Raw genomic sequence first — 72,089 nt, forward strand, 5'->3', positions numbered from 1 at the left:
AATTCAGAATAAATTTTTCTTTGAGCTTTGAGGACTAACAACAGCACTTCTAAATCTATAATAACTAGTGCTGCTTAATTTGCAACTTTTATTAACATCTAACTTATTTTGAAAGATGTTTGACTGGAGTCCTGTAGAAGTGAATTGCAGAGTTGTCGAATCCCCAAATATAAGGGACTAACACTGATAGCTAGATGGCTGTGGAGACAACCAAGGATTGTTGCCAATAACTGACTAACACACCAGTTTCCAGGCCAAGTGCATAAATTACTAATAAATTATGAGTTTTTTGAAAATCCTCTGACTTTTTTCCCACCACGTGAATTTATGAATCTTGGGTGTTCCCTTTCACTTAAGAGTAGGATGTCACACACAGGTTAAATATACTATGCATTACATATGAAAGCATTGCATTTATTGTTATTTAATTTCCAGCTTCTTTTTTTTCATGCTGAGACTATCAAAGTGAAAGAACATTACTCAGAATAGTCTCAGAGTGCTTTCAAATATCAGCACTAGAACACTGACAGGGTGTATTAGAAGATTTTTAAACACCCTAATTTTTAAGCACTTAAGTTTGCTTGTTTAGTTGACAATCAATTGTATTGAAGAGGTGGTTTGATAGCAAGTTGGTTTTCCTGCTGAAAATGTTAAAAACTCCATGGTTGGTCTCATGGCCTTTTCAGATCAAACTGGTGCAAAGGGTATAGGAGAAAATTTATATTAATGCTTGCGGTAGCCAAAGTGACAGAAGCAGCAACTAACTAAAATAAATTTATAGGGGAGAAAAGTAGAACAAAATTAGGCAGAAATCTTGTCTGTCCCAGTGGAACTATGGGACTTGGCTTTATTTTATATAAATAGATATCTGGAAAAAATGAGAGAGGTTTTACTGCAAATGATTCTCACTGGAAGACTGAACACATACTCAGATAATGAGATTTTCTTACATGAAGCTGCAGTAGATGAGTCTATCATAAAATCTTCATATGAACAAATGGAGAAAGCAGAAAGCATAAGAGCTGTCTAAGTGCAAAGATAGACTTACATTTTTGGTGAGGGAATTGTACTACAGAGTAGTTACAAGACCATATATTTACTGTAGAAAAGATACACAGTACATAAAAAAAATCAGAGGACTTAAGAAAATAAATTTCCCTTTTCCCTGTAATCTCTGTCATGTAGATGTCATACATGATCCTTTAAAATTTCTTAAGATTCTAAATTTCTTGATTTGTTACCTGTAGCTTAGGGATCCTGCATACCTGCAGGCACAGAGTGGTCAAATATTTCTGTGGAACAAGCTTTTAAAAAACCCACATTCCCAAGAGACTGGTCAACACCCTCAACATTGTGCTGTCAGCAGTGTATGTTGTATGCTTTCAAGAGTACTCTCTTCTTCTCATACTCAAAATTTCCTTCTCCACCTGTAAGTCTTCTGAATAAATGCTTAGCTGAACCTGATTGATCCCTACAAACTTTCTGTTTTGATAAATCACCATTTCCCTCCAAAAAGCTTTCCTTCAGAGTTCCTTAGATGCACATAAGAGGTCTATTGAAATACATGTATTGATTGAAATATGATATGTTGCCTGATAAGGGCCAAAATTTCCCCCCAGTATTTTCTACACAGAAATAACCTGACCTCCAACACTCCTGCCACAGCAGTGTGAGTTTTATTCTGAATCAGGATAGATAGTTGCAAGAAAAAAACGAGCCACAGTTTTGTGACATGTGCAAACATGCCAAAGAGGCAACCTCCAGACAATCAAATACATTCTCCTTTCTGGAATGCCAGGTAACATCCTGTGTTGTCTCACACGTGAAAAATCAGAGTAGTCAGCCACTGTGTCATCTAGGTCTCTGAACAGGACATTATAAAGAAAGGTGTGAAGATACAGTGAATAAAACAGAAATTGCCCTTTCCCATTGTTTTCCACAGATTTCAGATTCTGATTCACAGCAGATTTACTATGGAATGTGAATTTACAATATCTCTAGCCCATATAAACCAGACCTTTAAGTATTTTTATTTGCAATTACTTAAGTGACACCCTGCAGCTGAGTATTTCGTAATGCAGCAATTCCAAGAACAGTATTTAATGTCATGCAAATTGATAGGCAATTTCCAAGGCTTTTATGAGAGAATAATATCTCTAAAGCAGACAGGAGAAAAAAGGATTGCAACCAGGTCAGGCTGATGACCACATTGCATTCAGTTTTGGACAATGTGTTGCAGTACTGATATTAAATCTTGCTGTGGAAGAAGAGGTAAGTCTATATTTGTTATATCTGAAGAAATGTTTACCTAATATATTAACATAAAGAAATTTTTCAAATCAAAAAGACGGAGGATTGATTCAGGCTTTTCATTTCCATGGGTTCAGTTGTTATTTTAATGTAAATGGAGGAAAAAAAGACAAATTTTTCAGGTTTTGTTTGTTTTGGATTTTTAATCAGAAAGCATATATGTTTGCAGATTATACTTAGACCTTGAATTGCTTCATATGGGCTTCATAGTTTTCTTCTTGAAGCCCATTCTATCACATGAAAGCAATTTTTTTTTGTCAGCTTCGTAACTGAGCCCATTCACAATATGTCTTCAGTCATAAAAAAATGAAGACATAGTGCTTAATGCTCTACATTGTATTCCTTTTTCCAAGAGCATCCTAAACATATAGGATGCCATTTCTAATCCCTATCACTAACTTTAGACCCCTAAATACAACTTATTTTCTGAAAAAGAATTTTTGAAGCAAGAGAAACCTTTTTTACAGTAAAATCTGTACAATAAAGTCTGCCCTATCAACTGGCATTCAGAAATGTATTCATTTGTATCACTTCTTGAGATACACACTAATCTTTGTTATTTTAAAGCATTAATTTGATGATAATTCCTTGATTGAGAATAACTGTTAAACAAGAACAATATGTGAAAATATGTGAAAAGGTGGCAAAAGGTCCAAGGACAAGACAAAAACATTTACATACTTATGTTCATGCCAAATGCATTTTTCCTAAATAATCTACGTCTTGGTCAAATCTGATGAGCTATTTCTGCATCTGAGCTACATATTTGCAATGTCTCTGCAACTAAGGAAATTAAAAATTTGTCTAAAATAAATTTTATTTCTCAGTGATGAGAAAGAAATAAATTGAAATAAACAGCTTTTGAGGGCCTTGGTATCCATAATTCACTCACATGACCACAGCTTTCATTGAAAATTAATTTTCTACACTGTCAGGTGGCCATTCTGGCTGCATATTATTCTTCAAGAAGTGATTTGAAAAGTAAATGAACCCAAATTCCAGGGTAGAATAGTTACCTCTGTTCTGCAGGATAGATTAAGAAAACAAGAACATATTTGTCTTTCTGTTAAATGATATGCAAGGGGGATAAAGTCACACCTAAAAGGAATTGAATTGGTTTAATGTGTTTTGAGGTTCACTGACTTCATTCTGTTTTCTACTATCTTTGAATGTATCTAGGTCAAATACACAAGAGAATTTCAGAGTTAAAAAAAATAATTTTAGAAAATGAAGGTTTTTTTCTTTATTTCTGTTTGTTTTGTTGAGAAAAGCGATCCCAACAAGGACTGAAACACATTTTTATCAGCAAGAAATTCCTTTACCCTTTTAAACAAGAAATCGGATTCGCAAACGGGACACAGGACACAGTGCTCCCAGCACAACCCAGTGGTTCTGATCTGCCTCAGGTTGCAGAGAAGTCCTACAGGCTAACTAGAAGTTATGAAAATATTCTCTTACCGCTTCAAAAAGGAAGGCAAAGATGCAGAGGTGAACTATTCTGTAGACTAAGACCACACGATCAAGAAAAGAGTGCTGAAGTAAATTAAAGGAAAATAAAAAATGAAGTATTATTTTCAAGAACTTGGAGAATTCTTTCCTTTTGTCTGACTTTTTAGTAACAACTTTTGCTAGATGTAGAATAACAATAACTGACCTTTGCAAGTGCATATGCTAATGTCTGACATTTCTGAAAGAGTGTAGAATAATTCTGAATTTATTTTGTCTGGCTAATTCAGTGCTAGACAAGTCTACTGTCCACAGGAAAATATTGCAGCTATTTTCAAATAATGCTAACACATTTTGAAGCATCCTCAAGAAACTGGAACTCTAAATCCCCTTCCACTACTTTTAAGCACAGAGATTATTTTGGGAATAAATCATAATCCCTTCCTGCTTATTTATTTCAAAAAGTGAAGGGGAGAATTTTTGTGTTTTCAATCAACTCCTTACTGAGAAAGAGAGGGAGTTCTAAAACAGCTTGGAAAACAGATTGTCCTCCTTTTTGTTTATAATTTCTTATAATCAAAAATAGCAGTAATGCATCTTCAACCTGGATAATACCAGCTCAGGGACCTTAGTTGTCTTAGGTTAATTTGCATGATGATCCATATGTACCATAACAACCTTTCATTTTTTTTTTTCATCTGCTGTTGTTTTTATAAATTATTTTTATTTTTTTAAACACGAAAAGGAAAACAATTTTCCTTAAATAATGTTCAGCTATTTACCCAGAGATACAAAGTGCATAAGGCAAAACTGGAAGGAAAGAAAATACTGTGTTCTCTTAGTTATTAAATTTATTGTGATGATTTGGTATGTTATGATCGTATCTCAGAGATATCTAATTAAGGACCTTCTCTCCCTCCTGCCAAGTCTACAAAAAGAATAGATCATTTGAATTTTTCCTCTGGGTAAAATAGTGCCATCGATCTTGAAACAAGATTTTCATAAGCTTTTTAGTTAAAACATTAGCATACTCTTTTTAGGAAGTCTTTCTACTCTGGTACAGGAAAAAAAGAAAGACTGAATTTGCCTAAGCAAGGCCAGTTTGTTACCCAGACTGAGTGAGAAATTAGCACTTGAACAGCAGAGAGAAGGAACACTCACTTCTGCCTTCTCTGCTTAGTTTGGAAAGACTTGAGCTCATCTATGTCAATGAAGTAATCCTCTGTGTTTATGTTATCTCCTAAAGGACTCTTGGTTGACACATCAGGTCCATTGTTCTGTCTAACTGGAAATTCATCATATTCCAGGGGGGAATTAAAAAATGCATTTCTCAAAGAACCATCCATACAGAAAAAAATGATGAGAAGGTTTTGGTCTCCTTTGTAACCAACCCTTACTTTGAAACCAGCCTGTTGCCCTGATGAGGTGTACCAGACAGATTAAATTGGGCTCCGAATCTGAGCTACTGCATTACCAAGAGTTACTAGAGAGTTTTAGAAGTGCAGTTCAGAACCTGTGACAAGTGAAAATGTCATCAGTCTTTTCTGCCCAGAAAAAGTGAAAGCAGAATATTCTATTGTGAGAGAAAGCCATGAGGTTAATAGATCTAATTTCCATCTATTTTCCAGCAGTGTTCTGATTAGTGCTTTTGTCTGTGCTCCATTCAACTTTTTTCTGACTTTGGGCTGCTGTATTAAACCATTTTGTCATATGGGAGGACTGGGGCAAAAAACCACATTCATACAAGCTGCTTTTAAAATTTTAATTAACTTAAGCTGTCAATGCCATTAGAAATAGTATTTTACTTATTATTCCTTAGTTTCATAAGGAAAATATGGTTAAAGATGAATAAAAAAAGATGCACTGAGAAAAACCTTATGGCAGATATGCAGCAGTGTTGGTGCAACATGGTGTCATTAAAAGTGGAAGAAATTCTGCTCTACAGTTTTCCTATGCTCACATTTTATAGACTCTGGTATTTTATACTCCCTTGCTTGTTCCGCCCCATTTTTACCACGAGTTCTTTTGCATATACTGTTTTGGCTTTGTTTTCCCTGAATAGTGCTTTATCTGTCTCTAAAGGTTCAGAAGAGATTCTCAGTGTTTTGTGCTGGGCCTCTGGTGTCCCTGTGGTGTCACCCTGTGCCTGTACTCAAGGTCTCAGCCATCAGCCCATGCTGGTGTTCCCTGCTACAGCTGCAATGGGTGTGATCCAGGGCCTTGGAAATATCTCATTCTGCACACTTGACACTTGTGCCTTTCCAGTTATTCTTCCTTCAAAGTCCATCTGCAATGCACATAATTTTTTAGAAATGAGCATGTTCTACTCTCAAAAAAGACAAATCCCTTCTCCAGAAGGCCATGGCTGGCCTATGATCCAGCCATCTATTTGGCCAAATATTGAGCTAAAATATTTTGTACATTATGACCAAGCATATGAAACTTTTTTACTGTTAACTACACTAGTAAAAGTTTCTATGAATGAGAAGTTCAGGGCAGATATTATTTTCTTTTTTCCAACAGATGATTTTTCATACTGAATAAGTGCATCCTGATGCCTGTTTCTGATGGTTTAACTTCTAATTAATTTTTAATTTTTTTTTTTTTTTTTAATTTACCCTGCTGTCAGGGTAGGACATGCATTTGCTGAGTATGTATGATACATAAATTAATTTTTTCATACTGTGAATAAGTTTTTTTGAGTTCAAGAAAGGATTGCAATAGACACGTGACTAATACATTTTCAAGGAAAAGCAATTCCTGAAACTGTGGTTAGGTTCTATTCTTCTCTTGTATGGAAAGACTGAAATTTTTCTGAATTCTGCTGAGATGCATATTTATTTGCACATTTAGCTAGATGAGGCTAGTGGAAAATGGAGGATAAAAGGTGTTGCTATATAGCTTGTCACAACTTCATGAAGTGAGAAAAAATAATGCAAGAACTTCTATTTCAATTTTTTATTTTCTTATTATTTTGAAAGTAATGGTTAATTGCTCTAAAATAAAAATAGTTCTTTCTATTCTGACACACAGAGATTAAATGAGCACTTCATGCAAATTGCACGCTTCATGCAAATTGCGCACAGGCACAAGAAAATAGCTGTACTTATTCTTAGATTTTAGCAGCATATCTGCCTGCTTAGAGATAAGGGAAGAAGTAGTCAAAGTGAAAGTTGTTAACTGCCTTTGCATGAGATCATTCCTGCAGTTGAACCAGAACCCCCAAATTTTAGTGCTCTCTTTTCATCAATCTTTCTCCTTACTTCTTAACCCAGCTTTATTATCTGCCTACCAAAGGTCTGGATGTATGAGAGAAACAGAAATAATTGGCATTTCTAGACAGACCTTTGAAAATATTTCTTTATATTTTAATAGATAAATGCTCTTTTTCACCATGATCTTAAAAACTGAAATTAAATGTGATACTCTGGAAAAAAAGACTGAATTCTAAACTGCTAGCGTAGTTACTGAGTAATGTGCTGAGAACACAGTCGCATACCTAAAACTGTCTGGTTCCCCACTTCATTTGTTATGAAAATTATTTTTCTGTTGTAGCTGAAATATTTGAAGAAAAACTTGCCCTAGGATATAAATTTTGTACCTTCATAGGTCTGTTCTGACTCTTTTTCAGGTTTGGAGAGGTAAGAGGTCAGATCTTGTTTCATATTTCAGCTTTCAAACATTCTTTTTTCCCCTCTAAGCTTTAGCAGAAAAATCTTCCATAGTTCTGTCTTCATAGCAAGTCAAAAAAACAGGGCCAGATTTCTCCTTCTGCTTTTGAGTTTTTCCACAGCATGCTTCCAGATTATTGCAATGTATTATCACTTTCGATAGAAATGAGTTCAAGTTTGGGTCATATGTTCTTTCAATAAGACATGAAAAAATTGTTAATAGAACATGCTGGGAGAAAGTTTTTGTTAGTGTCTGTGCATATTTCATTGCTAACCTTTTTCACTCTGCTGCTTTTCCAAAAAAAGTGAAGTAAATATTTTTCTTTCAAGTGCTGTATTTAAAAGAAATAATTTTTGCAGACCCATGCATTTCAAAATTGCTAGGATAAGTCATGTTAGGCAATATGATTAATTCCAGTGTTGTATAAAACTTTGTAGCAGAATTAATCAAATTCATGAAAACGTCCTTCATTGGTTTGTATTTTCTGATAGAAAGAAAGAGTAAGCATTTGAACATTTCAAATAGATCATATACATTGAAGCCTAAGCTGCATAATTCAACAGGTCTTGCCTTTTTATTAATATCATTATTTTAAAAGTTGCTGGTTTTGATTTCTAATTACAAGAAAATGCAAGTACTTGGATTCACTATACATTATATGTTTCTATATCTATATTTGAGATTTACATAGATGTGTAAGGCAAGGATCTTCATCTTTTAATAATCGTTTTATTCTTGTTTGAGATACTGGTAAAACCTAGAACTCAATATCATTATATAAAATATTCCATTCCAATCTTGTCAAACACTGGTGACATCTTTTTCTTCTTTCTTAAGGAATCAGTGCCTATTAACATCTTGTATGTGTGAATCAATGCCTGCTAACTTCTCGTATGCGTGGTCCTCGCCCCACCCCAACCCCCTCCTCCTTGGAGCTGCTCTGTGACCTCAGGAGCTCCTGGCAAGGCTTGACTGAAGGAGCTGAACGTTAACTGCCCATTTACCACACCAGCTGTGTGGTGAAATATCCCCTGACCATATCAGGGTAAAGGTGGAAACAGTTCTAACCATACCAGGAATATCAGCTGCCTGACCAAAGTGGAGAATGAAGGGTTAGCAATTATACCTCTTAGCCATGGCAAATTATTCCCCTGAATCATAGCCTGAGTGAAAGGGTGCCATCATTATGAAGCCTTTTGAAAAGGTCTGAAACTGCCCTACACACACATACTCCTCGATGTGCAACCTTTGCCTGGTGAGAAATGCTAAGGGTTTCATGTGAGTATTCCACTGAACCCAATGGGAATTTTTGATAGATACTTTTACACACAGAAATAGAGATGTATCTTGCTGCCTGGGTGCATGCATGTGAATTGATAACAGCATGAATTTCATTGTTACAATTCTAGCAAATCCTATTGAATAATTTTATAAATGTTAAATTAGTTAATGATTAAGTGCTGCCAACCCCTTTTGCACCTTTCTCTTTTCGTACTTTTATCCTTTACTACCTTACCCTTTTGCATCTCTGCCATCCCTGTAAATCATCTGAAATTGATTCTACTTCAATTTTCCTGTGTATGCTTCATCTATGAAGTAAGTAAATGAGTGAAATTTGCCACTGAACTATGTTAAGTTGCACTTTCACAAATTTATATTAAAACCAACTTTTTCAATATGTTTGAAAGTGATTCTTTAAGCTGTCCAAACCACTGATTCATGATAAACTGTCAAGATTTCTTGAGAAGGGATAGGGGCTGCTAATGCTAGGAACTAACAGGGAAACAGCCACGAAAATCCTAGAGGGAATTAGGGCATGTTCCCCTGTAAAGGTGACATAGTCAATATCCCAGCTGAAGTGCCTCCACACCAATGCCCACTTCATGGGTAGGAAGCAGGAAGAGCTGGACATTATGACCTAATTGCTGTTGTTCACACATGGTGGAACAAAATGCACCACTATTGCATCTGCTGAAAATGTGGCACAGCAAACCGTAAGCTCTTCAGGAAAACCTTGGATGTAGCCAAGAATAATTTTTTATTCTGACCAAAAGAGAAGTGTTACTAGGCTTATTGCTCACCAACACAGAATAACTAATTAGGGATGTCAACATTGGTGGCAGCCTGGGCTGTAGTCATGATATCCTGGTGGAATTCAGGGTCTTGAGGGACATGGGCTGTGTGAAGAGTGGAGTCAGTATGCTGTATTTTAGGAAAGCAAACTTTCTGCTGTTTAAGGCAGCAATGGATGAGACCCCCTAGAAAATGGTCCTCAGGGACAATGAAGCTGAAGATAGCTGTCAGCTCTTTAAGGACATTTTTCTTAGAGCACAGATGCTCTCAATTCCCACATGTATTAATTTGGACAAGGAAAGCCCAAGAAAATCATGGCTCACGGAGGACCTCCTGGTCAAAGTAAAGAATAAGAAGAAAATGCTCAGACAGAGGAACCAGGAATGTGTCCCTGGGGAAGAATATAGGAACACTATTTAGCTGTGTGGGGATTTGGTTAAGAAAGATAAAGCACAGTTGGAGAAGAGAAGGCTCCAAGGAGAGCTTATGATTTTCATTATATAAAAAGGATCTTATGAAAAAGATGGAGAAAGATTTCATATAAAGAAGGAATTATTTACTGTGAGGGTAATGAGGCACTGGAATGAGGATTCCCATTCCATTTCATCTGGAAGTGTTTCCCTGTCTCTGGAAATGTTCATGGCTTGGTTGGATGGGGCATTGAGAAACCTGGTCTGGTAGAAGGTGTCCCTGTCCATGGCAGGGGTGCTGTAACTAGATGGTCTTTAAGATCCGTTCCAACTGAAACCACGTTTTGATTCTATAATTAATTTGTCCTCATACATTTTTAACAGTTGACTCAGACAGTTTCAGGAGAAGAAGAGCAGAGAGGAAGAGGAGCTGAGAAAGGTTTGTGTTACATATCTCCTGAGAAAGGACATTGTGCTTTAAGAGATTCATGGTTTCACAAGAAAATTTTTTGTGTCTTTATGCCCGTAAGTCTAACACCTCAGGTCAAACATTGGCACAAAAATAAATTTATTTGTGGTCCTTTTAAATTTGTGGTAAAAACTCAAGTTGATTTTTATGTGGTTTAGAGTTTGGTAATGGAAATTATATAACAGAGTTGCTGTCACCTTGACCTGTTTTCTAAATCTCCTGTGGAAATCTGTAAAATTATACATACGCCTACACAAAAGCTAATAGCATAGGGTAGGCAGAGAACATTATTGTGTTTCATTTCAAACAGACTTCTTGAGGACATTTGAAAAAATTAACTGTTTAAAACATTTGAGTCTTTTTTTTCTGTGATTTATTCACTTGTTTTACCATCCACTAAATAACCACTTATATTCAGAAAGTATAAAAATCCTGATATGATAAATTGATTTCAATCTCTTTTTTGCAGGTGGCAAAAAAGTGATATAATTGACAAAATTTATATGAAACAGAGAGAGAGAAAAGTGAAGTTATATTATGAGAAAGGAAGAAATGAGCATTATTAAGAATTTCTTCTATATTATTAAAATGGAAAGGTAAGTAGAAAAACATGTAGGCATAAAACATATATTCTGACATTTGTCATAAATTATTGTTATTGTAAAATATTAAGATGGGCCACTAAGCTAAAAAATGAAACTGCCATTTAGAAAAAAATCACCATTTCTTAAGCATATCTCACAAAAAAATATTTGTTTGAAATATCTGCGTCGTACATTCTGAATTTTTGGCAGATATATACATCATGGCTCAGCAGTTGCTCATGGCTTGGGCTGACTTTTTAATGGCAGTACAAAATGTACCAGATTCAACATCCTTGTAATGATGGGAATTCTTTTTGTAGAGTGATGGCTGAGCTGCTAAATTATTTATTCAATTGAGAAGGAGGGAGAAATTTGTTCTTGGGGCTTAAAAAATATTTATGAAGCAGTGTAAAAATGTTCTGGACAAACAAACAAAAAGCCCCAACAAACAAACAAACAAACAAACCCCCCCCCAAAAAACAAAAACAACAACAAAACCCAAAAACAGAAACAAACACACAAACAAAACAAAACAAAAAAACATAAAATCCCCCCAAAAACGAACCAACTGTTTTTTCCTTTGGCAGGTGAAAAGAAAAAAAAAAAAGGCTCATTGTGGTATTATATTTCTGGCAAGTTGGTAGTGTGTTACGTCGTTCATGCAGTCTTTGATGTCTAAAATTAGCCTGTTGCCAGTACTCTTTCATATGAATTTTTTCAGCATGTTTTCCATATGTGTTATCCATTGCTCTTCTTCCTTTAGATGCTCGGGGTACTGGAGGATTTGAAAATTTATGTCCACCTCTTAGTCCAAGATCAGGTGTGCAACTCTGCAAATCTAGTAACTGCAAGTAAAGTCAATTTTGGTTCATCAGTGAAGAAAGTAGATTTCTCAGTGCCTGTAACATAGGTAGCTTGGAGTTAAGATATTTAGAATTAGGAGGCAGTAGAAGAGACCATCCTGCCTGGAACATTCGACTGTTCTTTATCTGTCACTGACTAATCACCATTTTCAGTCATTGCCAAATTTTAAAAATCATTATAAAATGAAAATCTTCTTGGTAGAATCAATCACTGAATGTGTTAAATTTATTTCCATTAAAGAACCTAAAAAATAAAAGAGGAAAGGGAAAGATTTCTGAAGACTTTGTGGAATCTCATCCCCCTGTTATGCAACTTAAAACATGCCCAAATATATGGCAAGGCACAGGGCTTCAGAGTATTCCTGTGTTATCCCTCAATTCCATTTTCTCCCTGCCTTAAAGATTGAGACCAGTATAGGATTTCATAAGATAAGAAAATCAGATACAAAAACATTAAAATTAATAGATGTAGGACAGCCTTAAAAGGAGCAATGTATAATTTTTGTTTTCATGGAATATCTCGTGCTACATGGCTGCAAATGTCTCTGTAGCACCAGCATTTCCACAATGCAGAAACTTGGCTTCTTCCTCTGGATCCTTTATCAGATTTTAGGTACCCATTGATTTCTATCTATGTGTGCTAGGAAAGTCAAACCAAACCAGACAGATGGATTACATGTTTATAAACTTTCATCCATTTAGACTAAAAAGGTTTAAATTTCAGTTCCTCATCTCCTGTTAATTGAGTTATTTCCTCAAGCATACAAAATTTTACCTACAAACTAATTTCATAAATTTTTACCCTGAGGTGAAATACAAATAGACAAATAGAATTAAATGTTTAAGAGTTAATTTCCTTGAAATAAAAGTATTTAGAGCTGTATTTTTGTGGCAGATACTTCAAGGAAGATCCCTGAATCCCTGAAGGAACTGCAAAATTTTTTTCTTTCTTTTTTTTTTTCTTTTTTTTTTTTTTTTCTTTTTTTTTTTTTTTTTCCCAGACAGAGATTAATTTTCAGGTCCAGCCATAAGAATTCCTTCTCTATGCAATCAGACATTGGTATTAGACAATGAATAACAGTGATTATATTTTATTTTCTTTGCTTTTATTTTAGTCCCCCTACATTATCATTCATTTAAAAACAACAGAAAGCAAAACACAAAACAACAGCAAAAAAGAAATTCCATTTATGACACCTGAGTTTACCATTTTGAGACAATGATTTCTAGAAATCCTTTGCGAACTTTGAAATTCACCATGACATTTTACCCTTCACATGATCCTTTTTCAAAATTAATACATATATGGCTTTAATTTTTTTTTGTTTTAAATTGTAATATCTACACTAACCGCTAGTTTTGTATGTATTTATTGAAACAGCAGTAAGTGGGAGAGTTGGTAAAAATGCATATACAGGAAAATGTTTCAAATCTGGAATTGAGAAAACTCCTTAAGATTGTAATCTGAAGATTTCGTGCAGCAGTTCTTTATTGCCTGACTTGCTCAGCTTGGTCACACCTTCATGATATATACCAGTAATGCAGCTCTCCTCACATACATGGTTTTCTCTTATATAGGCTCAGTCAATGCTGCATATTAGGAGAAGCAATACAGTTACCTAGCCAAGTCCTTAAGCAAGAAAACGTCTGGAGTTTAAATCTTCAGTAATAGGAATAAAAAATATTGCCTTTGAAGTGTTGGCTTCTGGATAAGGGGGGGAGAGATTGAAGGCAGTTGTATCTTTTTTTAAATTGTAAAATAAGTTTGTAAAGGAGAACATATTCTAAATGTAGATTTGATTAAGCATATAGATTTTTTCTTTATTAAATTAAACAAATATATTGTTTTTCACTAGGTCTAGTGTTTGCTTATTTTGAAAAGACATTTAAATAACTAGGAGGTGTTTTCCAATGCTAGTTAACAAGACAAAGCAATATACATTTTTCTTTTTCTTGGGTGGCATTTCTAATCAGTTTATGAATCATCCTGTGAAATCCTGGGAGGCCCAAGATATCACCAAGTATATATCTTTAAGGAAACTATATTTTTATGACCATATACCAAAGCAGGAACTGGGCATTGGTAAAATAAATTTTGTTGAAAGAGCATGTAATTTTAAAAATTATTATTTTATTTCTGGCTAAATTCCTCTTTACCAGTGTTCAGCTTTAATAGGTGACATTAACAACCGTGAATTTTGTTTTTCCATGAAAAAATCAAACTTATATATTGCTTCTTATAAGGCTCTCTTAAGTAGTTCAGAATTTCAAACTTTATTATGTTGATTAATTTGAGGATAACCACCCTTATAAGATTGAATAGTCATTAGAGGAACAGGATGGGTAAGAGAAATTGTCAAACTATTTTAAACCTTTTGAAACTTGAGCTCTTATTTTCCAAAAATGTAACGAAAAAATGAAAGAATAAGGTGCATGCATAGCTTAAATCCTAGCTTTGTATATCCCTGAGCTTCTGTAATGGTATCCATAAAGTTCAAATATAAACTAAAAACTTGTAAATTGTTTGCGTGTAGTATGAGATGGATTAAGAAGATGTTGCTTTCAGGACAGAAAAAATCCCAAACCCAAACAAGTCTGATTTACAAAATACTAAAATAATTGGAATCAATGGATTTGCATTTATACTAATTCAAAACTGAAGCTTTTTAAAATTTCTCTTCCATAAAATATTCTACATCAAAAAGTCATAAAAAATGGAATTTGTTTCAGCTGAGGTGGAATTCAGGAGAGAAAAGCTCTTCTGATATACTCTAGTTTTAAGTAGTGGTTTTAGCTAATCTAACATTTAAAGGTTAATGTTTAGCTAGGTAACCTAGCTAAAGATTACAGGAAAGTAGGAGTAAGAGGAAATATAGGCTATTAAAGTATTATAAAAAACCAGCAGGCAGCATTAAAAAAGCATTATAAAAAAAACAGCAGGCAGCATTTAAAAAAGTATAGTAGATAATTGGCTTGCCTTCAGTAGTAACAGTACAATAGGCAAATTTATTTCTCAACAGAAATCAAATGCAAGTATGAATAGTGGTGTCAGGTTGTGGATAGGAATTATATCAATCATTTAAAATTCAGTATTCTCATGCTTATGCTTATTTTTAGTCCTTTATTCGTGTGAAGGTAGACAAGCTGAAAAACTGTGTTTTAAATTTAAGAATATCAATATGTTCTACCTTATATTTGTGAGTCACTTTCAGTTTAATGTTCTTCAGCTAGCAAAATCGTTCAACTGCAATATGTATTCTAAAAAATGTGGGATTTATTTTTAAATAATTTTTTAATACTAATCTACAGATTTGCTTGGCCACGGAGTGGCTGAATTCTTTCTTCTGGCTATGTTACTGTACTAGATTAAAGTCCAGCAGGAAAATTAAAAACAATTGTGTCACCCTATTCCACTTTCAGCCCATCATTCTCCTGCTGAAACCTCGCCCTTGCCAGTATGTGAGGGTATGGAATTAAACAGTGGTAGAAACTCCACCCCTTTTCTCTCTGACAACAATAGTTACCTTCATATTTCTACTATGCCTGCACTTACCCCTTTTCTGTAAGAGAGAAACAGGTTTCTTGCTGCATTCCATTAAATAAAAAAAACAAACTTGTGTGTGACATACATATTTTCTGTTATTCCAGCAGTTTTGAGAATGGAAAACAGAGGCAGGCTGTGCTCTGTATGAATTGACTAGGTTTTGGTTTAACACAAACACAGCTGCACAGCCCCTAGGCCACCCATTCCTGTGGGGACTGAATCCCTGGTGACCTTGGCTTTGAGCCCTAAAGGCTGCTGCCTGCTTTCTAGGGCACTGCTGAGAGCAGAGTGGGATTATGAATGTAAAATTATGGTAATTTACACATATGCTCAGATGATCCCAAGGAATCCTCTTTGGAAGTTTATCTGTCACAGAGATATTACCATGTAAACAATACGCTCATTTGTATAAGATTTACTCTCATGCCTTGCTTGAAGTGCTCTGTCTTGAAGAGAATCTCTGTTCCTGAAGAGAATCTCTGTTCTCTGCTGCAGAGAATGAGAGTAATTGCTCTGGAAGATGTTGCAAAAATACATTTTGTTGCCTTTATCCCAAATGTCCAAACTCTACCGGCCCAGTTTATTGGCTAGTATTGCATTCCCTGGTAAATAAAAGCTGCAATTATTACAACCGTAAGACTTCTCTGAGAGTCTTTTTCTTTGCTGACAGATCATATTCAGGACAATTTTTTATTTTCTAAAACTCGAGGGTGAAGGGTGAGATGGCGATTTTTCAAACCTAGAAGCAAAAGAAAATATAAAGGTCAAAACCCCAGAACTTCAGCTGACGCTTCATAAGCAATGTTTAGATTTGTCAGAATGCAGAATTGGCCATTTTCCCTTTTTCAATGAACAGCTCTTTGTTTAATACATTATTAAGGGGTGTGAGTTATCGAGTAGGGTATGATTTATCAAGTTTTGTATATTTTTATTCCCTTACCTGAATGAAAATCTGTTACATTTAGAAGACTTCTCTAACCTCTACTCTATAATTTATAGGATTCTCTTTGTCTGTGTTGTTGGCTTAACTTGAAAGTTTTCTGAAATTATGTTTGTACAAATGAATTTTATCCTACTGTTTATCATACTCTCCTGACCATTCTCTCCTGATTCAAGAGCTTGCATTGATTTAAGCAGTGAGCAGAGATGTAATACTTTAACTCCTCACACAGAGAACAATTTGCAAGCTGAACTTTAGTTCATTCTATATGGCAGGAGCCACACAGCTCTCATTTCAGCAATGCAAAACTTACACTTCCCGTTTCTACTCTCTATATTTCTATCCAACTTGACGCTTTATATTTTACCTCATATTTTTTCCCTCAGAATTTCTCTTTCAAGCAGTCTCTCTAGAAGTTACTCTATTGTTTCCTATGGTTTTGGCAGCTGTACCTTTTGCCCTACCCCATCTGTCTCCTCCCAGATGCTCACTTCTACACACTTCTGGGTGTAGGTATTTTTAAAAATAAATACAAAATTAAATATCTTTGCCAATTTTTCTAATGATGATCCTGGCCCCATCTGCCCTGCTGTTCTCACCAAATACCCAACCCTATCCTGTTTCTTATTTTTTGAGCTGTCTCTGATGATAAACTAAGAACTCCATTTTGTAGTGGATACCCACTTTGCAGAATTTTAAAAATCTGTTTTCTTTTTGGTATCAACATAAATAGGCAAAAGCTAAGAGGACTCGTTCTTTCTCTCAATGATTCTGCATCATGGGGGAAATGATGGTTAAAATACCTGAAACAAAAGGGAAGCAAAAGAGTGGAGTTTCTGTGCTTTTCCCAAAATATTGATTGCTGCCTGACATCAGTTCATTGGCTTGCATGTGTGCAGTGAGCAGGAAACCTGGCTTTGCAATCCAGCACACCAAGCTGTACATTTATAATCACCTAGCTACTCAAAAGCATAAGAAGTAAAAATTAATCCTGGAAGACTGAGTTCCTACTCTTATTTTGTAGGTTTTAGAACATGATGTGGACTGCAATACTCTGTTTAGACAGCTCTTCAAGTCCAAAAATGAAAGAACACTTTGTAAAATATTTCTTTATATAGTGAAGTATTTATAGATGAGGTACACTCATAAATAAAACCTCCCTCAAAAAACCCATTGATTAAATCTACCACAGTACTTACTAACCTTCAGACTGATATTGGATAATAATAGCAAACCAGTATAGAATTTCTGTATAAAACAGGTGCCAAGACAAGATGCAGTGGATAATTGTGATTTAATAAAAATCGGAAATTTACCAAATTCTAAACCAATTTAGATTTTTGTTTGTTTGTTTGTTTGTTTGTTTTTTAATGTGCCTTGTGTTAAGGATAATAGAAGTTGTTTATCAAGTGAAACTGTCAAAAAAAGCGCCAAATAGATCTCCTCATTTGTTGATTTTATAAAAAATTATAAGAAATGCAGTAATGATAAATTACTGTAATTTACTGTAATAAAATACTGTAATGATAAATTACAGTAATGAGAAATGGTAATTTCATTAACAAAGTGCAATGCGTACACGAAATAATGTTTCATAGAATCAGAGTCATTGAATATCCTGACCTGGAAGGGACTTCGGTATCATCAAAATCCAACTTTTGGCCATGCACAGGACAGCCCAGGAATCACACCATGTGCTTGAGAGCTTTGTTCAAACACTTTTTGAGCTCTGTCAGGCTGGTGCTGTGACCACTTCCCTGGGGAGCATGTTCCAATGCCCAATCAACCTCTGGGTGAAAAAACTTTTTATAATATCCAACCTAAACCTCTCCTGATAGAACCTCAGGCCATTCCCTGGAGTCCTGTCACTGGTCACCACAGAGCAGAGATCCGTGCCTGCCCCTCCTCTTTTAGTCATGAGGAAGCTGTGACTGCAATGGGGTCTCCCCTCAGTCTTCTCCAGTCTGAGCAGATCAAGTGACCTCAGCCATTCATACAATTCCTCACCGGAATCTTGCCATCTTTATTGCCCTCCTTTGGGCCTGCTAATAGCTTTATATTTTGCTCATTTTGCATTGCCCAAACCTGCTCCCACCACTCAAGGTGAGGCTGCTCCAGCTCAGAGCAGAGCAGGACAATCCCTCCCTTGCCTGGCTGTGATGCTGTGCCTGATGCCCCCAGGATAGGGCTGGCCCTCCTGGCTGCCAGGACACAATGACTCGTGTTCAGCTTGCCATCAACCAGGACTCCCAGGTCCCTTTCCTTTGCTGATCTCCCAACTCTTGTTTCCCAGCGTGTCTGTTCATCCTGGGTTGCCTCATCCCAGGTGTGGCATCCAGCACCTGGTTAAACTTCATACACAGGGTGATTGCCCAGGCCTCTTTATCAAGGTCTCTCTGCAGGACCTCTCTGCCTTTGAGAGAGTGAACAGCTCCTCCCAATTCAGTATCAAGGACAAACTTACTATACTGAGTACAATATAACATACAGTAGGACTAGTAGTACTAAGTCATGAACTATTTGTAAATATTTAAGAAAGAGAAACACAAAATAAGACTTTTCTTTTACTGTTCTGATCTGAGCATAGATATGTCTTAAAAATCCAAATCTTTCCCTGAAAATCGGTTTCTTAGAGTGGCAAAAGAAGGGAGGAGCTGTGAAGCTGTGAAGACAGAAATCGTCTAGATGCACAGTCGTGCTTGTTCCTTCTTTTTCTAGTGCAATAAGGTTTCAAAAGTTGAGAGCAGCAATTATCTTTACCTCAGACTAGGGACATGATTAGCTAATTAGATATGGTTTTAGACACATTTTAATATTTTTTCTCTTTTTCTTAGGAATATTAAAGTTTTACTTTGGTAATTGTCTTGGGAAATATTTGGAAATGTGTTGATTTAAGTAATTTAAAATACCTTTGAGTCTCAAAACAAGTAAAACATAAATTTTACTCTCTTTTTCATTCAGCAGGACATACTTCTAGTAAAGCTTCTGTTGCTCCTCTGACTGGCACACTTGGGTAAATTCAGGGAATCATACTATCAATCAAAGACTGGAAAGGTTGATAGTAACACAAAAGAGTGTTATGATCTAAAAGTGAAATGAAAATGCATTTAATTTTTACATATAAGAGAGATTTTGTGAGAACAATGACATTTTATGCACTAGTTTTCTGTCTCTAACAGATTATCATAGTAGACAACAGTTGGCATATCTTTGTTTTTTGTGTTGTTAGATCTCATGAGAATAGCAATAAAGAAAGTTGCTCTAATGGCTATTTATATTAATATATGGGTACTGGATTTCTGCCAAGCAAACTTTTTCACTTATATGTCTAATTACGAGAGGGGTTTTTTGTTGTTGTTTTCTCAGTCATTCCAGCATCCACTCTAGAATACTAATCCTTACTGTTAGCTACCTAATGCTGAATGTCATACACATATTTGACAAACAAACAAGATTTAATATCATCAGTGTAATGATGCAAGCAGTTTTCTCCTTTATGAAGGGTAGGTAGAGGCATTGTGCCTTGATGGCACTACTAGATAGAAATATTATTTGATGTCAGAAATCTTAAAAATGTATAAAATTATAACTTCCTCACCACCATTAATGTTTTGTCAACACCTTATATTGTCTTAAAGACTGAACTTTGTTGCAACTATAATAAATTACATGTCACTACATATTAGCATTTTCTCTTGAGTCCGAGGTCTTTGGTAAAAATTCATAACGACACTCCTTAAGATATTAATAAACAGATCAGAATCAGTATTTCACAGAGCTGGAACTGACTGTCTCTATCTATATTATTTCTCCCCAGCCCAGAAATTGAACTTCTGAACAATTTTCAGCTACCAGGCCAGGGCCAGCTGTGTCAGGTTTAGTCCTGAGCAGGATGCTGGTGCCAGATTTCTCACATATGATAACCTGCCAATCAATTCCCACAGCAGCAGTGGAGAGTATTCTGAAAGAATAGGGCTGCAAGCCAAGCTGTCATAAGAGGTTAAGACAAATAGATTTGGAGAAATAAGCATGTCATAAAAGGGATGCTAAACAAGGCTGAGGATATTGCTTGGAATTTTAATGTCCACAGATCCAAACTAGTTCCGTCTGCTATGCTGGTGATGAGCTTACAAGATATCAGAGTCCCATGATTTGGAAGTGATATTTTGATGCCAACATTCATTAAAATATGCCCTTATGAAAAATTTCCTATTTTGTACGTAAAATGAATGTGCTACAGATTGCATGCAGCATAGTAATATTGAAGTAAAACATCTTTGTGTTAGTCTCCTGATAAAATGTACTTGCATGGCTCAGTTTAAACAAAGAATGATACCATGTTAATGAAATATAGACCTATGAAATAGCATATTATCTTACTTTTAGAAGCACTTTTCCTTCCTCATAGTTTTGATGTGACTATTTCATTCACTAGTTTAGGTAGTGAAATTACTGCCTGATCTCTAAAACAAATTTTTCAGCTACTTTTTGTGAGAATCACATGTAGTAGCGTTAATTTATGGTTCTATTCTAGGAGTCACATAAACCTCTGTAGCAGCAAAACAAATTTAGAAAAAGGGTCACCTGTAAGGAAGCAGACTGGTATGGACTGGAATAGAAAGGGTACCAACTTCCTTGTCAATGCTTGACACTTACAGCTTGGGAGAAGCCTACAGGAAAAATCAAAATGGTCTGATCACTGATCATTCTCATTGCTAAAAAGTTCTTGTATCCTATTGGAATCTCTCCAGGAGTGAGTTGTCATTTGTTATTTGTAGCAGTTATCATAATATTATACAATTTACAATCCTAGATAGCAAATTATTCACTAAATTATTTAAGAAATACAGATATTTTTCCTCACTAAATTATTTAAGAAATACAGATATTTTTCCTTAGTGATAAGAAATTCAGAAAGGATTATTCATTTATTTGAATGTTAATTTCCAGTTATTTTAAAATGATTGATCCACTATCCTTCAATGATAATCCAAGGAGTATCCACATACTGTGAATATTGAACTAATTAATATATGAACAATAAACAAGTCTAACTTCTGTCCTAGAACTTGCATGACTGTAGATCAGCCTGAAATAATTAATGCAGTGTTAATTCTGCACCTGACCTGCCAACCTATTTTCTTGGAAATTCTTGTAATGCATAGAATTCTTTATGTTTAGAGAGTAGAAATTTCACTTTTTATGTATCAGTTGAATTTGCCTTATGAATGTTAATACAAGTCTCCAAAATTATCACAAAATCCCTCCAATGCTTCACATCAACTACCTTTATCTTTTCATCCTTTTATACTGTCTTTTGAAAGAAATATTTTAAACTATGTTTTTTGGTTCCCAAATCTTTAGGCCATCTCTTTTTAGATATAGATGAAATCTGAGAGGAACAGAGAGGTATAAACTAGAAATACATGAGAGAAAACTATAGACAAATGATAGAAATTGCTTTTTTTCAGGAAGAGAAGGACAGTGTGAAATTACTTTTCTGAGAATGGCACTCCCTGCTTTATACAGAGGAAAATGAATGTATTTCACTTTCAGTGATGAAAGGTTATTTAACAGCAAATCTTATTCTTGGATATCATCATAAACCCTGAACGCCTGGTGTATATTCAATTTGAGAACTACAATTAATGTTGATAATATTTTCTATTAAATAAAATAAATATCTCAATATGTTTAAGATCTTTAACCAAAAGAAAGACCTCAGGAATGAAAGTGGTGACTGGTTTGTTGGCCAGCATTTTCATATTAAATTTAATTACAGATTCAAATTTTTAAAATCCATATCACCAGATAGTCACGTAGAGCAACAGCACCAGTTAGCAACTGACCCCTATGATAAAATCATGTCTCTTCAATATTCCTGTCCGTTGATTATAGAGGTTGCTTTGCTTACTACAAAAAGAAATAGAAGAGTCTGGATTTATGATTGTATTTTCTAACAAGTATTTCATCTGACTTGAGATAGAATAAAGGAAACTTTCCCAGCAAGAACTTGTGTTTATGAGTAATTCAAAACACTACAAAATATTCTAGGGAGTTTGTGATTTATGCTATTTGCCCCAAAGGAGAAATAGGTTATAATTAAAAATTGAAATAATGCTTTAGAAACTATGTGCTCAGCTTCTTTCAGGTGGATAGCACATAATATTGGTATTTCAGTCAGTCCATATACTCTTATGACTGCTGTGGGAAAACAGACAAAGAGAAATATCATCTCTTCCTTTAAGTCTTAGTCCTTGACCACATGTAGGCTCAACAGAAACACAATTATTGCTACATAAGCCTTTTTCAATCTTTACCTTTTCTTACATTGATGTCAATGATTGTTTTCATTAATTTTTCTCATTTTTCAAAGTTTACTAGTAACTGTGAATTACTATATTGAGCTCTGATGTTTTTCAATATGGTGGGTTGCACTATTAGACCTAGAGGTCTGAGTAAAATATGATATAATAAGAATTTGGCCTACTGAGTAGAGTGATCCAGAAGCACAACACTTTAGAGTGCTAAATTTTATTTTTTAAGCACAAAAGCTCTTTAAGTCTCTTCTCAAAGGAACCTTGTAATATCTTGGGGCCAATACGAACTTGTGTTATGCCATTTTCTACCAAAGTAAAAATAGCAAGAGAGAGTTAATAATAGCTATTATTATAGTCCTGATCCCAAATTAGCTTTCTTCATATTAAGACACAGTTCTAGAATGCTCTAAAAAGTGTTTCAGGTTTTGGTATTCTTATTTTATCACATTTTGTTAGGGAAAGGGAAAAAAGTAGAAGTAATTATTTGTTGCATTTCAATAACCAAGAATTTATTTAATATGAAAGTCTGTACTATTGTTTAAGATCAGTTGATGGTACTTCAGTCATGTACTGTAAATTGTACTCTCTTCTTTACTTGATCAACCCTTGCAATCTCTATATAGTGTCATATAAGTTGCTTAGTTATGTTTTATAATTTTTAAGATTACATATCACACATAGTATTTTATTTTTAATAATTACTTTTAGTAGTTCTTGAAATATTAATGTTATTAAACAATACAGGTTTTTTAGTTCAAACTTTGCATTTTAGTTGGCACAGAAATGAAAAATGCTATGCTGCTGAAGTTGTAATTTGTCTAGATGAACCACTTATAATTTTTGTCAACAAAAGCAAACAAGCTCTATCTTGTCTGCTTGTCCTCTCATAAAAAAAAAAAAAAATCTATCCTTTGAATAAATATATTAGCTTCATTTTAAATTTCAAAGTAAATCTTTGTTTTGCCTGACTTTTTTTTTCATTATGTGCACATAAAAAGAAAAGCTGAAAATAGTCTAACTTTTCCTTAAAGGCTTCTGTAAAGATCATTTATAGTTTATGAAATGATTATAAGAATAACAAAACAATGAAAAGTGTGATTTTCTTCTTAAAGGTTTACTACTCAGGCAATGATTTATGGACACCATTATTCCTTTTGTGATGCTGGATTTTATACCATGTCAATGCTTCAAACACAGCCTTCATCTTTTTCCTGCAAGTGCTGTGGAAGTGGAAAAGTTAATGGATGACAGAGCTCTGAGTTTCAAAAATGTTGGCTTTTCACCAGTAGGTAATTGCAGGTCTAGAATAGAGCTTGCATGCAAATAAAGTTTAAGATCAACTCCTTCATATGACAGTGGTACTGCTGAGGTGATGGACTAAAGGATGTACTGGTAAGGTCTTCCCAAGAACCAAGAGAATGAAGCTTTTGAAAAGTGATATATTCTTTTGACTTCCTCCACCAACATTTGTTTGCGGGATTTTTGGGGTTTTCTAAAAGGAAAAACATTAGCTTAATATTCAAAAAGGAAAAGGAAATCAACTCCAGCGAACATTTAATCTCGGAAATTTTGATCAATACTATTTTTCTTTTAATTAACAGAATTATTATTTGCCTTATGCAATGATTTTCATTTGGTATATGGGTTTTCTGACCATTTTATAATGACTGCTTTTTTTTCTGCTTTCCTGTCAAGATTTCCAAAGCTCAGGTAGGATAGTGTAGTGGTATTCAATCGCTGATTTGAGATTTGGTTCACCAATTTGAGAAGAAAGTTTCCTGCCTGCCATTGCTGAGGGAAATCTCTGGGTTTTGGTAAATTTCAACAGAATATAAATTAACTTTTTCAGATAGTTACCTGTTTTCACTCTGTGTCAGAGCATGTACTCTTCATCTGTACTCTCACTTACACATAGCAGAAAAAAAAAGCATGCTGGGAAAGTAGTAACATATCATTGGAGAAAAAATTATGAAATACATTAAAATATTCTTGTAAAGTAGTCCTGATAAGATTAGAAAGATGCTAGTTCTCAAGAGAGCCTCAAAAATTATTATGAATCAATTTTTATTCCCTAAATTGCTCCAAATGATCCTAAATCATCAGTAAAATAGAGACTCATTGAAAATGAATGAAACTTGGCAGGTATATGAACATAATTTTTCTAGCTTCTTGACAGTATTTTTAATATATCCAATCATAATCCATCATGTAAAACATATATTTTATGTTTCTGGAGCAAATTCACCTAGGTGTTTTAGAAGGAAAGATGTGTAAATGAAGTCTTCCTATTACTGAAGACAGATATGCACTGTGTACAGAAGAGCCTGAAATTAGTGAGTGGAAGTGTGTCTCCCTAGTGAGCAAGCAGATGCTTCATGTCTAGATGCTCTCCTGAAGCTACTTTATGTGAAGGATCTGTCAGCTGTACCAGGTTTCTTTGTATATAGCTAGTGGCTTTAAAGAACTCACCTAATTGGTCTAAGCAAGTTAAAAACTTGTTTTCCTTTGTCTTGTATATTACAAATTGGATTTGATGCTCCATATACAAAAAGAGAGTTTGGGATTATTGTTGCTACACCTCTAAAAAGAGTGCAAGAGTGTGCAAGTGTCCACTAATATAATAGAAAATGGTTTTGTTGTGTGTCATTAACTTGCAATGGCAAAATAGTCCCTTTGTATATATAACTTGTCATTCAATACAAAGTGACATAGAAAGGAAGAAAAAGTCTTGACTCCACTTGACAGATTAACCCCCTTACAAGGTCTTTGTCTTCATAAACCACAGTCCCATGCTTTTGAAAAAGGATCAGTAAGCCATTTGGCTGGTTTTATGTTAAACATCACCATTTCTTTGCTAGGGCAGAAAGGACAGAAAGGCTGCATTTGAAATGCTCACAGGAAATCATCAGGAGCTGCAGTCTTCACAGAGACAGAGTAAGTTTGGAAGACCAGCTTTCATATGCTATTTGTGTTTTAATTCTTTCACCCAATTTAAAATTCATTTAAACAGCATAAGTCCACATCAAAACCTTAAAAGTGAATAAATCTCCTGAAAGAATACTTATGTTATACTGGGAATTACAAGATCTGATGAGAGCATTTCTTTGGAGTTTGTCAAAAGTCCTCTGTGTTCACCCCAGGTCACAGTGTGAATTTTGCTTGGAGCAATCCCTTATACCCTAGATAAATCTGGCCAATGCACTTCACTCACTCAGTCAAAACTTAATTTTATTTAGAGACAAAAAGAAAGTGTTTAACTTCTACATACAAACTAAGAAACAAGACTCTCATCTGTTGAAAGGACATCAGCTTTTGCATGGTGAATGTAGAATTTGCTGCTATGATTTTTGACTTGACATATTTAGTCCAGTGCCCATAAGTCATAAAAAACTGGGTGTTGAGGATTGTGTGGGCACATACATGTGTGTGCATTTGTTCCAGTTTGTGGTTGCATCCACAGCACAGTTTATCACTGTGATATGAGGAAGTAGAAAGTCCAGCTGTACCAGTATTTGCTACCTTACAGCAGAACAGAAATGTGAGAACCTGCAGTTGTTGCAGTGATGTACTGGGTGTTTTATACTGGAAGCTTCCAAGGGTCCTGCAGGAGATTCACATCAAATATCCTTTCTTTCCATTAGGTGCGAGTGACTGAAAGAACATCAGCACAAGCCTGTTCTTCTTCCACTTGACTATTGCAACAGTCATCATTCACTGGAATTCAAATAAAGACATTTTTCAAAAAAGCCCCAAAAGAAACAGCAACATCTTATTGATTTTGAAAAAATGTCACACGATAATTTTATTACAGAGGAGGGGAGAAACTTCATATCTCTGACTAGTTTGAGGAAACTTACTAACAAACCTGATTTAATACTACAAATGATTTCTCAAAATTTTTTTGATTTTGTTTGTTCTAGGGTTTTTGAGAAAAGTTCTGTAACAAACAATAATAGAAATCATTAATTTTCCAAACAATATAGCTCTTTGAGAGGGGTTCCTTTACAAGGAAGGGGTAATTGAGTCCCACAACCTAAAGGTTGAAAACTATTCTGAATTTTATAATGTTTTTACTACTTAATAACCTTCTCCATAAAATTTAATGTAGGAAACGGAGACAAAAATTTGCTTTTCTAATATTACACATGAAATACCATCAGCAAATTGTTTGCATTAATGTCCTGATGAATAATCCCAGTCAGTGTAACATTTGCCTTTTATTACAGATATAGAGGAAGTTATAAAATACTGTTGCAGTTACACTAATATATGTGTATAAATAAACAGCTTGCCAAAACCAAAAATATTTAAAATCCTGATCGATAAATTAAATTGCAGAACATATAGTTAGGTTGATGAACCCCTGCAAGACAATATTTCCCTTAATTTATTATCTAATACTTAAACTAATAAAGCACAAGCACATGTTTATCTCCATAAATTATAGGAACATCTGTTTTGCACTGAATGACCTTGTAGAACATTTGCTACAGTTTTGACTGATAACTAGCGTGTATTTTAAGACAGCAAGGACAAACAAAGTGGATGGAAATGGTTCATGATGACAATGTAATTTATAAACATGCTGCATGAGTAATGCAGAGTACATGCACGCTGATGGCACAGTAATAACTGCTTATAGGAAATATTTAACAAATCATTGTGCCTTCCATAGTTTCATGCAAGTTGATTGGAAAAGTGTTGACATTGCAGACAGGCTGCTTAGGGAGGAATAAATTGAATATGGCATTCAAAGTCAGCCCAACTCAATAGAGAGTGAAAGTAATAATGTTCTGCAGGTTATTCACTTGCCTACACAGAGAAACTTAGCACATCACACTGAGATCTTGATAAAGTAATCCAGTCAGGACTGATAATAAAGAGATATTCCATCTATACACTACGGTGAGTTATGACAATAGATAAAGGAATTATATAATTAATTTCTTGTTGCTATTTATCCTTGTCTAATTTTGAGAAGACATTGGCTTTTCTGACTGTCAACTCTTCCATCTTCCGATTCTCTTCCACCATCAGAACTGTCTAAAAGAACTATTTACCATATTCATTTAAGCTTATTTTAAGAAAAATGGGTAACATTTCTGTCAGCATTGACATGGATTATAAACCCATGTTTTTCAAAATCCAGATTGTTGTCCTACCTGTGTGTGCTGCCATCAGTAGTGTTTTTTTTTCTTTGCAAGCATGGTGAGTATAGGATGGAAATAGATAAATGATTTATTTAACCAGAAATCTTTCATTAATTTTATTTAACCAGAAATATTTCATCCATTTTCTTCTGGTTTTCTTTGTCAGGAAAAAGAATAAAACAAACAAAACAAAAGAACATTTTGCATTTCAGGTTGCTTTGGGGCTAAAACTGAAACTTGTGCTTATTAAGCTGAAATGAAACCAGGTATTACTTACTGAAAATATGGTTTAGGGAAATTCATACTAAGGTCTGTAAGTGCATTAAACTCTTTGGACACCAATATAAATATGGATCTCGGTCTTTTCTGCAGTTTTCATTCTGTTCTGCAGTAAAGCATATGTGCCTGGGATAAAGAACTGAGCCAAGATGCTACTTTACTTCATAATTTATTTCAGTAGCCTATCTATTGAATTTGTATATGGGGAGAAACCCAGAAGTTTTCAGCACTAGTAAATGTGATTTTTATTTGCATTTGTGTGTTATACTGTTCTAGTATTTAGCAAGTGTTCACAGTCATTATTAGAAATTGTTTAGTGTTGTTCATATTTGACAGAGGCCAAAAGCTGCTGACCGGAGCGAGCTTCCAATGTCCAGAAAATCCTTTATGAAAACATCCATTGGACCCATGTTGTCTTTCTCCCAGTATAGTGAGCAAGGGATTGTTCTCAAACATCACATGCAAACCTTTATATAGCTAGTGAAAACTAGTTTTTACAATCCTTTTCTATAAACTGGTAGGACTCATGATGGATGTTACACACGTGCAAAACCTTTGGAGTACAGATGACCAGAAATTGACTCAGAGCAGACAAAGAGAATAGGTTGAAGCAAAGACAGTGAGTAATGGAGAAAGAAAAAAGCAAACTACATAGCTTTTATTTTGGTATCTCTCATTGAAATAGTAACCCTGCTTTCAGAACCTAGAACCAGTAACGAGTTACTTGTTAGCTCTTGAGTTGTTTCTAGACAGGCAAGGATGATGTCTTACTTTTGACTAATTATCATAGTGGGCTAATATCACCCTGAGCAGCCTCATGAAAAGCTTTTACCTGTGTTGTTCTTTAATATTGTTACACCTAATTACACAGTTGTTTATAAAGAGTTTCTTAACAAAAATAAATGATCACATATGATGGTGAAAAGAGGAGGAAAGGCCGTTTTTGCTTTAGTCTGAGTAATTTTTTAAAATTACTAACCATAAATTAAAGTGTGTCTAGGATTGGTATATTTATAAATATTTGTGCTAAAAATCAGGAAGGAGACACATATGTTAGAACGCCCAAATAAGGAATGATAGTACACTGAACTCTGAGGGATATGATCAGTCTCTCATCTAGCAAGCACAGAGTAAATATTTCTTCTGCACCTGCATTATCCACATTATTTTCCTATGTCAATAGCTGAGCCATGAAAGTCAGCAAAGCTGAATCTCCTTCCACAAAGTAACGAGCGTGACTTAGAAACAGTGTTTTATAACTGGTACATGGCTTTGGTGATGTTCTGCTGTGAATAATGACCAAATATACATGGTTGATACTTTCAAATAAAGTAAAATTTTGATGAGCACATTAAAATAAGTTTTAAGGCAGGGTTCATAGTGGTCTTTCTTCTCCAAGAAATATTACACCACTTTCAAAAAAGTCCTTGCAGCAACTGTTCATGAAGTCTCTAAAAGGAGAGGGAAAACATTCACATAAATATTAACAAATACTTTCTGATACCTTTTACTTTCTGATCATCGGGTCTGCTACAGAAAATCTTCTTCTCTAAAGGGAGATGGCAAAGCCATCTGCTTGTTTGTGGAAACAGACTATGTTTATACATGCGGTGAAAAGCACCATAATCCAGAATGCTGATAGCAGGCTCCCAACACAATAAAAATAGACACTAAAGGCATGGGAAATCATGTGACATTTAAGCAAATTCACTATCATAGTTTCAATTCCAAACTCTATCAAGATGTTTAATGTTGAATAGAAAAAGTAGTACAAACATCATTTTCATATAGCAAACTTGTAGTTGTAACAGAGAAAAGAAATATCTAGTAACTTATCTTGAAGAATTTCTAAGTTGTTTTCCATTTTTTTCTCCCATCTTCCCTTTCTTCCCATTAATAAAAAAAGAAAGTTGCTTGTTAATTAAAACTGCTCTCATCATCATAGGAATGACTGGAGAACAGGAAAAATGATGAAATAGTAATAATGGTCATTTAAGGTAAGTTTCTGAGATGTCCTCAGTAGCAGAAGATAAAATGACTCAGATATTTTCAATGTCACATCATTGATGTCCTATTTATTCCCTTGAGTATGTGTTTCTTGTGTTTTATCCCTTCTTGTGTTTTATTCAAATGTTATCTTTTTTTTTTTTTTTTTTTTTCCACTTTCATCCCCAAGGACACTTAACAAGTATTATTTCTCTGCCATAGGTCTATATGCATTTATACAGATATGAATAAATACATGTATGTATACGACATTGATAATAAATTGTGTGTGCTCTACTAGACTATGCATATTAGTTATTTGTGTAGCTGTGCATATTAATCTACATTAAAGTTCTTAAAGTTATATAGGCTCTACAGAAATTAAAATTTTCTAGAGGGCAACAGAACAAGTGAGCAGCACTGCCATGAACATATATTATTACAGCGAGCAATTAACCTCCTTCCACTTTTGTTGGTCTGGAGGCTATATTTCCCATGCTGCCAAGACTTTCCTAGAAATTTCTTGCAGCTACGATTTTACCATATGCTAGGGTAATTAAGCATATGATACCTGCTAGCTTTTCATATGCTATCACATGGCTGATAAAATTTTATTGTTAAAAAAAAAAGATCTGTAATATACAAGCAGGTGTTCATTTCATATATGCATGGGGTTTCTTCTCTTTAAAAAAAAATCTTGGAGAATTTAGGAACGTTGATTAAACCATTATATGTGAAAATAAAAAGAATAAAATAAGTCACTGAAAACTGTCATATAATAAGGTAAAATGACTTGCCATTTTCCCCTCCCTCTCTTCCTAATCAGCAGTACCAAATTAGTTTATCATATTTTCAGGAAAAACAACCACTTGTTGAAAGGCTGAATATAGCAAGGAAAACAATTCTCCATTTTTACACGTGGATTATTTTGGTATCTCTTGAAAAAAATAATTTAATAGAGAAAAATCTAAGAAAAAAAGATTTAACAGAGAAAAAATGGATGAAGAAAAGACTTTTCCTTACTGTATAAAATTACTACAACCATCAGCAAAACTCCTTTTTTGCTATGATTGCTTCTTAAACTTTTCCAATATTATGCTTAACAGAGTTTGTGTATAATAATCATTGTAGGAAACATTAAGTTTAGTAAATATAAATGAAATTTTCAGTTGATGCTGAAATATTGATGTTTTAGTATTTCTAGCTCAAACAAAACTGGTAAGAGAGGAGGTCTCTTTCAACATGTATTTCTTCAAATACAGTTTCTTATGAACTTTTAAGCTTTATGGTTCCTATTATTATTTTCACAGGTACACTGTTTGTAAAGTAAAATACTGAATATTTTTGTGTTTATTCTGTTGTTTTGTTGAGGTTTTCTTTCTTTTAAGGAGAACTCCTGAAGATTTTGCCCTGAGCTAACTGCTTTAATACAGGATTATCCTATTGCTTTTCAACTAAACAAATAAAACAATTCATGGGCAGAGACATTTTGAAGACAGCCTTACAAGAGTGACTAAAACTACCCAAAGAAGATTCTAATTAAAAAAAAAAAAAAAAATAGGAGAAAAAAGATTTTGAGTAGATTATTACAAAGGAAGGCTTCAGAAATTGGGATGAATTTACAATCTGTAAAAAAACCTTATGAAAATTACATGAAAGTAGGGCCTGCTTTGAGTCCAAGAACAAAGTTTAGCAAATAGTTTGCATTTTTATTCTAAAGAATTTTTACCTGTTTCGGGATTAACCATTACTGAAGATTTTGCCATCTGAAGGGAAATGAATAAAAAATACATTGACATCTAATCTGGAAAAGGAAGAGCTACTTTAAAAAAATTTTATTCTTCTCTCCTTCAAAGTCTGGGTCTTTAAATAAACTACTTCTTAAGTTTTCAGTTTCAATCAAAGAACCTTAATTTTAGTTTACAATAAAGAATAACTGATTGCTTTTAATTGGTGGCTTTTCAGCCAATATTTCCTTTATTCCAAGGCTGTTTGACAGCCTAGCATTGGAAGTCCCATAAGAACCTGCACATTCATCCCCACCAAATTGCCAAAATAAGAAAGAAAGAGAGAAAGACGACAAGACGGAAAGAGAGAGAGAGAAAGGAAGGAAGGAAGGAAGGAAGGAAGGAAGGAAGGAAGGAAGGAAGGAAGGAAGGAAGGAAGGAAGGAAGGAAGGAAGGAAGGAAGGAAGGAAGGAAGGAAGGAAGGAAGGAAGGAAGGAAGGAAGGAAGGAAGGAAGGAAGGAAGGAAGGAAGGAAGGAAGGAAGGAAGGAAGGAAGGAAGGAAGGAAGGAAGGAAGGAAGGAAGGAAGGAAGGAAGGAAGGAAGGAAGGAAGGAAGGAAGGAAGGAAGGAAGGAAGGAAGGAAGGAAGGAAGGAAGGAAGGAAGGAAGGAAGGAAGGAAGGAAGGAATTTTTTTTTGTTATTTTCTGATGGGTGTGGGTTTCTAAACTTCACCTATTTTATAAACCATTAATTGGAATATAATAGTTTAAATATTTTTACACAATTTCTTTCTGTTCCACTGGGAGTGTTGATATTTTATCTCCTTTCCACTCTAGAAAACTTAGTGAAAATAAATACTGGAGTATGGTATGAAACATTTCCAGTGGATGCAGTGGAATTGGAGCTTCTTTTATGCTGTTAATAAGGACAGATTAAAATACATATACATGAAAAACTATAGATTAATTTTATAGGAAACTAGATGAAATAGCCACATTAACACTTTGGTTTCAAGAGCAACATTGAGGTTCCCTTCCTATGACTTCACCTTGTCACAGCAAGAGGATTCACTATTGTGGAAAAACCAGAATATTAAACATTGTATACAAGAAAATTTTAGTTGCCATCCTAAGTCTGAATAGTCCACCCTATGAAACAGTGAGAGCTCTTTCCTGATACATTAACAAATCTATTTACTCTCATTGTAAACTGAATCATAGTGAAATATGATTATATATGAAATTTGCAAAATACTGTAAAAAGGTTAGATAACTGTTATAGTAATTCCTTTTTATTTCTGAAAAGAAATCCTTAGCAATCACTTTCTTTCCCTCTACCCATGTTCCCCATCATACTCAACACACATTGGACCACCACACTCACTTTCCTCTGTAATGGTTCGGGGGAAAAAACCCAACATGTATCAAAGAAACAAATTATTGGACACAAATGATGATAAGATTTGGATTTCATTGAAATTAAGACACTGAATGCAGTTAATATAGTCTACAGACATGTAAACTATTCAGTAAGGGAAGCTACTCATCTGCACAGGCTATTGTTGCTTGCTTTAGACACCCTACCCTGGCAATCACTACTTTAACCAGCTTTCTTTCAGTATTATGACAAAAAAATAGCACAAAGAGTTACCTGTATAAAAATTAATTTAGCTCCTGATCCTTCTCTCTTGGTCATATGCTCCTGAAATAGATAACAAAACCTGTGGTAATCCTCAATTATAATTTTCATATTTAATGCTCTCTTTAATCTGAACAAGGAAATGTGCAGGGTCAACAGCAATGGAATTTATTTGCAGTCAAAATCTAGTAGTTTATAACTGAGATGATCTGCTGAGTTCAGCCATACCTTGGAATTCTTTCACCTTTCTTTACATCTTTCCTTATGTATTTCAAACTACAATTCTAAACCTGTCATTAACTCCTATGAAGACCATATCATTACTTTTGTGGATGGTAAACTAACACTAAACACTGGACTTCGCAGCAAACAGCTATAGACTGGTTATTTTCAAGTTCCAAAATCTATACTCTAATGTTAAATTAAACAACATAAAGGAAAAAATTCAGAAGCAAAGAGCCTGAGGAGTTCCTGGTTTCCATTGGATTAGATGGCACTCATGGTGTGCCTTGTGTACCCGGTGCAGGTGGATGGTGCTGTCGAACTTTTCAGAGGAGCCAAGATGGGGCAAAGCAGCTCCCTGCTGGCTTACTAAAATGGACCATGCAGTGAGGTGTGGGAAACAGAAAGATAGAAACCTTCACAGATACTGAAGGGTTTTATTTGCAGCCTTGGAAAAAGCTTGGATTGATGTAAAAATAGAAGCGCACAGATATTAAGCAGAAAAATTGTAGGCTTATGTTTCTATAATTGTAAGTAAGAATATGTTCTAAGTAAGAAACTGTATTAGATAAGATGGTGTAGCAATGTAATTGTATAGGGTAAGCTAAGAGTTTAAGTGTTATAATAGAGACGTGTGTATGTGTGACAATAGTTCATTGGATAAAAGTATATGCAATGCAGCAAAATTAAGGTGATAGGTCAGAAAAGCAAAATATAATTTGTAGCAACTTTCCATCAGATTAAAATGTTATATATGGCCTTGTAGTGAAGAAACCCATGACTACATTTTGAGCTATGGCTGGATTCTTGCTTCTCTCAATCCCACTCCTTGAGGCTGATGTGAATTGGAGCAATAAATCATGTTTAGCACAAGAGTGGTCCCATCTCTTTATTCAAGGCAATGATAACAGTGGGGTGGCTGTATGGACCATATGGACTGTGCCTGAGTGCCAGGGGGAGTGAGCTTGACTGCTCCAAAAGCAAGGCCAGTGGTGTACATTTACACTGTGGCTACTCTGGGATCATGGCCAAGGAGCAAAGCAAGAAGAAATCTAGCTGACTAATATTTAGAGATAACTACAAAACAGCCCAGCTGAAACAAGAGTTTCTGTCCTCAGCAGTGTGTCCAACCGAAATCCATTTTACATCTTCTGAAATGCAAAAAACCTAAGTAAAATGCAAATAGAATTACGAATTTATAGAAGACCAATTACATAAATACTTCTCCTTTATTTAAACATATTTGTATTTCAGCATATGACATTGTTGAAATGCATATTTGGCTATGCTCTGTAATGAATATACTCCTCTGTAAATCTTTCTCCTCTTTTTTTCCTGATGCTGAATATTTGATATTTTCAGTCTTTTAGAGACTTTGCTTTATTCACTGCACTCTTTATTGTGATTGCCATTGGCTCACAAATATCTCATGTTTTCAATTATGAGAGAAATACTTTTTGCTCCTGGAGGTTTATTAGTTTTCGGCTTCATAGTTTAATTTATTAGTTTTGCCTCACTAACCCTGCAGCTAGCAAGGATTATGACTTATTCTTAATATCAAATAGCATGCATTTAGTCTCATTCCCCTAAACTTATTTATAAGAAATAGATATAATTAAATTACACATAAATACTGAGATTAGAGCTAGACCAAAAGACGCTTCATTATCACAAACCTACCAGAATAAACTAAAATTGCATCCAAAAAGCATATTATTAGTTCTACTTAATATAAGATCTGTTATATGAAAACTCTTATTTGCAGATATAAAATATCACCTCATAGCTGGGCTTGTTAAAAAGCATAATTAATATGTGGAAGAGAATTAGCATATGAGCTGGAAAGATCATGAAGGATCAATAGCAAATAATCCATGTTTTTGAAGATTTACTTTGGATGTTGGAGCATCTTATCCTAAAATAAATTTGTTTTGTCCATTCTTTACAAAGCATTCAAGTCTATTCTGGTCTAAGTACAAAGTCTTCATTAAAATTCATGCAAATGCTCATCTTCTTTGATGAATTAAGACTTCATTATTCAATTTCTTCATTTTCATGATTCCAAATTCCAAAAGTGGAACTCTTGATTCCAAAAGGGAAGAAAGGAGAATGCTCCTTTGCTTGAGTATTAAACTCAAGCTCTGGTAAAACACACCAGAAATACAAAAGGCTTTTTGCTGTTACAAAAACTTTTTCAGCATTACTTTATCTAGATGGATTTGTAAGAAAGGAAAAAGATGCTTCCTCTCCCTTCACACTTATCTTCTGAAGCATTGTTCTGCATTTTACCCCACAAAAATTAGCGTGTATAAAATATGTAGTTTCTTTCACAGGCATATGCTAATTTAAAAAAAAAAAAAAAAAAAAAAAAGAGAGAAAATTATTTTTTGGAAATATTTTTATTTTTCCCTTTTTTTCAATTAATAAATCTTAGGTTTTCCCATTCTTACACTACTTTTTATGTATTTTGCAAAAACCTCCACTAAAACCACATGTTTTTTAAGATACATGATTGTGAATGAAGTTCATGTTCATCTGTAGCAAAATAGAAATTATTTTAGTTTGTTCTAAATGCATATGGCATTTTCCTTATACTATCCATAATGTGTGCTTACAATTTACTTATACTTCTCTTTTTTGTGGTTTAGATTCATTCATTCAGTTTCATAACAAGAACAGGCTCAGTGTGCATCAGCAGAGCCTTTCACCTGAAGGGATAATATTCTTTTACATTCTTTCCTGATATTGGGATATGCTAAGGATCTCTTAAGTAAAACTGAAGTATTTGTGATATGGTTTTATATGATATGTGATAAATGATTTTTTAACTGGATATTTTTATAGGCTTTTTTTAAAATTTAATTTTGGTTTTTTGGGGAATTTTTATTATTTATTTTACTTTTGAACTTTGTTTAATTTAAAGAGTTTAAACCAGAAGGGATTAAGTGACACTCCACAACCCCACAAAAAGTTAGTCAAAGGAAACCATCGTATCCTTTGGTGTTCTGCAAGTTTTCATTCTCCTTTAGAATTAACTATAATTTCTATCACAAAGAATGATTTTAGATTGCAAAATCCTGATGCATTTTATCAATTTTAATGCCTTTGTCCATTTCTGATTATCCTAATCTTCCTTAAATTAAATATCTATGTATGCCCACTAATAACTGCTATCTACTAACACAAAGCCAACTACATGTCAGAATGATAGTTATTAAAACACAGTCATTAAAATGCAGGGGAAATACCCATCTATTTTACATGCATTGAAAGACATTATTATCAAGGTGCATGATTCATTCACCATTACAATACTAAACTATTACAGGGAATGTGCAGTTTGTGATTAAAAATGACAGACAGGGCAGCATATATCATTGAATATTGAGTTATTGTGATTCCAAGATAGACGTGCAGAAGATTTCAAAACAGTCTGTTAATAATAAAAGATTGCTTTCTCCCATGTTAGAGCCATTGGAAAGTAGAAGACAAGGAAGGTCAGCATGACATTGACAATCATTGTACGTGGAAATCTGCTGAAATAAAATGCATCATCATGCTGGGATTAAATAGAAACTCTTGATTTAGAAACCCCATACAAGGGGTGAGGGGAGTGATGATTACAGACTTTACTGAGGAAATCTCTGTGTGACATGTTTGCTGTTTAGGACAGAAATCCAGTTAAAAAAAATAGAATTTCAATATTAATAGAAAGTTTATTAAAGAGAAGAAACAGTCAAAGTTAACTGAAATGCACTCTGTGACTCATAACTAGGAAATAAGACTATTTGCAAGTGTCTTTATAACTTTTCAAGCTTCTCAAACTGGAAGAATTCACTTTCTATCAGGAAGGGGAAAAAAAGTCTCCTTCTCTTAGCTGAAGTATTGCAAGAAGCTCCAATGTATACCATGACTCTATCAACCAGAATGAAAATGTTTAGCTGTCTCTTATCAAGAGGGATTATATATGTCAAGAGAATGCTATTTTTTCAGATTCTCCTGGATCAGTAGTTCTGTGCTTACGTTTTGATTGGTAGATATTTGATCAAGTGTTTGTATTATTGATCTACTTAGAATATTTATGTGAAAGTTTTAGCAAAACTGTTTCTTTTGTCAATAGTGTTTTGAGTGTTTTTTCAAGTCACCATGAAAAAACCAAATAGATACAATGGGCTAGTGGTTTCAGAAAGAAATTGCCCACAGGTGGTTTGTGACTTCTGAAATCAGAATAACAATAACTGTTCAGGATGAAAGTTCTGCTGAATGGCTGCTATGGGGAACAAATGGAAAATAAAAGCACAGCCTGCTATGAGTGATATTGGTTGGATGTTGCCTACAGAGCACAAACCACACCAAACATACTTCAAAACACAGATGTAGAACTGTCTTTTCAAAATACTGCTAATATACTTAAGTGTCTTATGGGGTAAATTACTTCAAATATTCATTATTTAAGGGTCTATTTTCTCCTTCACTACTCTGATCCTTTTTATTTTTTGTTTTCCCTCATATGACTAACTTGGAGGAAACAAACCAGAGACATTCTACCTCTATCCATATTCAATCAAGACTCAAGCATGCCTTCTGCAGGTCTGGGTTTTGTAGACCACCCTTTTATCAGCTCTTTACATCTCTGATGATGTGGGTTTTTTTCAAGAATAACAGTAATGCTCAAATGTGAGGTTTTTTTCCTTCAGCTAATTTTGATATAATTTCTACTTATATGTTTTCACAGAAACAGCAGACATTGGTTTGCATCCAGACACAGTTACAGTGTGAATTTAATTTCTAATGGGAAAATTTTCTTTTTTTCAGTAAAGATTTGGGGGATTTAGGTGTGAAAAACATTTACCTTATCCATTTTATATGGAACGAACAGATGGATAAGAATAAAATAATTTTCTAAAAACAAAGATGTTTTTAATGCTAAGCGCCTTTGAGACACTGAAATGCTAAAGTTTAATGACCCAAACCAATCAGCCATCAGCAGATGCAGCAGGCAACTTTGCTGGGGCCAGTTTTGCACGTCCCAAGGGAGAGAAGATGAGTTTTGGGTGTGTGATGGCAAAACCTGTGATCTGCATAAGACAGAGGGGATGAACACTCCCCACAAGGAGGCTCTATGTTTTGAGCCAGATAAAGGAGAAGTCTGATAAAAAGGAGATGCTGCAAGGTGGAATAGTGGTTTTGGCGTGCCAATGTCCTCCCCTGTCCCTTCCCTGGGGAAGGTCACATTCACAGAGACATTCTCATTCACACGTAGGCATGAGGGTATTCATCACTTCTGCTGGGACGTAACTCACACAGCTGTGCTGACATGAGAGGCAGTTGTCATGTCTTAGGTGGGGCTGTAAACCATCAGAGTCCCCAAAATGGCCCAGACCCATTCCTGAGGCCTTCCACCACAGGCTGCCCATGAATCCACAGTGTTTGAACAGTCACAAGGTTACAAAGGCGGCATAAAATTCCCTCCTGCCCAGGAGAGGTACCTGGGCTTTCCATCTACATCTAAATGTCTATTAACCCCTGGAACTTCGTTTTTAGCTGGCTTACCCCCAGCCCTGATGGACAAAGACTGTGACCATCACCTCAACCAATGGATATCAATCAAGACTCTTTGCTGGATCCATAGATGGTGTTATTTTTCCACTCTTGTCCATTCTTTCCCTTTCTTTCTTTTCCTTATACATTTTCTGGAGTGTTATTTTTATGCTTTTGTAATGCTATATAACTATAGATAGCAATAACAACCAAAATGGTAACATACCTATTTTACATATTGTTCTGTAAATATATTTATAAACACCAGTCATTCACTCTAATATGCCTCAAGGGATCTATTAACAAGAACTTAAGTTCAGGGGAAGGTTATAACAGCAGCTATAAGCACTTATTTAAAGATTTCTACTAGCCTATTTTTTTTATCGTCCACTGAAAACTTAGGGCATTTTTTGTGAAGAATTAAGCAGTTATATTTAAGACAAACTCTATCTGTCAATTAATCCAGTCTTTTTTTTCTCTAGAAGAACATATATTCAGAATCTGTTAGTGACATTTTTCTTTATTTGTCTGAGATTATATGTTAAATAGAAATAAATTTGCAAATCTCCAATTCAATTGCTAGGTGATGGAAGAAAAATTAATTCTCAACATTTTAAAAATTATAAGTCATAACATCTCTCCTTATTTGCTAAAAGTATTAATGAAAGAGTTAAGTCAAAAAGTGTGGTCTATGTCAGTGAAATAGAACAAATTTTACATACTTAACATTTCCTTCCTCTTTAGTTGAGAAGTTTCATTAATAGTATTGAATTTGCATTGAGTTTAATGTCTTGCAGTAATACATAGGATATCAGGTAACGAATTTCCTCCTCACTGTTAACAGGACAGACAACTCTTGATATTATACAATGACTCAGTCAACTTTCAGGAACAATCAGGACAAACATTGTGTAAATAACGCAGTTTGCTTATCCAGAATCAAGTGATGGTATTTGCTTGAAACTTTATTTCTTTTCTCTTTCTAGTAAATTCTGTGCCATATTAATGGGAATAGTACAGATCTTATTATGCACATACAGCATGACATAGGTGCTTTGTAAACATTATGTTGTAGGGGTTTTTGTCCTTGCAAGGGGTTTTTTGTCCATGTCTCTTTCAAGATCTGGAATTATGACAACAAAAGACAGGCTCCCCGGATAACTTCTCTGCTTTAACTTGAATTGCTGAGGACTTTCCTCTGGTTGTCTATGTGATACTAAACATGACTTGTGTGTTAAAATTACAACTTTCTTGCTGAGAAAATAAAAGTGTTGAGTTTGGTCTCCTACTATGGCTATTAAGTATAATAGACTCTAAAATATGATAATGTTTTCTGAAATTAGACTATAAACATGGAGCCCAGTGAATCAAAACCACTAGTTAACCTGAACTTCTAGAGTAATAGATTTTATAGTGTCTTTAAGTATAAAATTACCAACGATTTTGCTCTTCCACTGGAGCTCTAATGAAAGTATCTGGAAAACTTTTAAGATATTACTTACCTAGGCTTCTTTATTTAAAATCACCTACAATTTAAAGGCTTTCATGCCTGTCATATGGCAGAGCTGAAAATGACAACTTTCTCTAAAGACAACGTTAATTCGATATGACAGCACTATCCAAAAGCAAAGTAAGCTGACATAGTGATTATCAGCTGAAAGATCAGAGGGTCAGCTTGTTGACAGTCTTGTTCCAGCAAACAAGGAAAGGAATAAGCATGAAAATGCTCCAAATCTGCTGTAATCATCAGTTTGAGGTGCAAAAAGGACTAAGAAGTGTCTGGATGTGGAAGCATCAGTAATTTGCATTGTCAGTGTGGGGCAGAGTTGTCGAGACAGACTTGGCACTAACAACATCCAGAAATAGCCTGGGCGATTTCCTCCTCAGGGCTGTAACTCTGGTGGCAGGCAGCATAACCCTAGGCAAGTCTGCCTCTCCTGATCCTGGGAGGGAAGTTCTGATCCATAGCCAGCCAGGACTGAGTCATCCAGAGAAATGTGGAGATTTCAATCTATTGCAAGGCATCAGTGTGTAGCTTGTGTTGGTACTTCTGGGTCTCAACAAAACAGTTTGCACAAATGTTAACGTTTACACAAGAATGTTAAGAATATTGTTGGGACTGGCCGGGAAAAAAAAATCCCAGACAATAAGTATATAATTGGTATTTAACTTCCATTCATTGATTAATTGCATTATTATTAGTTATATGATATTTCATGTCATTTAATAGGTCAAGTAAAAATGCAGTGGTATTCAATATTATTATGTTATTCCATAGTTACAAGTCAATGGCAAGTTTATTGAGAAAAAATATGGGACTCCACTATCTTTCCAGCATTTTTGTTTACAATATTTGTTCTTAAAGATAAGGCAAATGTTCTTATCTGGAAAGCAAAAAGAACGCACTATACTTTTTTTTTTTTAATCTTGAAAGTGATGCTACCAGCATCCTTACATTTTCCAAATATTATCAATGATTCTTGTGATCACTGAGCAATAACCAGTAGTAAGTAGTTTGGGAAGATTTGATAATTTTGTTAATCTACACATTTATAATATGTGGTAGACTATACCTGAGATTTCCAATTTATCATCAGTTGTGCTGATTATACACATATCATACAAGGAAGTTTTGATGAAATCTTAAGATTAATAGATTAAAAGATTAATAAATAGAGATTAAAAGATTAATAAATAGCCCTGGAAGTCTAAAATTTAAATACTCCTCGAAAAACAGCCAAAAAATGCTGTAAATATAACTTTTATTAACATTTAGCTGATCTTCAAGGGAAACTTATCTACCAAGACAAGGATGCTTATTGCATTTTTTTTAAATACACTATGAAATAAAATTAAGCTCCAGGCACTATTCTAGCTATAAGGAGGTAACAGCAGAAAAACAACCAGTGGATAATATTGAATGTTGATATTGGCACAGGACATAAAGATTAAAAAATGAAAGACGTGTATTGGAAAACAATATATATATAGATATATCACTTTTTATAGGGGTGAATTTTATTTCTGCTTTTTAATGAAAGTATTATTACTAATCAAAACAAGGGTTTTTTTAGTTTTTTTTAACTATAATAAGCTTGCATTCACATGATAAGAAACTATTTTTTTTTCTTTTGCATTATGTAGTGAAACCAGCTATCTCTCTATTTGTTGGGAAAGCATGAGATCTAGAAGAATTTTAACTCTGCTATAAAGCAGCATGAACTAGAAGTTGAAAATAAGAATGGAGTCAACAAAAAATATTCTAGTTAGCAAGTACTGTGAAATTTAAAAATGCCTTGCCAATGAGGGACAAAAAGGCTGAATCAGATCAATAGGGAGAAAAAATATTGTCTCATTCATTCTCTAATAGCAAGGGAGGAGTGAAAAAACCCACATCTATTCAGGGCTAGATTTGATGAGGACAGTGAAATGACCCAAAAGATGCTATGGACACAATTTTTTACTCTCTTTATGTTATTTCTTGAACTTATTACATCTTTCCCTATCTCTAAAATCAGTCGTGCTTTCCCTCCCTCTTTCATCCTTATCCCTCAGCAATTCCAAGAATATATTCAGGCACTTCATAATCTGCTATGCATGCAAATGCAGTAATGTTGTGATTGTATTGCTAAGAATGAATAGTAGAACTATTCTGAGAACTTTTAGAACTGTAGAACTTTTCTGAGAACTTTTAGAACTGTAGAACTTTTCTGAGCTGTCTATAGAACCAACTCTTGCACAAATTCAACTTGTAGCTTTCTAGCAAGTCTAATGTCTACATGACATCTCAGGATTTCTTAGCTGTTCCCTACAGTTACTGCATAAGACAGAATTTTACTGAATTCTGAATTTTTAGTTGTTCAGGGTACATTCTGAAAAGGTTTTTTAGAAAATGTTTAGACTTGTCATGAGGGTTGCATGTAGTCCAACACAGTGAGTATTGAAGAGAGTGAACAGATGTTTGACAACTTTCACTGCATCTGAAAAGAATTTCCATTACCGTGCTGCTTGGTTTCATTAAATGGATTAAAAGGAGTATAAAAATAAGGTAAGCTACATTCTATGAGACAATGAAGCATTGTATCCACCTAGTAGGTAGAACAGTTGATTTATGTTGGGGCTTACTATCAGAAACAAATGTATTAGCATTATAAACTCTATTTTCAAATGCTAGGCACATCCCCAGGAAATAACTGAGAATTTGCAGGCAGAGAGAAGAGAACTGTAGTGAAAAAAGAGCTGTTAACAGCAAGAAAAAAATATTTAAAGCTCAGAAGTCATAATTTATCACTGTTCTTAGGAGCTAATAATAATAATCACAGACAGCTGAGTATGACCTCAGAACTAAGATAATTCTAGCAATATCAGAGAAAGAAATCACAAGGCATTTAGTGGAAGAGCGTGAGAACATCAGAGATTCTTTGTATGCCCCTCAAACTGCTTACATTGGAAGGCTGCAGGACTGTCACATCTTACAGAACAGACGTGCTACAGAACTACTTATATAATTTTGTTTACGTTCCAAATCCAGGGAACTCTAAGTCTTTGTATCAACGTTCTTAGTCAGATAGAATCCCATGGATTTTAAGTGCTGTCTTATTCTGCTCAGGCCTTTTCACTCAGGCTGTGCAATTTGCTGAATGCTCTTCAGCCTCTCAGGACTTGCAGTCTGCATTCTTTTATAGTTCAAGTCATCAAGTAAAATACCTTTTTGCTAGTATTTGTCATGAAGTTCTGCAAAGAAAGCCTGTTCCAAATAGATAGCACACTTGCTTTCTTTAAAAATATGGATGCCATAGTACTCCACATGTAGTTTTCTTTCTATAGATAAATAACTCAGTTTAAAATAAATATAAAGTTATTTCCTGTTTGAGTTTGCCTAGTTTTATCTTCCAGCCATTGGTCCTTGCTCTCTCCTGTTCTCTAAGGAGCTCTTAATCTGTTATGAAAGTGATTACAAGTTGTGATGAAGTTACTTTTCATGCTTCTTCTTCTTCTTCTTCTTCTTCTTCTTCTTCTTCTTCTTCTTCATAAACTACATCCACTGAGCATTCATGAATAGAAAAAGTACTCCTAAGGCAGATATTCAAGCTGGTATATTTCAAGTTTTATGTTAGTGATAATCTAAAACTGTTTCTTCTAATGGAAAATGTCAAACTGCCTTATCAGTCCTACTTATAATTTTACAGAGGGCAAAGTACAATTGATGTCCTCTAGAAATCACTTTTCCATACATGATCACAAGTGAATTGGCTTAATACTGAAATTTAACACTGGGAATTTAATTTCCTGACTTTCCTGTATTTTATTTCCAAAATAATTATGGCTGCTTATATGCTAATTTTGCATATGCCTTTTCATTGTAGCACCAAATAATAGATTTTATAAAAAAATAAAACTATGAATGCTGGAGTAGCGATATATATATTTATATATATAGTGTTCATTTGAATGGTTCCTAATAAAATGAGGGGAGGACTACAATTCTTATCACAGACCCAGCGATGCTGCAATATAATGTTTTTATAATGGAAGTGACTGAATGCCTAAGGTGTATTCAAATAACTTACAGTGATAAAAACAAGGCATTTGGCAGATGTGGTGCAATCACTGCATAAATAATGGTAGGGAAGGAATTTCATCCTGTGGTCAGGTGAATGCTTTGCAGTATTTCTAGAGGTAAGTCAGAAATGTTTAAGGACCCTGATATTATAACTCCAAACATCCATTTCCTATCAGAGAGTAGGATATGTATGTCAGCATCAGCACTAATTTCGTACTTTGTTCTGCAATTATTTATGGATATATTGCACTCTTTTGATCTATAAGTGTAAATGCCCTCAAAGGTAATTATCATATGTCAATATTGCAACAAAAACCTCAGTGTATTCTTCATCCATGTCATTAAGTTGTCATTAAGTCGTCATTAAGTCATCATTAGGTAATGATTACTCCTGATCTCAAACTGAATGTTGTTTCCACATTATTTTGTTTTGTTTAGTTTTGAGTTTTTGTATTTGCACCTATGCAAGAATCCAGGTCTTCATAGTCTAGTTTATAATTACAAATCATGACTCTTGCACAACTATTGTACACAACAGTCCACGTTTTTCAAGAAAATGAGACAAAACTTATTCGAAAAGAAAATGGTATTTGTTACTGTTATGAGCCATAAAAGGAATTAATTGATAGAATAGATCTTAGAAAAGCTTCAAAATGTACCTAGAGGAAGAGAGCAGGCCACCTACGTACTCCAGCTAATTCATTTAGCTCATTTTACATTTCTGCAATGCTTTGGGGAGAATATGTCTTTCAGAATGGTCTTGCAGTTATTTAATTGGGACAGGCAGATTCCAGATTCTTGCAATGGGAACTGATTATGGTATTACCTCTGGATATTGATATGCCTCAACCCCAGCCTCACACAAGCCACTTGTTCACTCCCCCTCGGTGATATGGGGGGAAGAACTGGGAAGGTAAAAATGAGAAAATTCATGCCTTGAGATAAAGACAGCTTAAGAGGTAAAGCAAAAGCCACACACACAACCAAAGTAAAACGAAGAGTTTTACAAGTATTTATTTAACACCTACCCTGGGCAGACAGGTGTTCAGCCATCCCCAGGACAGCACGGATCCACCTTGTCTAAGGTTTATTTGAGAAGACAAATGCTGCAACTTTAAAAATCCCCTCTTCTTTCTTCTCCCCTCAGCTTTATATACTGAGCATGATACCATATGGTATAGAATATCCCTTGAGTCAGTTGGGGTCAACTGTCCTGGCTGTGTCCCCTCCTAACTCTTTGTGCATCCCCGGCCTCCTTGCTGGTGGGGTGAGAAGCAGAAATGGTCTTTACTCTGTGTAAGTCTGCTCAGCAGTAACCTAACCATCAGTGTGCTATCAACATTAGCCTCATCCTGAAACCAAAATACAAGACTGTATTTGTTACTGAAAACAAAATTGACTCTATATGAGCAGGACGGGTACAGGTGTAATTTTACAGTAGCACTAGAAGCAACTCTGTGGTTTCAAGTTCCAGTTCTTTGATGTAAAATTGAGTAGCTATAAATACCGCTAATTTTGAAGGTTAAAATTCAAACTATAATATTGGTAGGACAGGTCCTTATGATTCTTATTTGCATAAAGTTTATGTTTAATCCTATTCAGTCTTAAATAGTTTCTTTTTTTCATCTGACTGTCAATTAGCAAGCATAGGTTAAAGTTTACAGTTGGGTTTCTTATTAAAAATCCCCAAACTAATACAGACCTAGTTTTGCATTATGTCTGAAGTCAGAATTTCCATTTGAAACTCCATGACTTGAATAACAAGTGATCTTGCAAAGATAAGTCAGACTTCATGACAAGGGGGTACTCTGTTATTTGTGGCTTTAGGTTTCAACCATGTTTTGTCTCAAAAGAGAAAGCAAAGTTCAACCCCCTTCATGGCCCTTCATACCATGTCAGAATTCAGAATAAGAATCACTAAACACACATTATCAGGTAGGAGCTTCAAATCTGTTGTTCTGGACAATGGTGTCCCTCAATTTTCTGCAGTACTCCAGACCTTTTCACTGTAGAAGAACACTTCCCAGGAAATTGCATGGAATGTTGCTCTTCACTGACAAATTTGCCATGTGAAAGGGGCAATTATCCTAAGAGAATGATCCTGCCCAGTTTCTTTCAATTACACTTAGTAAATTAGTCAGTCTATTTTTTTCTGGTCTTTGCTGTTTGCTTTTATTTTTCTTTGCTTGCTCATATTATCTCTCATGGAACAGGGCTTTTTGCAATCCCCATTTAGCTGGTTTAAAATATAGTGCAGTTTTTCTTCATTACATCTTGTTCTGGTTTGTGGCTGTAGTGAAACCTGTATTTCTTAAAAGGGCTTTGGAAGAAACCTTCCTTAAACTGCCTGGCTTATGGATTTCTTTTTGCTCTCATCAATGCAGGAGGCAGCAGGCTATTAAGTTTTGCTCTGGCTTGTGCCCTCTGATTGATATGATTGTGTTGGATTTAAAATTCCATCCTGTCAAGTCTTGTAATGCTTGTTGCTGCCAGACAGTTCGGTATGTAGAGTCTAGATAAGATATATTTCAGTTTCTCTCTTTTTTACCACTGAAAGTATTAATTAAAAAAAAAAAAAAAAAAAAAAAGGTGATTTGGAGTAAAACTCTGAAGGTGAAATCCTATTGAGATCAATATGAATCCCAATTTCAATGACACCTAAGAATTCTATTCTGGTAATTTATATGTTCAATGATATTTCAAGATTTTTCCCCTCCCATATTCATATTCTGCTTAATTATTCTTTTTAATTTATATTAACTTTGATTTTAAATCTTTTTTTTTTTTCTATGAAGCTGTGAAATTATTTATTGTGAAGACTGTTTACACATGATTGTTTTTACATAATTTACATAATTAAATCTCTATGCCAGGGATATATAAGTTACTGGAGCTTCTTGTTGAAGTGCAGTAGGTCTTCCTCCTTAGGATTCATTTATGTGAATTATTTGTACGTGGTAAACTTTCTTTTAATTAGTGTATACAGGACTTGAAAAAATGTATTCTTTATCTAAAGATAAAAAAAAAGACATTTCATAGCCACTAGCATAAGCACTTTTCTGAATCAGAGAATGGGAGTAGCACCTAAATTCTCTTGCCAGTTATTGGCGGACTAGGTAGAAGAATCTGTTCATCTCATCAGTAATTCTTAGGTGCAGAGAGGGCTTTTTATGGAAAAGATATTAAAAGTATGTCATAAATCATATCTATTTTCTCTTTCTTCATCAAGGAAATGTTGGTCTCCCTAAGGGTAAGACAGTTGAAGGATGCTTGGAGAAATAATTGAGTTGCTAAAAATCTTTCATTAGCTGAAGGACTGTAACTCCTTTTCTAGTTCTAAAGGTCAGAGCAAGTGTTAAAAGCTCTAAACACTCTCATTTTGGAAGAAAAATCTTCCAGATTCCACTATGAAAAGTCCCAGAAAGTAATGGCCATGAGAAAAGTCTAGGTGCAGTAATGGCACCACTTTTGAAATTGCTCATAGGCATATCCAAAAGACAAATATAACTAAAACTTTTTTGAACTTTCAGTCTCCAAGATCTTTGGAAAAAGGAAGACAGCATGGCATCTCAAATCAGATGGTGACGCTACTTCTTCACATTCCTGTTGTTATGACTTATGATTGCCTCTTAAAATTCTCAGTACTAGTTTTGTGTGGAAATCATTTCCAGTAGATTTGCAAAGGCATACAATAAATCATTTACTTCACTTTGTACTGCTAACAACTTCATGGCATTGAATTGCATATTCTATATGAAAACAAAAACAAAATAAAAAGCCCACAAAATAAAACATAAAACCCCTTGCTTTCTGCATTTGTTCCAACTAAAATGAATTTCAGAATGTAGGACCTATGCAGCTGAATATTCCAATTCAGAGTCTGAAGTAATCTCTCCTGATGAATAGCAAATAATTCTAGCTAGGCTGTGAAGAAAATGCAGGATCAGATCAAGTTTTAAGAATATCATATGCATATAAAATTGAATATATATATACATACATACATAAAAGAACATGATAGTTTTAGAAAGTCAAGCTGCATTAAGGAGCTTCTGCTGAATAACTTATAAAACCAAGGCACAGAAGACAGACTCAGTCACAGAAATCAGAAAAAAAAGCCAACCAGAATGAGGTGATATAACATTGTATGAAGCCACAGTGCAATCCCATGGGTTGTTGACTAGATTTCAGAGTTTTTAATCTCTGGTTAGGTTAGCAATACCATGAACAGACAGATTATGCCATTTTAATATCCACAGACTTTTCAGAGTTCTTTTTATATACTATGAGGTTTCGTGAAGTCATTGAATTAGACTGTACAAATGAACTACAGGACATTTCAGAGCTCTGACTCACAGTAGATTTTAGTGTTGCTATTGCTAAGCCTGCTTTTTTATCCCTTTAAAATTGAATGGTCAAACATAAAAAAGAAAAGGAGAGAGGAAGAGATTTTTAATCTGCATAATTTGGTGATGCCCGGCTCATTATAAAAGAAGGATTTCTTGGAGAAATAGAGAACATACACTAGAAAGATCCATTATGCAACAGTCTGGACACTGAGAGGAAATGGGTGTAAGAAAATAATTCTAAAATAAGCTACACAGCAATTTTTTTTCCTGTTCCAGTTTGCCGTACCAATTTTTATAGTTTAAGTCTGCTAAAGGGCATTCTGCAAGGAAGATAATTATGATTTTGATGTGTTAATGAACACTTTCATTATTTTGATATTTTCAAGTAGATAGTCATAAATAAAAAAATCCTTCCCTCTTCTCTGCTCCTGCAAGAATATTTTTTAGGCAAAGATAAGATAATTTGTTGTCTTAATAAAATTTCTTTGGGACTATTACCATGTATCTCATGGTAATGAGCTCATGGTCTGTTAATAGAGTCAGACAGTCTCAGCCAAACAGTTGCTTAAGGGTGTGCCTGAAACAAAGGATATTGTACTGTCTGAAACACCAGGAAGAGACTGCAAAGTCTCTATCTGCTCTTTTTCCTTTTTTATTCAACAGCTTATAATGCAGCATACTTATAAAATATTTTATGTACTCATAAAATTAATGGCAATGAAAGGGATTTGAACCTTCCTTAATTCTCACCTCCTTCTGATTTCCATACTGTCAACACAATCTTCGTTCTTCATAGTGGAAGTTGCGTTAAGCCCTGCCTGCCATTGGAGCAGCCCTGCAGTGGTTCTACTTGCTCTGCAGCAATGAGTTTGGCACCTATGAGATACTGTGCTTGCTGAAATGAACTGGGATAAGTCCTTGCTGCTTAAGAAAATCTATTCCTCTACCAGTGCTTATTTTCTAATGTGAAGGAAAACTCAGTCTTCAGATCTACATTAATGCTCTATCAGTCCTTTAGAACAAGTGGAGAGAGATTTTTTCATACCATCTCCCTGTTTTACCTAACAGTCTGTTTTGAAGGCATAATGGCTTTGAAATACAAGAGTATTCTTTCCATTTAAAGTGGGTTGTGAAGGAGAAGTCTGAATTGCAAGTGTAAAAGAGCTCTTACAGATGTTCATGGCTGTGCAGGGTGTTAAGAATCATGATCCACTTTAACATGCTTGGATTTTTGTTGCAGTGTAGTTTTGTCTATTTTCCTTCCACTATGACCACGACAACAAAGTACCACTCTCTGTTTTTTTTCTTCTTTTTTTTTCCTTCTTTTTTTTTCTCTTTTTGTTTATGAAAAGCTGCATATTTGTCTCTAGTGAAGGTATCATTTTAAAAAAACACACGTTACTCTGAATTTTTTTATTGGAATGAGAGTAATGTAGCAGGAGAAAACTGAACATATAAATGTTCAACTATATGAAAACACCTGCTTTATGTTATTTTCTTCAGTAAAAAAGAAATACAGCAGTGTTTAAAAGTCATGGAGATCAAATGTGCTTTCTCCAGAAAATGGATATACATAGCAGACAGCGACTAAAAAACCCAAAAAACTTAAAAAAACCCACAAACAAACAAACAAACTAAAAAGGAAAACAGCAAAACAAACAAACAAAAAAACAAGCAAAACAAAAAACACAAACAAAAAAACTGTACTAGATTTTTCAAGCAGAGATGAAATTTGAGAAAACAAACAGCTGAAAATGTGACTAAAGTTCTTTGCAATAGTTTGAGATGCAGAATGCCTATATCTGATAAAGGAAAGAAAATTGTGTCCAAGGTTGAAGTGTTAACTAATTTGTTTTGCATCTGCCTTTCCTATTCATTCATTTGTTATTATCAGGAGTTTTCAATGGCATTTTTCATTGGCCAATCTTTAGCAGTAAACTAATTGGGTTTAAAAGCACAGAGGAAAATTTTTTCTAATCAGGGCAGAATTCTCCTTTGCAGTGAGGCTAGTAAAAGTAATCCATTCAGCCTGGAACCTGTCTGTACCACAACCCATCAGCTGCTCTTACAGTGCCATAGAGGTCTCTTTAACAGTCACTTTTGTTAACAAGATATGCATTCACAGTTAACAAAAATTAAAAATTGTCAAACTACATCAGGGACAATGGGGGAAATTAATTGCAGCAAAAAATAATGAAGATCAGATTGCACGCACACTCACAGACATACACACACCCCCCCATATAAATATATATATATATGTGTATATATATATATGTGTGTGTATATATATACATATATATATATATATATATGTATGTGTAAGGACAAAACAACGTTTTCCATTCTCAGTGAAACACATACTCAACCTCTTCAAAAGGATCTGGATATCTGCAGGTGACTGCTGTAGCAATCAAGTTGTAATTTTCTTGCCCACTATGAGCTGTCTGCATTAAAGCCTCGTTTACAGGCTTTGTTAGCCTAAAAATTATTATATTCTTTACTGCAAAATGGCGCAAAAAAGGTGGTGTGCTCTGCCCTCGTGGCATATAGAAACTCACAACACTAGGTTTAGTTGAATGATATCAAGGAAGAAAGGTGCTCAGCTGCTCTAAGGCAGAGAATAGAACTGAACATCAAGGAGAGCTCTGAATGGAGCTGGTGAATGAACAGGAAAAAAAATTGTTCTTTTAAAAGAAAGTGGTGATTGCTGCAATATCTTGCAAAGGGATGATTTGAGATTGTGTAGCAGAGTATGGCTGTGCAAGCAAGCAGACACATTGAAAGGCTATCCCATAACTTTTTTGAAAAAGTGGCGATGTCAAATCTTCAAACAGAATAAAGAATATCTGGGACATTTTATGTGGAAAATATATGATACCTGTAAGCTTTGTGAATTCAACAGATGAATTTCAAAAATAGCCATTTTGAGTATAGGTGATGGATTAATAACTTTTATATATAGGATTTTGAGAGTTAAGAATTTCACTGGAGATGACAAACAAAACATCATTGTCACACTATTTAATCAGAGGCTGCAGTATATGTCCTGAAGGCTTTTATTTTGTGGGGATTTTTTGACACCAGTCTTCCTCTGTTTTTAAGTAAGGGCTCATTATCTGAAAAAAAAGTCTATCCAGATTTTAAAAATTGCCACATTTTTGTTCCTGCTCACAAAAGAAAGACTCAAGGATTCTTTAACATAAGACAAAAATTCTTTTCAGTTGTGTTCCAAAGCACCCTTGAGCTAAATTCTAAACATTATTTTAAATGAGATTTAGCATAGGTTAAAATTGTCAATAAAGGCACTGCTTTAGGTTAGCAATGAAAATAGCCTGTGAGGTCAGTTAGGGGAGCTCAATAATAAATACTGCTTTAATAATCTTCTGAATGTCTCAAAGTCTCAAACAGAGGAGAAGACAATCCAACTGTTGATAGTCTATGATTGAAATTTTAGCTCAAGGGCAGATTACTTTTTATTTCTTTTTTAAATCTATATTGAGAAATTTATGTGGCTAAAGTCATCACTATTAATGTGATTTTCTATTTGTTGTGAATTTCTGTGAAACAAACTTTCTATATACTTTTTATATCAGTGTAATAATCTTTACAATAATAATATAGATTATGCATTTTTCAGTCCAGCTGTTAAAACACCTTTTATCTGAGAGTGAATAGGAATTTAAATTTGGCTAGAAATATTCTGCAGAGGATTATTCTATTATGCTTTTCAGAAGTGTCCAAATCTATTTTTAACTGAAAATTAGATAAGAATATTTAAGCATGAGAATTTTGACATGGTCCAAGTAAAGAACATCAAAGAGCTCATAAAAATATTTATACTTCAAGTGTTTCCTTTATTGAATAACAGACTTTTTCAAAAGTAAATGTAAAAAGTGATAATTATAACAATAATTCTTTTTCTTGCTCTGGGATTGAAGTGAAATAAATAAACAAAGCATGGTAGAAATATGTCTGAAATTAATTTCAGTAAAAAGTTCAATAATAAGCATATTCATTTGGTGGATTTTACAGTTGGAAGACCAGAACTTTATTTTAAGGTCTGAGAACCTTTTATCTCAACCATCATAAATTTTAAATTGTACCTTCAGTGCTCCAGGCGTGCCTATGCCAAGATGAGATGTAAACTAGTAGCAAGTCCCAGATTAAAGTGCATTGTCTGGAAGTGGAATGGTTGCAACTGTTAATAGCAATATAAAATTGAATCCTCATCTGTATGACCCATTGCCATTAAAAAACCATCAAAGGAATATATTTGTTCCACAGATGATTGCTTCTTTTGAGAAATTAATAGTCTAAGGTACAGTGCTTGCTTTTATTTAGCAATATATTTTCCTCTAAGAAGTGAAAAAGTGTTAAAATCTTCCGACTGCCTTTAACTGTGTGTTTGTAGAATTTTTTTAAGCATAAAGATGAATAAAAGTACTTGAATCAAGACACATTATATTGATTCTAAATATCTCTTCTTTCAGCATGCCTATTGCAATAAATAAATTAAGACCTGTATATTCCTCACTGAACAGCTCAAAAAAGATGAAGGTGGGAAATACATTACGGAACTCGCCGGTTTTTGAGAACTTGTCTCCCATCTGTCATGACCAACTGAAGTTTATCAAGAGTGGCCTTGCAATGACATCAGCCAGCGCCTATAGGACTTCTGGGTGAATCCCACCAGCGCCCATGGATTATACATGTGTCCCATTTGCTTATGTCCTTCCTGAATTGAACATTTTCCATCAGGATATGTCTTTCTTTCAGCCTCTTCCCCTGGTCTCTGGGGCCTCATTTGGTTGGTCTTTCTGGTTAAGTGGCCTATAGGGAGCACCAGCTATAATGTCTTTATAATTTACATGTATCCTTTACAATTCTAATGTTATGTTAGGAAATTCTCTAACTAAATGTCCTCCTAAAAATAAATCAACTACTATTCAGAGTTGGGGTTTTTGTGCTTGGTGCTGTTCATGTGTTCCAAGGAGACAGATATACTTGGTTTAGTAGAAAAATACAGTGATAAAATTTGAGGTCAAATTAATGTACCTTTCCGTTATTATTTAGATTGTATTTTTACTGTGAGAGAGAAAGATTCTTTATTACTCAGATTATTATCTAAGCTTTAATAAATATTGGTGGGCTCAGTATGCAGTATAGGATGGGTTTCTTCATAGGGACATATGCAGTAAACACAATGCCTCTGACTTTATTAGTATCTTTTTAAAGAAATCAAATTAGTGTGGATATATTTAGATGCTAATATGAATATCAGGTCTGACTTGAAATTTTATCTGAAAGCTACTGAATTTCTTTGCAGGCTAATCTCTGGACCTCTGGATTTTCTCATTAAAATGTATGTCCCTCACTGGTGAATTAGTCTAAAATGATGTTTCTCTGCTTGCCCTATTTACAGATTATTGCTGTTCAATCTCCAATTCTTCTGTTTTTCATCAGTGTTGAATTACAGTTGCGTTTGCAAATCTAGCTTCTGAAACAACACCTTTCCCTTTCAAATCAAACGGCTTAGACTGCTCATACTTGGTCTTTAGTGTATTCTTTGACAAAGAGAATTTCATGGGTTTTGTTTGACTGTAGTGGTGGCAATGTAAACAGATCTTTGGGCAGCAATCAAGGAGGGAGCACAGGGAAAGAGAAGGTAATTGCTATTTGTATGGATGCAGGCATAGGGTAAAGTTAGGCTGCCAATCTCACAGAGATGTACCAGAGTCAAAGCCTGTACATTAAGCTCTCTGAGGTTAGGGATTATTCCCCATGCCTCTTGCACAAATGTAGCAATGCATAACACCCAACTCATGTAGGGTGGACACAATCTACTTTTAGGAACTCCTAAACCTAACTGATAAAGGCAAATAAATTAAGCCAAAAGTATGTTTTGTCCAACCCAATTTTAGCATTTATTGCTATTTTGTCAGAATTTATGAACCTACTATGTTCAAATCCACTCTGAATTTTGAAAGACATTGGCTGACTTTATAACAGATATATACTCTCATGATCTCTCCCTATAAAGTAACAATGACTCCAGTTTTTACTTCCTCTGTCATTAGGGACTTATAGAAATCATTGCAGTAACATTACTAAAGGTCAGATGTATGGAAGAAATACACTCAGTTTATATTTTTTTTAATACACCATGCTTCTCCTTTCCTCCAAGTCTGTCTCAGCCTTTACAGAAACCGAACTGAGTCTGCTACATCTGCAGGCTGTTTCCTCATTCCCACCCACAGAATCACTTCATATACTATTTCCCTATGCAATATTCATGTTTCTGTCAATGGGGCTCCTGCAGATGGACAATGAGAGTGGAATAATCAAGAGGCCTTTAATGAAGATCAGAGTAAAATATGCAATTACCTACTGAGTTAATTAAAATTTTCCACCTGCACTCTCAGGGGTATTTTTGCAGGCAAAAAAATCCCAAGACTTTGGTTGTACAGTTTTTTAATGTCAAGAAGTTTCAAATCTGGATGTCTCTCATAGAGTTGATATTATATCTGACATGCTATTTAGCTTTGGCCCAAGAGCAGTTCAGTGACCTGAAGGAAGGTAAATTAATATCCTACGTGTCCCAGGCTCTCCATACATCATAAACTGAAATAAAATTAGGAGCATCTCTAACACACAATTCAGATCTCAGAACTTTGTAGGTCTCCATTGATGTTAATGAAACCTTAACTTGGTAAATTCAACCTTTCAATATGTTTCAAAATAACACCGAGGAACCACTGCTATTTGCAATTATTTTCCAGTGTGGGGGTAAATTTACTGTCCCATGGAAGTTGGAGGGACGGTATGGGATGTATATTTTATCGTTTGACTGTTTTGATTGTATTTTTCCCAATTAAGAGAAGGATAAAATATACTGAAAAGCATAATGGTAATTACTGAATTATTTAAAATTAATGTGTAATGACAGTAGGTAAAACAGGGTGCACTGATCTCTTTCTTGGTGAGATACTAACAAATTACATAAAATGCAACATTTCAGAAGCATAAATTGAAAAATAAAGATTAAATTATACTCTATGGAGCCAGATATATTTTCCTTAAAAAGATAATTTTTATTTTCCACTTTTAAATTTGGAAATTTGTCAAAATCATAATTTTCACCAAATCAGTATTTATAGTGGTAAATATGTTAATTGCATAATTTCTAATTTTGTCTGTTTGTTTTCACCTCATTAGCTGCCAGCAGACTACTTTGCTGCTCAAGGGGAAAGAGAACCTTGACCAAATGAAATGAACACTGGAGCAACTCCATAATTTAGTGTTTGTGCTCACATATAAATCTATTTGTTCTGGCTTGATTTGCTTGTTTTCCTTTAAAGTATCTCAGATAAACAAAAATATATTCCTTTTTCATTGATGGCAGTCAAAACTGAGCTTTATTTAAATTCTAAAATAAATCCTTGGCATTATTTTCAGGTTGCAGAAATACATTTTAATTTACTGAGCTGAACGGAAAACTTATACAATTCTAGTCCTGTGGAATTTACTGCATGTCGTCCTAGATCCTAGATGCATCTTGCAAAAAGAATGTTGTTGTTTACTATGTATCCATTATAAGCATTCCAATTAATAAAGTGAGGCATTTCAGACTTCTTTCTAGACTTTACTTTAGTCATCTGAACAAGAAGAATAATGGTTCAAATTCTATTCTTAAACATATTTCAAATTTTAAAAATCCATTTGCAATTAATGCATAGATTTGGGATAAAACGAGACATACTCAAAGACATGCAGACTTTATATCTAGCAGGCACTGAAGGATGCAGGAGAAGGTTCTTGAGCTGTATTCAAGTTTCAGATACAGCTGCTATGCTGTAAGAGTAGACTAGACAGGAAAGCTGGAGTAAATATAACAAAAACTAACCCGTAAAAGTAGAGAAACTAAGAGGGTTATTCAATTTGGCTGATAGGAGAAAGGTTCTGAAAAATCTAACTGGTGTAATTAAAAGGCATTTCTTTGAATCCATGAAAAATATAGTGCTTAAAATATTTATTCTATAATTCTGCATGAACTGATGTGAAAAACTAGGTCAAACTTTTTGTAAATCGAGGAATCAGGAGTAAAAATATCAGAAATATAAAAAATACCCCAAGAGTAAGACAGATACAGACTTATTAAGGGGAAAAAATGAGCAGAAGAATAATTGCAATGATGAAATTAATGGAAGCTGAAATAAAATCTAATATGGCTTATTGCAGAATAATTTTACTTGACTAATATGCTATACTTCTTTGACAATATAATTGATTGTTCTTAGGTAAGCAATAAAAGCTATTTCCACAGAGACAGGAAAATACTCATGATCTAAAATAGTCACAGAAAAAATTAAAAATGCAGGATTATGTGTTCTCTCACCTGTTTCTTTCCAAGATGGTAAATTAAAATAACGCCAGGAAATGCTATTAAGATGCTTAGAGTAAGGAAGGACTCATCATAAAAATGCAACACATGAGAGAAATTTGATTTCCTCTGTATGACAGAACAAAAGTACAAAGAAGCTATGATTTCTCTCTACAAATGCATCCGAAAGCTAAATTCCAGAAAGGAAGAAGAGATCTTTAAACTGGTAGATCATTTCATCATAAGAAAATATACATATGAACCATCTTGCAGTTATTTGAGACAAAGATTAAGAGATACACAACTAACCTGGTGTAGTGGAAAGTGTCTCTGCCCATGGCACACAGTTTGAAACCAGGTGATCTGTAAGGCCACTCCCAACCCAAACCATTCTATGATTCCATAGCAAAGGTAAAATTTTCACGATCACCTCACCAAAAGAGAGATTTTCTGGACCTATGGAGGTGCCAAATTATTTTCAGCTTCCATCCTTGTTGTGGTTTTATTTATTTTAAACTAAAACATCATCTTTAAGTCAATATTTTGTTTCCAAACCAATTTCTATGGCTTTTAAGGTACTTCTTCCAAATTTTGTTAAACTAGTTTAGAAAGCAGTGCTTTCCAACCATTTAAAATAACCCTCTTACTATCAATGCTTGAAATGTTGGTCCTTTACTTCTCCTCTTTATATGTTTTTAATGATAATTTCAATTAAAAAAAAAAAGTCCAGCCCAAAACATAAGTACGAAATTTGTAATAGTTTTTCTTGATAAAACTGTATATAATGGTAGCTCTTTAAACTACAAAACTTGTCTTTCTTGCTAAAGTTTAGCTTTTGTAGTACAGGCTAGTGTTTAACTTTTCTGCTGAACATTGCTTTGCAATGCCCTTATGACCCCATTTTGTTTTCTTCCTTAAATGATCAATGCCTGTCACATGCTGTGCAGTTATATAGTTGAATAAAAGAACAACCATACATTTTAATTCTGACTGATTTTTAAAAAATTATTTACATAGCCTTAACAATATTAAGTGTATTAAAATGCCAGATGCTTCCACTTCAGTAAGGCTATGTCAGTTTACAAATTGGTTGTATAACTTGGACCAATGTGAATATCTTATTACTTGTTCTGAAACCATTTTGTTCTTTCAAGCTACTGTGCAAAAAATCAAATCTACTACTGTTTAACATGTTTTCCAAAAATTTAGAAAAATTTTAAAAATTAAAAGCAATATTTAAATCAAATTTAAAAATTTAAAAGCATATGAGGATAGATAACTTTAATAGTCACACACACCACACCTTGTACGTGTTTTTTAAAAATGAGGGAGATAATAAAACTTCAGTCACAGAATCACAAAATGGTTGAGCTTCAAAGGGACCTTTAGAAGTCACGTTGTCCAATCTCCCTGCTCACATAAGGAGGTCTACAGATGATTGCCCAGGACCACGTCCAGGTGGACTTTGAATACCTTCAAGGATGGAAAATACACAACTGTTGTGGGCAACCTATGCCAGTGTTCAGTCGCCCTCATTATAAAAAAAACTTCTGGATGTTTAGAGGAAGCCTCCTGTGTTTCAGTATCTGCCTACTGTCTGTTGTCCTCACACGGGGCACCAATTGGAAGAACCTGGCTCCATCTTCTGCATTTCCTCCCTTCAGGGACTTATAAACGCTAATTATATCTTCCCCAAGCCTTCTCTTCTCCTTGCAGAACAGCTTTTCCCACTCTCTCAGCCTTTCCTCAGGACACAGATGTTCCTGTCCTGTCATGATCCTAATGGCACTTTGTTGGACTCTCTCCACTACATCCATGTCTATCTTGTTCTGGGGAGGCCAGAACTGGACACAAAAATCCAGATGTGATCTCACCAGTGCTAAATAGACAGGAAGGATCACTTCTCTTGACCTGCTGAAAATGCTTTGTCTAACACATGCCAGAAGAGCATTAGCCTTGTTTTTGGCTCAGGGCTACATTGTTGGTTCATTTCAGCTTGGTGTCCAGTTGCAGAAGTTCACACTTCCCCTTGCTGATCTGGAGGAGGTTCCTCTCATTTAATTTCTTCAAGGACCCTCTGGATGGAAGCAACATCCTCTGCCATATCAGCCACTTCTGCCAGTTTTGTGCCATCTACAAACTGAGGATGAATTCTCCTCTCCAATCTTTTTTGAAGATGTGAACCCAATATCCATTCCTGGGGAACACTGCTAGGTACTGGCCTTCAACTAGGCTTTATATCTCTGATCACCACCCTCTGAGCCAAATCATTCAGGCAGTTTTTAATACACTGAACTGCTTTCTCATTCAGCCCATAGTCATCAATTTTTCTATGAAGATCTTTGGGGAAACTGAGGGGAAATTTCAGTCAAGAGTAAGTTTGTTGGCTGAGCTTGATTAAACAACACTATGATTTGGTACATTTTTAGACTGTTGTATGAATGAATACGATTTACAAAATTTCCATTTTTCCATATTTGAAGTATGTCTTTTAATTGAACAATGTTTTTAAAAGATTTCAGCTAGTTTGAATTATCATTGCATAAAACATGGAAATATATTCTCCTGGGACTACACAGCACATGTTGAATCTTGTCTTAGTCATATAAATGCAGTTAAGGAAGTTGGGAATTAATCCCCTAGGCATGTTAATGTGTTTTTTTGACAACTGTTATTAACTCTAACAAGGTATTTAAATTGCAGATATTTTTCTAACTGAATATTCAAAAGATACTTGACAGCCAATCACCAGTGTCCTAGATGTGTTTCCCTGCAAGTGTTTCCTGTGACTTTAGCTTTTAGCTTAGATAGTTTATTCTGCCTTTGGAGCCTTGGTGTCGCAGATCACAAAATTACAGCATCGTTAGGGTTGTAAGGGACCTCTGGAACACTACCTAGAACGGGTTACACTGGGCTGAGTCCAGGTGAGTTTTTAATGTCTCCAGAGAGGGAGGTTGCAGGACCTCCTGGGCAGGACCTCCTTTTTCCATAGAAGGCCTCATCAAATTCCTTCTTCTGGTCAGGTGGCCCAAAGCAAATGCCCACGAGCATCACCCATATTATCCAGTCCCTTACTTCTTACCCATGAGTTCTAATTCATTTGTGTGCTGCTGGGTAGAGCTTGAGACATTCCAGATGCTTCCTCACATACAGAGCAAATCCATCACCTCACCTCCCTTACCTGTTCTTCCTAAAAAAGGGAAGAACCATCCATGACAACATTTCAGTCATGTGAGCTATCACACCATGCCTCTGTAATTACAATAAGATTTCACATAGATTTTAAATTCTTCTATTTTTTTCCTGTCATTTGTCATTTTTTAAAAATAGATTTGTATTGAATACCTCAGGTCTCAGTGTAGAACTGTTTGGAACTCTGTTGGTAACGTATGTTGACAATTTGCACACTACACATTAATATATAGTCTTATTTTCTTACTACTTTATTTAATCCACGAAATAACCTTCCTAGGCTTTAAGTATCCTTAATTGGAAAGCTTATTATAAGTTATTTTAAAATAAATAGTCTTGAATCTATCTTTACCTCCTCCCTAAGTGACTGCTCATGTAAAGACCGCTGCTTTGTTGGTGAGAATTATTATCCTTTAAAACACCTATATAGACACTGCCTGACTAGATAATACATCTGTATGACTATTTTTTTTTATTCTTGTTTGTTTCCTTTTTAAATGCATTTTCATCTAATTGGCTTGATACTGAACTCTTAACCCAAGTTAGTGGCTGCTTCAATTCTTCCTGAATCTATTTTTGATGGACTTTAACACTCATAACATTGTTAATTTTTCAGTAGCAATTAGTTTTAGGAATAGTTGTGCAATAGTCTGTATTGTAGTTTGGAAAATTTCAGATTTACACGTCTTTGGAATTTGTTGCTGAATAGTAGATGGCTTTTTTCTCTGTTTGTTTTGCCTTTGGAAGGGGTTGAGGGGGTCTCAGTTGTTTGCCTTTGTATAATCCTTCCCACTTAAGCAGTCTCTGACACTTAAAAACATTCCAGTCTTCTGAATCTTGCTAGACAGGTATCCTGTTTTTTCTTGTCATAGGAATTGAGTCTGTCAGGTCTGTGCTAAGTTTGCTACGTCACCCTTTTCAGGAATTTATGAAGAAAAAATCACATAAGTGGGAACAAATTCCTGGTAGTTATGTGTGTGGGTCTACATCTATAATTAGAAAAGATATAATGAGTTTTCAGCCTGAGATGTCCCTTGGTAATTTGTTCATCCTAAGTGAAGAGAACAAGAGAGAATTGAGGAAGGCAACAGGAAAGGATGGGACTCTATTTGGGCATCAGCAATGATTTACTGATTATGTAGTGAGAGCTACAGTGCTTAACCAATAAACAACGTGTGAAAGAAATACATAGACCTAATATTCACTCTACTATTGAAATAATTTTAATTAGGACCCAGCACTGAAGTCCACCTTTATAGATTATTTGTAACTGCATATTGAGAGGAATTCACTTTGGAGAATAACCTTTCCATTTATTCAAAACATAGTAGCGTATTTGTACCTAGATAATTATAATCCAAGCTCAGTAAGCAGAGAAACAAACAAGCAAAAAATATTCCATATACTAAAGGACTGCTTTTAAGTGCAATGATATAAAGATGATGAAAAAAAGGACTTAATTGCTGCAGGTTTTCTGGTTTTTTCTTATAACAAAAAAGTCCCTTTATGATCTTTTTTTGGCTTCTCCTTCTCCTTCTGGAAACTTAAAGAGAGGTTTGTTACTTGGCTCTCCCTAATATTTAGGGAATTTTACTTTTGTCCCAGAAAAACTGACTTTTTAATTAAAATTTCCTTCATATTTTTTTCTGTGTCCTGATATGGAAAATTATATTGCAAGATATGAAATATTATTAATAAATTGTTATTATTAATTAAAATTATGTTTTTAATGAGAATAATTTTTTTTAAATTGTGGAAATACTATAAATAATTATTATTATACCACACAAGCTATATGACTATTGTGTGTAGCCTCAGAGATCTTGCTTCAGTTAATTTAACCAATGATATTGGAAAAAAAAAAGTACTGGTGCAAACTGAAAACCTTCCCTAACATAAAAATTTTGCTCAAACTTGATGCTCTTGTATATACTAGGAGCATACTGTTTCTGCCACTGATCCGTTTAAAAGAATAAAGAAGAGCTGACATGTCAACACCCCTTGAAATTCCGTTAAAACACATCTTAAACTAGAATCTCACGCTGTCATACATGAGAGCTTAGGGACCAAGCGAAACTGTGTTGCAGCTCTCTGCATAGAAAACCAGAAATTTTCCTTTAAATAAATTTCACGTGTACAGAGTAGTTTTATAGAATGATCAATAAAAGCAAATACATAGAAATTAGATATTGAATTTTCAGTTACTTGACTTTCACATTTGTTGTGATTTAAGCGCAGCTAGCAATGAAGCACCAACTTCTGACTCGCCCCCAACCCCAGTGGAATGAGGAGGAGAATCAAAAAGTTGAGGTAAGAACAGTTTAATAATGGAAACAAAATTAAATATTAAATAATAAATTATTACTACTGTTATTATTATGGGAAAAAACAAAACTCAAGAAAAAAAAAATTATGCACTATACAATTGCTCACCCCTGGTGACCAATGTCAGAGCCCATGCATGAAGCCTGGTCATTCCCTTTTCCAAGTAATTCCCCCAGTTTATATACTGGGCATAACATTCTATGGTGTAAGATATCCCTTTGGACAGCTGTCCCAGCTGTGGTCTCTGCCAGCTTTTTTTGTGTACCTTCTCACTGTCAGAGAATGACACACAAAAAGGGTCCTTGGTTTCAGGTAAACACAACCTAGGAACAACTGAAACATTAGCGTGTTATCTACATTATTCTCACACTGAATTCAACACACAGCACTGTACCAGCTACCCCAGCCAAAACCAAGACAGCATTGTTGCTTGTGACCGAATAAACAATGAAAGATCATAGAAACAAATCCAAATTAAGTTAAAATCTGTGATGGTGAAGTTCAGGATATTATGCAGGTGACCTATAGAACAAACTCCTTGGTTTCAGATAGGTGTAATATTTGTATGAGTCTGAGGCAGTACTGAGAGCACAACTTGTATATGAAATGCTAGAGCTGTTCATGTACACAAACTTCATCTATTTAGAGTGAGACAATTTGTTGATAGCAATGTTTATTTTCTTTAATGGCTAAAATAAAAAGGAGTCTAAAATCTCAAATGAATGCTCATTTACTTGCACCAGGCAGTGTTAGTGATGTGATTAAATGTAATGTGTTCATTGCATCGTGTCAACAGTTTCTAGCTTTTTCTGAAATTAAAACACGAGAACTGTGAGAAATGAGGTTCAAATGAAAGCGTGATATTTGCTGAATCAAATCTCTATTGTCTTCTCAGCAGGATATCCATTTGATTGGAACTCAACTTTTCCTATCTGTCTCTTCAAATCCTATGTTGGAAATACTTTCAGACTCGATCTGTAAAACAACATGGAAAAGGGACTGGAAATTAAATGACGATATGAAAGAGAACAGTGGTTTGACTACTCTTACAGAACTACTACTGGCCAGACACAAGTTCCAATTCCTCTTTAGGAGTATTCATTACTTAGCTGATCTCCAAAGTGATGAAACCCAGTTGCTGGCAAATTTGCTGAGCCAGTTAGACTCAGAAGATTTTTGTGACAGGTGACCTTGCAGCAACATTTCTGACAAAACAAAACGTGGTCCTGTCTGACCAGCCTACTGGCCCTCTGTGATGGAGTGACTGCATCAAGGACAATGGAAGGGTTATGGATGTCATCTGTATGGATTTCTGTAAGACCTTTCCCCTCAACATCCTTCTCTCTAAATTAGAGAGAGAGGGCTTAGATGGGTGGACGGTTCCATGAATTCAGTGACTTGGTTAGACAGTCATACCCTGAGGATGGTGGTGAATGGTTCAATGTCCCAATGGGGACTGGAGACAAGTGGTGTCCCTTAGGGGTCCATACTGGGACCAGTGCTGTTTAGTGTTTTCATCAATGACCTAGATAAGGGGATCAAGTGCACCCTCAGCAAGTTTTCACATGACATCACGTGGTGCAGTTGAGACACCTGAAGGAAAAGGGGCCATCCAGAGGGACCTGGACAAGCTCAAAAAGTGAGCATGTGGGAACCTCATGAGAGTGTTTTTTTAAATTCTGATGGAAATGACCAGCATACAAAAATAGGCCATTTTGGGACTTCAGGTAACCAGTTCTGCATTTTGTATTGTTTTCTTTTTTGATAATCCTTCTCGCTCTCTTGATTTTTTAGAAGAAGTCAGAGAGACCAAGAAAAGGCTTTTGTGCAACACCTAAAATATTTCTTTCCACTGCAAGTCTGGACAAAACTTTCCTGCTCTTCAGGTTGTTACAATATAAAAATTTTAACGTTTTAAACACCTAAAGAAAAAATATTCACATTCTATTTCCTTCCTGGTTTTAGGTCTTAACAGCATGGACCAGACATGTCCACCAAAGAGATCCAGTGGGTCAGGAGCTGTATAATTACTTCTCCTTTTTCATTCAGCTTATGGAACTGCCAAGTAGTGGTGTATCAAATATGTCTATCAATGGTCATTGCCCACATAACCAAAGAGTCCCAAACTTGAAGAAGACATCCTGATGAACCACATCAGTTCCTTAATTATTCTGCTGGTAAATGCTTGCACATATACTCTTCTCATATTTCCCAGACTCCAGAAGTAAGGGGAAATATGATAAGCCATGCAATTTTTCATCATAAAAAAACTAAATGTTTAATATAATGTTTGAACTGTTTAGAAAGAATAATATACTGACTAGAAGTAATGACAGTGTAAAAGCAATGAATCATACATATAAAAATGTTAGTGAATTATATCTGTAGTGTAGCTTTTGAGTTCTGCTTTTTGTTGTTTCCATCCCTGAATCAGCTAAATATGCCACCCTTAAATAATAAGCTTCCTGTGAACAAGATTAAAAGAATTTGGGAACAGTGTGTTGTTGTAGTGACTCTGAAGTTACATAAAGTTTGAAACAATCAGGTCAGTGTTAAAGAATTCTATAAACCAACAAAAAACTCCTTAATTCTTCTATAAAAGTGCTTTTCAAATCTAAAACTCAAAGAAAAAAAGAAGAGTGGTTTCAAAACTAATGTGTCTGTGAGGGCATACCAAAGTTATTGTGATCTTCTTCGTGTCCTTTGCTAAAATTCAGGATAAAATAACCCCCAAGAGTTCTGGTTTTGATATCTGGAGATTAATCTTCTACACAAATCTCGAAGACACAGTAATTCACAATCTGCTTCAGTTACTTTAAACCTACTGAGTTAACATTTAATGGATAATCAAATAATTTTGCATGGTATATAGCATTCCAACATTGTAAACTGTCAATAAGACCTTCTAGGCAGTGAATATTTGGAGGCTTACTATATTTCCTTTGATTATCTGCTTAATTTCATTTCCAACATACGAGTTGGAATTCTATATTTCTGATCTTTACAAGGTTGGAATTCTCCCAACCTTAAGAACAAATTCAGACCTTCACATATTTCACAGATTTTCTGTTTATCTAAATGGTCTGGAGTCTTCTCACAGCTCATAGAAGTCACGGGGGTTTAAGTCACTGATGATTAATTCTCAGTTACTTATATGCAGAAGTGTCCACAATTGGGAGCAAGGCAGTATATTTATTTTAACTAGGATATAAAAATAACTAGTCTTCGAGTTTTCTTGAATAAATGTATTTTATTCTTAATTAGGTATGCCATTGTGTTTTTTTCAGATTGTCTGGAAGTTGGTTGTGTGTTCCTCTCTGAAGGAGAAATTCTCTATGTAAAAGGTTTCCTTAGCAAGTACACACAGCAATTGAAGTATCAAGACAGAATTCTTGCATCATACACATTCCCAGACCAAAAGTCACACGTGTCACTGTTTGCATCCAGTTTCGCAAAATTACGGCTGATACAAAAGGGCAAGGCTTGCAAACTTATTCACTCTAATGAAAATTGCCTTGAGTATTGAGGTGTTAAAGGTTAGGAGACAAACAGTAACTATCAGACCTATTTTGAGAACCCAGCATAATACTCTGTCTCCTTTGCAGGCATAAAGAGAAGAAATTTGATGAAAAATCTGTTTCTTTTTACTGCTTTCAAGCAAATATGGCCTCTCTTCTTACATCATACTAGGTAGTAATGAAAAAGTAACATCTTTGATAATAATGAGAAAAATAGTATTAAAGTTGTACATGATTTTGCTATTTGAAATAATTTATCTGGGCTTGCCTTTTATATTTTTCTTGTTTGGTTTGGTTTTTGTGTTTTTTGTTTGGTTGCTTTTTTTATTCTTTCTGTAGTAAAAGAAGAAAAGATATTCTTTGAGACAGTATATGTCATTATGAAAGTTCTGTATTGATTACCAGGGTATCAGCTGAAAAGGTGAATGACTAGTGAAAATATCTTTTTTGAGCAAATGCAATAGTGTGCAATATAATCACTCTCTAAGCAGGAGAAAGGATGCTTTAATCATCCAACAGAAAGAATATATGAAGATGAGTTTCTTAATAACATTGTAAGAAAAAGTAGAAACACTGAAAAATGTATCCTTTAACAGAAGTTTTAAGGGTAGGTGGGTGTCAAATGCTTCATAAAGAGGGTCTCCTCACTGTCTCACTTTGATTTTCCTCAGTGTTACTATGGGGTTATAAATGGATTAAGTGAAAACCAAGAGAAAATACACTTGTTGCTAGAATCTTTGAAGGCAGTACATTTTAAATTAGATAAAATCACTTTGGAAGTCTTGAAACCCTTCTTGCTGTTCCTGTTTGTTTCTTGGGATTTTTTTTTGCTTGTTTTTTCCCCCAAAGGCTGATAATGGAATGGAAATATTTTTCAGTTGTATGGAAGGGAATAGCATTGAAATCTGATTCCAGGGAGCTACAAGTTAAAAGATGTGACAGAGATGGTTAGCATATGTCCAGGCCTCTCAGTCCACAAGCCAAAGGGCTATGTCAATGACTTATCTATAATCAGTATGAGATATTCAATAGTGACAAGGCAGGAAAACTTGAGATATTCCATTTATTCTGAGGAAACCAAGGTCAGTTTCTGAAGTTAAGACTGATTTATGCTATAGTATGGATTTCTTCCTGATGAAAATTTAAATGAACAGAGAATCAGGCTTTTCTGCTCCCCTATCTATGCTTTTCTCTCATTGAATGAAAAAGAAAAGCGTTCCAAGAGTTAAATTTTTTTGGGAGACAAGAACTGTGTTTAATTTAGGCCTCTGTTCAACAGAAAATGTGTCCCACTTGTCAGTCGTTGAAATGCCCTATTAGCTATGGCAACAAAGTTCTTGTCCACATTCAGGGAATTTCTATCCTTCCTGTTTCCCACTGCTTTTTTTTTAAAATAATTGTTCCCACTGGGAGACAGCTTGTTGAACTCATTCTCTTTGGGCTGGACTAACTTTATGACCTATACATGGAGCTGTATAGCTGGAGAAAGGGCAGATGTAGACATAACAATGCAAAAAAAATTAAGAACTCTGGAGGAAGATAGGATGAGTACATTCTCTTCAACAATTTAAGCATATCCAAGAAAGTACTGCTTTTGCTAGCTTCTGTGTTATGATACTTTTGTGACAAAAAGAACAGATCTATAGCACAGTATATCATGTACTATCATAGCTTTGCTTAATTGTAGTTGGTTTCTATTAAGTATCAACTTTTTTTTCATTGTTTAATTTAGAAACATTGATTCAACTCAAGTCTTGCCCTCAGAAAAGAATTTCTAATGATGATTTCATTATGACATAATGAAATGACATAGCAGCCAGCATCAGATTTGATGTCACTCAAAACAGTAAATTAAAGTTGAAACTCTGTATTTCTCCAGTTTCTAATTCAGCTGTTTAACAAACTCTGAAAGTGAAAAGATTCTTAAATCTGTGTTGCAACATATTGTTTTGTAGGATCAAAATTATATGAGTGCTTTAAGCCAATTCAGCATTATACTCTTTGTATTCATATTAAATGAAGTATAATCACCTTAAATGGGTGATAATGAAATGTCTTAGCTGCATTCTACATAACAATGCTAAAACCTGTGTTTTGTTATCTTCCACATTCTGATGCTGGGACATCAATAATACACGCACAAGCAGATTTATCTGTACTTTGCAGATATATTAAATCTAGCTATTTCTCTCTCTCTCTCTTCTCTAGTAGCCTGACAAATAAGAAAGTGATATATATTTAATATGAGGCACCATATTAAGCGTAAGCATTGCCTGTCTGGAATGTGATGTCATCTTCCGTTGTGTGACTATAATTTTGCATTTTTTTCTATCAAAATATATCAAATTTTCAGAGGACGATTCATCAGCATTCCTGAACTCTTATTTGTATTAATTATAATTTATGTTAAAAAGTGATATGGACTTAGATTTAATTAAGCCATATGCTCAGATCTTCACCTCACGAATAACATTTAATTGAGCAAAGGTTAGGGTCTTGCTACATTTTTAAATGTTGTTATACGTATCATTAAAATCTTTTAATGCATATTTGAGTTTCTCAAGATATGGCAAGGGTTTTGTGAATCCCTACAAAGACAGAAGCTGATTAAATTCTTGTCGAAATAAAAAGTTGAAATAGAAAAGGAAACAACACTCGGTAAAATGCCTATTACACCTCACTTGCCTAAATGCATTTTATCTTCTCTTCCATATTTAAAAGTTTTCAGAACAGCTATTGTCTTAATTGTGCACTTGCTGATCTAAAATGGACTCATGCCTTATCTTTCCTATGTAGGAATACATGTTCAGTGAATGAAGGAGGGAATCAGAAAAGCTGGAATCCTGAAGAACTGCAGTGGGTTATTTTCTTGCAGGCTGAGCTTGTCTAAAGCACAGATGAGCAGAAGGCAGGAGCCTGTAGAGTCTTTACAATAGCATAAAGAGAAACAGGCTGAGAAGAAAAGGTCATTGGAAGAGAAAGGAGAGTATTTTATCAGCTGATTTAAGAGCTAATCCTCTCTCACACACCAAGGCTAAATAAATACTCCTGCTACCTCAGTGTTTAGGAGTGATGGCCTCCCCTGTGCTTGTTACCTCTCCATACTGTGGCCTTGTGCATTAAGTTAACCTTTCTTCTTAACTGCTCCTATATTAAGCTGTGAAAATTTCTGAGCCTTTTGTTGTTCAAACAGCAAGGAAATATTTTTTCTATGAATTTAAAAAGAAATTTTTGTACCACAATTGCAACTGCTAAAAAGATGATATGGGTATCTTTTTCAAATTATTAAGATAAATCTGCAAACTAGAAATATTCCTTCCTTGTACATATAAAGCAAGAAAATGTACCTTAAATCCAGAAACGGAGTAACTAAGATCAGTGAAACTGCCTCAGTAATTCAGTTGGAAATATTTTAGTGGAGTCTTCAGAAAATTGAAAAGGCAAACAGGAATTATTATTATACAAAGCAGCATGTTTTATTTCTAAACATACTGAATTAACATATTTTTAAAAATTGTCTTGTCTAACTACTTTTTTCAATATACCAGAGTATATCATAGCACCTGTGAATTGCATGAAAGCACCTGTGAGTCAATGTCTCTGATAATGTCTCAATTTCATGTGAGAGCTAGGCATAAAACAGTTTTCAAAGTTAGGAGTGAAGGCAGGTGAGCTTATTACAGAGAAGGTGGATTTGAAATGCATGAAAGCATTTTTATATACAGATCAAGCTTGATTTGTCTCCACACCCTGAGTTGCACAAGGTTTTGACCAATCCAAAGGAAATAAGACCTATAAAACTGGACTCTAGCAACAAAGGAAGGAAAGTGCTGAATGCAGAATGATGCTGGGACTCCTGTTTTGTGCTGGAGTTTTTATGCCTTAAAATTTTCTGTGCAAAATCGATTGTCTGTTCCAATTTTAATGAGCTTTTATTCTTTTGGAAAGTGTGCTGGCAATTAAAATTCTTGATTGTAATGTATTGGGTTTATTTGGCAAAGTTTTGACAGCTGGGGGTGCTGCAGGGTGGCTTCTCACATAAGTTTCCCCCCAGGTCAGAAAAATCCAGTTCCAGCCATCTCCAAGAAGTACTCATCACTGGCCAAAGAAGAGCCCATTAACAAGACTGGGAGTGCCTCCGTGATCACATATTAAAGAAAGCATAATAGAAAAAAAATGCTGTAAAACTGCTGAGGGAGAGGAGTGAGAAAATGTGAGAGAAGCAACCTTGGAGAGGTCAAGGCCAGAGAAGGAGGAACATGGGGAGGTAGTCCAGACATGGAGCAGAGATTCCCCTGCAGTCCATGGTGCAGATCACAGTGATGCTGTCTGAGTCCATGAAGCCATGGAGGACCATGGCAGAGTAGATATCCAAACTACATGGAGAGGAGTGGTGCCCCTTGGAGGACTGCAAGCTGAAGCAGGCGCCTGGCAGGAACTGCGACTTGTGGAGAGGAACCCACAGAGCAAGAAGTTTGCTGGCAGTAGCTGTAGAGTTATGTGGGAGTAGTATCCTCCTGGAGGATTGTACTTCCTTGACAGGGACTCACACTGAAGCATTTCATAAAGGGCTGTGTCCCGTGAAGGGATCCCATGCTGGAGCAGGGGAAGAGCATGAGGAGGAAGGAGCGGAATAGATGGAGAATTATGAACTAACCACAGCTACCTTTCCTGGGGTGGAAAGGATAGCAGGTGTCAAGACGGTAAAAGAATTAGGAAGAAAATATAACCTGAGAAGAAGGGAAGGATGGAGGAATTTTTTTTTTTCTTTTTTCTAAGTATTTCAAAGTATCCTACTCTGTTACAAGCAATTGACAACAATTACATTATTCTTCGTCAAATCAAGTCTGCTTTGCCCCGTTGTTAATTAGTAAGTAATCTTCCTGCCCTTATATTGATCTATAAGAGTTTCATTTTATTTTCTCCCATTGTCCTATTGATGAATAGAGTGACAGAACAGTTTGGTGCTCCTGCCAGCCACCCAAGGTCTGTTGACCACAAGTAATTTTATGAATAATATAATCCAGTTAGGCGCCTTGGACTACAGAGTAAAAACAATTTGTCTCTTTCTACAGAAAAAAAATATTTATTTTTGTAAGTTGTTGCAAGTTTGTAAGTTTATTTGCACAACCTAGGATTTAAGCAAACTAAATAACAATATTTTACAGAAAAATATAATAAATGTATATTAAGATGCATTGACTAGATCTATGGCTGCACAGTCTTTCTGTTTATATTAACACATTGCAAAGGGAAAGAAATTAATGGGAAAATAATAGTGAATATTTAATATAATTTACTCCTAGGACCATAGTGCAGTAAAAAGGTGACTTCAGATAGTAAAGATCATGTTCAGTGATTACTGCACTGATTATCTGTTTTTTGTTGTTTGTTTTTTTTAAATATACTAATTATGTGAAGACTAAGTATAAAATGTATGAATAATAATGTTGAAGCTTACATTTACATATCAAAAATGGCTTGTCAGAAGACAATGCACATGTTCAGACCTGCTACAGAACTTTGAAAATGCAGCATTTGAGTGAGTTCTGGACTTAAGCTATCATAATATTATTTACAACAGGA

General features: G+C 34.8%; 1 long non-coding RNA gene across 1 annotated transcript; it reads left to right on the top strand.

Moving 5' to 3' along the window:
• The first annotated feature begins 2,145 nt into the window (after positions 1–2,145).
• Positions 2,146–58,428, top strand: LOC148225380 (uncharacterized). Its single transcript, XR_015803861.1, has 4 exons — positions 2,146–2,271; positions 10,850–10,976; positions 25,490–25,565; positions 53,579–58,428. It is a non-coding gene; the product is annotated as an uncharacterized LOC148225380 (long non-coding RNA).
• Positions 58,429–72,089: the final 13,661 nt, after the last annotated feature.

This window comes from Sturnus vulgaris, chromosome 1 (genome assembly GCF_052056855.1).
Source record: "Sturnus vulgaris isolate bStuVul1 chromosome 1, bStuVul1.hap1, whole genome shotgun sequence".
Taxonomy (NCBI): domain Eukaryota; kingdom Metazoa; phylum Chordata; class Aves; order Passeriformes; family Sturnidae; genus Sturnus; species Sturnus vulgaris.